Source organism: Neolamprologus multifasciatus, chromosome 18 (genome assembly GCF_963576455.1).
Source record: "Neolamprologus multifasciatus chromosome 18, fNeoMul1.2, whole genome shotgun sequence".
NCBI classification, from domain to species: Eukaryota; Metazoa; Chordata; class Actinopteri; order Cichliformes; family Cichlidae; genus Neolamprologus; species Neolamprologus multifasciatus.
The window spans coordinates 23,751,351-23,804,073 of NC_140456.1; the positions used below are offsets into that span (position 1 = coordinate 23,751,351).

The window sequence follows — 52,723 nt, forward strand, 5'->3', positions numbered from 1 at the left end:
CGGGATCCTGCACATGTGGCCTTCCTGTAATAAGTCACACACTGGCTCCTGTTGTTTTAGTTAGAGTCAGTCCACAGACTGTTTTAGCTGTAGACTATAGGTATCACCTGTGGTCAGTAAATTCAAATATGGGAAGCCCACTTGGCCTGCACGACACTGTAAAAACCTTTTTAAAAATAAGTTTAAAGACTTTTCATTCAGGATAAAGGAAAAGCAGGTAAACGTTGCCCTTTTTTTGAGTATTCCGTTTTTACGCTCTGCGTTGTGTCCGCCTCTCTAACCGGAAGCTGTGCGTCCTCCCTCCGTGTTACTTGACGCTGACCATTGAAGGAAAACGGAGCAGAAGAGCGAAACATGGCGACTTCGAACAATCCGCGGAAATTCAGCGAGAAAATCGCTTTACATAACCAGAAGCAGGCGGAGGAGACGGCGGCGTTTGAAGAAGTGATGAAAGACCTGAGCATAACCCGAGCAGCGAGGGTAACGACACCGGTTCTTGCCTTTTCCTTCCCTCCCTCCTGTCTGCGCTCCGTTTGTTTTCAGCGAGCTGTCAAATAGGCATTTGTAGCGCCGCGGCTGCACGCAGAACAGGTAAACAATAACAAACGACGCTTCCTGCCAGCTGTGGCCGATTTTCTCCTGTCTGTGGACGGCCAGCTGAGCCGACACGATGTGTCGGTCCTCAAATGTAGATGCGTACTGCGGGGACCATCTTTCCTAAAAGTTATTGGCTACAATTTTTGTCCCACGCAAGTGTAAAGCAAAGGGGCGTGCATCCGTGTTTGACAGCGCGCGTCCAGCACCGCGATTTTCCCTTCATCTCGTGGGCTTAGATACGAAGCGATTAACCTAAAGCATATGATATGATCCATGAATGTAGAGATTGACATAAACAATGAATCAGAAAATCGTGGTGCATATACGGATAAATGTTAAGGTGTGTGTGTGTGTGTTTGTGTGCCTATAAACCGCGGTGAACTTGTCTGACGGGTCCTCAGGCCTGTGTGCACTGCAACATGAGTGACATTTACGGCAAAGATGAAGGCCAGCAGATTATGTGGAATTTAAGCCACATACAGCACAGGCCTCCAGAATAAATCCTATGGAGGCAGGGCTTCAGTGGAAACCGCTACTGAGTGGAAATATGATGGACTTAACATCATTGCAAGCATCAACCACTATCCTATCTAAGCTCTGTTTCTCTGAATCTGTGTGTTTGTGTGTCTGCTAAGAAGACGATAAAGAGCAACTTAAAGGTCTTTCTAGAATCAGAAAAGCAGAAGTATCATGTAACAGTAGATATCGTGGATGCTGGTTCACAGTCACACAGCAATGGCAGACTGCAGTGCAAAACTTATAAACATGTGCATTGCTTTAAAAAACAAAATTATTAGAAATACGCGCTCACCCGACACTTTGTTAGGTACACCTTACTAGTGATGGGTTGGCCCATTAAGAAGTGCCTTAAATCCTCTGTGTGATTTTTTTAACTGCAGTTTCCTGTTCTTAGCTGACAGGACTGGCACCTAGTGTGGTCTTCTGCTGCTGTAGCCTATCTGCTTCAAGATTCAAAGATGTTGTGCATTCAGAGATGCTTCTTCTTCTTCTGCATGCTTTGGTTTTAATGAACGTTTTTTTCGGGGTTATTGTATCTTCCTATCAGCTAGAAGCAGTCTTGCCTTTCTCCACTGACCTTTGACATCAACAAAGCGTTTTCACCCAGAAAACTGCTGCTCACTGGATGTTTTCTCTTTTTCAGACCATTCTCTGTGAACCCTAGAGGTGTTTAGAAAATCCCAGTTTCTGAAATACTGAAATACCAGCTCACTTGGTCCTGACAACCATACTACGTTCAAAATCACTTAAATAACCTTTCTTCTCTATTTGGTTTGAACTTAAGCATCGTGACTTGACAGGTCTACATGCATAAATGCACTGAGTTGCTGCATTGTGACTGGCTGATTAGATATTTGCATGAACAAGACGTTGAGGAGGTGTATCTTAAAGAAGTGGCCAGTGAGAGCACACACAAAAATTGCTTGGTATAAACTGAATATATACCAATCAAGTACATTTCATTTGAACAGGTAACTTAAATGTAACATTTTACATTGCACTTATAATAATAATAATAATAATAATAATAATAATAATAATGGATTGCATTTATATAGTGCTTTTCAGGGCCCTCAAAGTGCTTTACGATTCCACTATTCATTCACTCTCACATTCACACACTGGTGGAGGCAGCTACAGTTGTAGCCACAGCTGCACTGGGGCAGACTGACAGAAGCGAGGCTGCCATATCGCGTCATCGGCCCCTCTGGCCATCACTAGTAGGCGGCAGGTGAAGTGTCTCGCCCAAGGACACAATGACCGAGACTGTCCGAGCCGGGGCTCGAACTGGCAACCTTCCGGTTACAAGACGAACTGCCTTATGCAACATAGTTACATGGAACATGTACATGTAACCAAATAACCAAAAAGTCATCAGTTTGGGAATACATGTTAAGAAAAATGGCCTCCCTATGCTTCACCTTTAAACACATCCTTATCTGGAAACTAATAGAACAAGTTGCATCAGAGTTATGACTTTATTATTATAGGTCCATATTTTTAGACGATATGTCTAGACAGGTTGGTCCCCTTTGAGTGGAGGTCTGTGGCCTTATGTTTTTTTTATCTAGATTTCATTAAGTATGCAATCAGTCGTTTGTATGTTTTTGGCTGTCAGTAAGATTATGCAAAAACCTCAAAGCTGACTATAATTAAAACCCAGTGGAGAGGTGGAGTATGAGCAAACCCATTAAACAGAGCGAAGCTGGATTGCTTTCTTCAAAACTGCGAGATGGGGCAGTGAAACTGGTGAAAGGATGCACTTTTCCCGTCATTAATGGAAAGACAAACATTAGGTAGCTCTTGTTTGAGCCAGAGTTAGACATGCTGGAAGGATGCCTCGGGTTTAGAGTTTCACCCTTTCACACTGTTGCCTCCCTTTATGCTCAACTCTCACTCTGATTTTCCTTTTGTGCTTTTCTCCGTACATGGCTTCTTGTGATTAAAGTGACCCAGACTTCCTATTCTGTTGTTACAGTATCTAATCCGTTGCATCAGAGACTGCGTTCGTGTAGCTAAAGAAGTATACTCTGAGGTTGGAGGCTTATCAAAACACACCACTGATGCAGGCATAGTAATTGTTATTATTAGATTTTCTGCCAACAGTAAGCGGTGGGCTTGCATGAGACAATTTAATTGACTGGTCACGGGTTCTCTGATTGGACGTGGAAAAGGAGGCTGTTTTGAAATAAACACTGGAGTGACAGTTTGGAGGGTTTTCTTTTGAAATGAAGACAGGCACATTCAGTGATACTGAATTATATCTATACTGCTTTGCTTGCACCTTGGCATTCATATAATCTATTCACATTAAATAAAAAAGAAACCGTTAAATTTGACACTAAATTAGCTGTAAACATTAGAGCTTGCAACAAAATTTGTCACAAAATTAAACAGCTTTTAGTTTCCATCACTTCGATCTTCCTTTCCTTTACTGCTAAAATCAGCAAATCTCACTTTTAGCACTTCAAAAAATTTAAGAAAAATCTGCAAACAGTCCTTTAATGTAAATTAAACAATCATGCAACTTAAAAAGAAAATGTTCTAGCAGGATATCGTATTCAGCTCTCGTTATTAACAATATTACGTCCTGGTCTTTGGTTTTTAGGCGTGTGGGGTGTTAATAGCTAATTTATTACATCGCTGTAACTGGAGCGTGGACTTAATGTGAGCGAGAAACCCTTTTACTTCTTTTCTAAATTTCCCATAAATGCCTGCTGATTTACCTGATGTTGTTCTGCTTGCAGTTGCAGTTGCAGAAGACCAAGTATTTGCAGCTGGGGCAGAACCGTGGGCAGTACTATGGAGGATCCTTGCCAAACGTCAATCAGATTGGAAACAGCACGATCGACGTGCCTTTTCAGGTACAGGATTGCTTATCTTTCCTTTGCCTTTCACATTTACAACTAAAATATACCTGGTGTAGGTCAATTAAATCTGTGGTCTTAACTGCAAAAATATATTGTGTGATATAAATAAATAAATACCCCCATTTTTTCCCAATCTCTATGGGTAAGTAATATCCTGCAGTATTGACTGGTCGCTTTTTTTAGACATCCTGAGGTTCTTTTTCCCTGGACTAAATACTCTTCTACAGGAAGTCACATACTTTGTGTGAGTCACTTATGTAAGCAGTATATGAACAAAAATAATGCTTTATTTAGAGTAAAGAGTAGAAGGCAGTGTAAGTATCCAAGGCCACAGCCTACATTAGGTTTGTATACGGTTGTAGCGTGGCTCGGCGCAGGCTCTGTCCAATAATCACTGTGTACACAGTCCTGCAATAACTTTGAAGTTTATGTGTTGCTGCCGCAGCGTAATAAGAACGTTCTTGAAGCCATGTCTGTCACACCAAATTTGAATTGTGTGTTTTATGTGCAGGGAGCCACAGCTTCATGATAGGGTTCAGTGCACTCGGCAACAACGTGAACAGAAGCAGAAGTTTTTTTATTGCTTTAAATTGTTTTCAGGAGCAGCTTCAAAGGTGGCAGGAAAGGATTTGCATTAATTGTCGAAAGAAACATAAAAGAAATGTCAGTCTTCAGTGAAAGCCTTAAAACTGATATTGCATAATAATGAATGTTAGAAATTGAAGGGAAAAAGGGTCAGGAGGTTGTGTGTAATTTGTTCTGAATAATAGGTTTCATTTTATTTTGGGGAAAAAAACCAGAAAAAAATCATTGTGTTCAGTGCTTTCTGCAACGCGACTGCTGCGTTGCTTAGTGTGTCAGTCTGTGTATATGAGAAAGAAGAGCTGCTCCATGTGTCATTCTCTTAGCCGGCGCTGGAAACAGTCTTTTGCTTGAAAGGCACTGAAGCTGCACAGCAAGACAGAAAACATCTGTCATGTGGGCTAAAAAGCCCTTGTCCTTGAAATTTCCACGGAATCGCTTTCCTATCAGACAAATGGAACAAGATACCAACCTTAAAAAAAAGGAAAATGTAATGCAGTTTCGTAGTTTTAATTGTCTTTGCCAATGAAATAACAACCCACAAAAACAACAACAAACAAACAAGATGAAGAACACGCGTAGAACATAATACACACATTTCAGATTTTTTTTTTCCAGTCTTCCGCCATCCTTTTCACTCCGGACCACTTTACCTTTCATTCCTGTGCTACATGCTCATAGGAATTGTTTATTCTCTGCTGGCCAAGAGCAGTGTAACCGAGGTAAAGTGCTGACTACCGTGGCTGCCGCAGTGCATTTTGTAGATTAATGACCTCAAAAACGCTCTTGTTATTGTTACACATTCAGCTCTAATACTGCAGGCTGGTGAGGAGCTGAAAGGTGATGTTTGCAATTTGCCCAGTTCATTACGCATTTTTTTCCTTGTCTTTATTTGTCAGAATTCAGGGCTCGACATGAACAGGTCGACGCGACACCACGGATTGGTGGAAAGAGTCTACCGCGATCGGAACCGCATCACATCGCCCCACCGGAAACCTCTGTCTGTTGACAAACACGGACGACAGATATCCTTTTATGCTGCCTGTTGGGTGAAGTGTTGTTTAATGTTGGTTTTTATCTGGTTTCTGAGCTTCAGTTTAAATCAGAGTGCTTGGTCAAAACTTCACTCGGTCAAATTTTTCTTTAGGAGCAGTAGAGTGGCATTTCTGCAGATTATTAGGAATTTACACAGATGTTATCCTACCAATGCATGCTCCATGCTACAGTATTTTTTTTGGCCTCTTCATGCTGTTGGAAGCCTGATATACTTAATCACACTGAGAAAAAACAAACAAACATGTTTATATCCTAAAAATGGGTCAGTTTAACCCATTCCTGGGTGCTTACTAGGCATGAATATTTCAGCTTTTTTGTGGATTCAAATGAGAAGTAGCTTTGAAATGAAAAACGATAGGAATCTCTCATAAACTGCTGTAAGTGCACGAAGCCTAAAAACAGGTCATTTTAGCCTGTCGCTAGGTGGTTGCGGGGCAACATGATGCCATCATAATGTGTCATGCATAATTTAGCTTTTGCGAATACAAATTAAAAGTTACTGTTGTGAAATACAAACAATACAGTGCTTTTATAAGGTGCATAAGTGCTAAAAAAATGGATCATTTTAAACTGTTGCTAGGTGGTTGCTAGGCAATGCGATGATGCCGCAGTATCTGATATAGATAAGAACCTTCCGGGGCCTAAGATGAACTTGTGTGCACAGGTTTGGTTGCTCATCTTCTAATGGTCTCGGAGGAGTTGGTGGACAAAGAAACCAACGCACAGACAGACAGAGATCTCATGCATTATGATAAATATTCAGTGGGAGGAGTTTGGCTGGGAATAACATGGTGTCAACAGCTGAGCATTAGCATTGTGGAGATGTTAATAAACCATAGTCTGCACACACCCACACAGTTCTGAGAACAGGACTAATCACACAGTATAAGTGAAACCACCTGCGGGCTCTCATCATTCTCCAGCAGAAGTCAATGCAAATCTTTAAACTGTATTATTGTTTTTTAAAGCTTAATATATGCATAAAATATACATTGGTGTTTAAATGCTCCTTCATGGTAGCATTACTGGAAAGTACACAGTGTAGAACAAGCAATTATTAACACCTTTTCATTAATAATGCTGTTGTATTCAGCCAGCTTTTGAAGTGGAAGTGCTTCTTGATTTCAGATTTTTAGATCTTAATCAAACTGTTTGTGGGCATTTTTGTAAAAGACTTCGGCCTGTAGGTAATGAAAGTGTACCCTGTATTGTAGAAGATCACCAAGCACAGTGCTTTTTTTTAAATTTATTTATTTTTTGAATTCACAGAAGAGAGTACACTGATTCTGCCAAGGCTTTCATTCTCCAGCTGTTATTTCTTAACCTGCGGTGTCACATTGACAGCTGTCCATATGGCTCAGTATATCTCTCGCCACCACCTGATACTAGTTGGAGGAGGTAAGACGGTCTCTGATAATGACACAATGTCTCGGCATGGCCTTCTTGCAACTAAATGCATTTTTATTTTCACCTGTCATCAAGAAACATGTTCAGATAATAACGCAAGACACATTCAGAGTGGAAAGACCCACAAGGCTAACACTCTGACTGTGAAATCCTTCTGCATTGACACATATTTAATGACTTTCACAGATTTCTGCCATTGAGAAAAATTATTGAAATGTTTATATTTACACTTCGAACTATTCCAGTGTCCTTATTCTAGTGTTAAACATTTAAAAATAACTGACTGCTGCACGTAATGTTGTTGTCGCACAGTGCTGTAGTTGCCCACTATGTACTTTTTTGTGCTATTCGGGTAGATTTTGTCTATAGATCGCCTGTGAGTTTAAATTTCTTGTGCTGCAGGACAAACTCTGACTCAGCACTGCATCAGAGCACACTAACTCCTGCCCAGCAGGCCTCCTTCACTGGAGGATCACAGGAGCTGCAGCCAAAACGAGGTACACAAGATTTCAAAGATGTTGTCGTCATGTAGTGTGAGAGACATGTTCATTAGTGTGGTGTGTGTCAGCTCACTTCATACAGACACCCTGCATGAAATGAGCTTTTAGCTCTGCCTTGAATTAGTCTATTTGTGCTTTTTAAATTAGTGGTTTTTTGCATTATCTGCAGTATTCAGTGTTATTTGTTTTTTTGTTTTTTTTGTGATCCTGTTTAGTTTTTGTGGTATTTTGTTGCTTTCTCCTGACGACTCAGTGGAAGCGCCCTCCAGTGTATGATGAAAGGGTTTGAATGCGGCTTTGAAGGCAAGAGGAGGAAAATTGATTGCTGTGCAGATGGTGCGCATTCAAGTACCATGTGAATTTCGCTCCTAATGGCCATGTGAGGGGAATTATGTCAATTTTAGAAGCACTTTGGTTGAATTTGTATGTATCATCTTGGAGAAGTGTTTGTGCTTTTACCCATTATTTGCATTCAGAATTCTTTTTTCTTTTACTAATGTCACACTTCTTGGCTACTTTCTTTTTTTTGTTTTTGTTTTTCCTCTTTTTAAAGGAACCTTTTTCTTCCCACTGTCACCAAGTGCTCACTCAAAGGGAATTGCTGGGTACCTTGTTATCATTTTGTACCTTACAATGCAATAGTGCTTGGATATATATAAATTTATGTATATATATGTTGCAACTTGACGCTACATACATTAACGACTGCACTTACTCACTTGATCTGATTAAATGAAGGCAGTTATTATGAGCTTCAACAGGCGGGACATCTGTAGATCTGAGAGATTGAAGAGATTTATTTTTTAATTTCTCCATCTCTCTCTCTCTCTCTCTCTCTCTCTCTCTCTCTCTCTCTCTCTCTCTCTCTCTCTCTCTCCAGTCCTCCTACTCACTGTACCGGGGTCTGAAGCAATTAAACAAGAGGTGGATGAAGATGGACAGAAACATAACTGGGACAGCAAAAAAGTAAATCTTCACACAAAATGTTTTTCACTTGAGTATCTCACTGGTCTTCCTGATACACTAGTTGTCTTTTTTTCTCCCACTTTAGAACATTTCAAGATCCGAGCCCTGCAAAGTTCCTGGAATCCAGTGAGTTTTACTGTCTTAGGTTGTCTAAGGATACCTTCCTCTATAGTCTGAGTAACACAATGAAATTATGTTTCAGTGTAAATATTTTTGGGGGGCACTTTGGTCTCACTGTTACGATATAGTGTTTAAATCCAGAAAGGAAGCTTCGGCTAGGTACGTGTGTACACAAATCTGATGAATGGGTGTGAATAAAGCGTAGTTTTGAACTGAAAGCATCTGACTGTAGTTCAACATTTTCATTTTGACTCGCTGAACTGCCAAAGGAATGAGAGTGTGGAGCCAAAAGATTTGCAAAAATACCCTGGGCCAAATGCATGAAGTCCAAATATCTCTGGACTTGTTTGCCTCGGGAGACATTTCCAAGTAATCTGAATAAGCTACTGGTGTTGGCGGTTCTGCTATTTCATCACCGAGTATATCGAGCATGTCATCACTGGAGAGTTTACGGCACCCATCTGTTTTTCTGCAGCATTTTCCCGTCTCCAGAACAGCAGCTGACCGCTTCGATGAAACCAGCAGCCCACAACACTGGCGGTTCTCTTCCCGATCTGACCAACATCCAGTTCCCTCCTCCGCTGCCCACCCCCCTCGACCACGACGACCCAGCTGCTGCCTCGTTCGGCTCCCAGAGCAGCACGCAGGCTCTGGGTAACACACAAGGTGGTAATAAGCACTCTCTGCTCTGTTCTCTCTGGACATATCTTAAAGTTATGTGCAGGATATGAAGGATCTTGGATTTCAGCATTTGCCACTTGTTTGGTGCCAAGTTGGGTCTTTAAGGAAACTGTTTTCTTGTGCTGGGTAGGAGTGAACACGTCTCAACCCACAGTAGCCATGGAAATCCAGGCCGGGCAGGATAATGTGATTCCTCTCATCCTGAACGCGGGGGACTCCCACCAGCACCAGAACCTGCAGCTCTCCCCAACAACTCCACCTCTCACTCTCTCCCAGGTACTCAAGAGGAAAGCGTTGTACATTAATAGACATAGAAACAGTGTCATGATTTGTAGGCAGGCTACAAATACTGAAATGAATGCTTTTTGAGGTTTCTGTCATATAAAGTGCTGTGCTCCCAACAGGCAGCCATTAATGCCATGAACCTGGAGCAGCAGCTGTCCCAGTATGCCTTCTTCAGCCAGCAGCCGTCGTCCCAGACACACCCAAACCAGCAAGTGAGTTTCTATCCAAAGCCACAGCTCAAAACATAATAAACTTCATCTCATTCATATGTACGAACATCCAGTTTTATATAGTATTATGACCACTTGCCAAAAAAAAAAATCAATGAATGAGTCAACAGCAGTTGTTTAACTCAGACGTGTGGCTCCTTTTGTTTTCATTTAGCCATTTTAAACATCCAGAGGATTGCTGAGCGTTAGTCCATCTGCATATGAAGCAATTCACTCACTGTCTGCCGCTTTACAGCTGACAGTTGGTCGCCCTGCCCTGTTGTTAGTTACTTCAAACAATCACCTCAGAGTTGAGAGTAGTTTAACTTGCTTTCTGCCCCCCAATAAAGCCAAATCACTGCTAGTCACTTCCTCTTAGAATGTCTATCACCTTAGGTCAGAGGGAAACTTTCAGCACAACACAAAGCAATGTGCTCTCCTACCCAACATGCTGCCAGTGCAGATGTTGCATATCGCTGCCCCCTCCCCCTGGCACTGACTCACTTTCTCTCTCTCACTCCCTCGCTTTTACCCGTGGTTTGTGGACATCTTTTCATTTTCTCCGCAGTTTTGGTTGCATTTCCTCTCCGGTTTTCTCTTTTCTGCCGCAGCCATTCCTTAAACTCTTCCTTATAAGGAATTATATTTCTTGGGTCCGCTATAGTAGCTGCAGTGGATTCACACTCGAATCACACTCTCGAACTTGTCATGTCATGTACAACATACAGAGAAGCGTCTGATCATGTTTGTTATTGGTAGTAGTAGAGAATGAGTCATTATCATCTGAAGTTGAGTCTAAATTTTGGAATTGATGAAATAATTTACTTAGTAAAAGTTATTCTGGGTCTTTCAGAGTCCTGAATTTTCAGTGGCCGTGGTATAGACCTCAGGAAGTTTCACTGGAAATTAGGATCGAGTCCATTCCTTTACAAACCTGTTGCTGTGTTTCAGTTTGTGACGCTGGCGTTGTGGTCTGCCTTCTATTTCATCAGTCTGTCAGCTCCCTAAGCCTCCAATCTCGGGATTATGTTTATTAATGCAAGTACAGCTAATCCCAATCTCCAAGTCTTTCCAACTTCATCCAATATTTTTGGATTTATGAATGTTTTCATTCTTTTCATTCTAAGAATGTTCATACATATTATCTCTGTTTATCACATGAACGCTAAATCATTTGAAACTATAGCTTTATGTTAAATGTTACTGAACACGCGTCCTAACAAACTGTAATCATGAAGCCGTTCATGTTTAACTGAAATGAAAATGCATTTTTGTGTTCCACAGCCCATTAAAAAAAAAAAGAATATTACAAAACTTTGACGTTAGCTAGACTTTAAGATCTCAGACTTAATGTTTATCTGCAGCTGCTGCTGCTTTTTAATTAGATTGATAGCATCCAGATTGTGAATGAGTGAGTAAGATGAAAAATGAGGGGAAAAATAGATAAACTGCATTTAATGACGATGATGCGCTTTGGCTCTCATGGGAACATTCGACTTACTTTGACTTACTTACGTTTACTCGTCTGTGATTCAGTCACCTCTCTATTGTTGAGATGTTTAATGAGATGGAATTAGAGACTAACCACACCAGAGTTATAGCAGCAGCAGTTCATAAATGAATTATTATAACCATATTTTTTTAATAAGGTTCCAAATAAATAATAAAACCTATGATGATTTCAGTTACCAGTTAGTTGGAAGAAAATTTCGCAAACCCTTTGATATTCCTGTCACGTCTGCTTTTATTTCATTTACTTTGATTACTTTTTGAGCAGATCTTCATTTTTGCCACAGTTGACTAAAAATAAAAACACCAACAACTGTGCTTTCCATGTCTTTATGCAACATACTGAGTTATTATCAGAGAGGCTGTTAAAAAAATAAATAAATAAGTGAATCCCTGCTAATTGCTTCTCCAAAAGCTGTTTGGATTCAGGTGTTCCAATTATGAAGATGAGACTAGAAGTGTGGGTTGTAGAGGTTGTGCTCAGTAAGAAAGCCATAGAGAGTTTTCTCTTGTGATAACTATGACTCAGTCACAAGAGCTTTCTCGGTAGGGCTTTTGCACAAACCTCTTAAAAGCTACAGACACATTTCTAAGAATCTAGGCGTTCATCGGTCCACAATGAAATAAACAGAGGAGATAATGACGTGAGGCTATTGGGATCACAGCAAGTGCGAATACACGCGGTCCTGAAGAAAGTACAAAGAACTCAAGGCCAACTGCAAAACACCTGCGGAGATCTCGCTAACTTGCTAAAATCTTTGTTCGTGTGTCTCAACTCCCAGAACAACAGATGAGATGCAAGTATAACATTTTGACAAAAAATACACAATGATTTACTTAGAGGGGTAAAAGGCACCGGATGCCAAAAGTAAAACCATATCCCTGCTGCCTCGGGGTCTGGGAAAAAAGACATTTTATAGGAGAATGTCAGTACAGCAGTCCTTGTGCATAGTCAGGTCAGACTTTTCACCTTTAACTAGAAAGTTTATATGTGTGTGTTTTTTTACATTTTGGCATGAATTTTGACAATAAAATTCAACAAAAACATATAAAACTCTAAAATCTAAACTCCTAAAAATATAATATAAAAGGCAACTTGTAGCCTTTTATGTGATTTTTTTTCTTTTGATGTGTTTTCATATCTGCCAAGATGCAATAAAATAAGATATGAATATAATGCGTGTGTGATAAGCAAGCATTAAAATTATACAGTGGTGCTTAGTTATCTATTTATGAGTCCACTGCTTATTTTCCAGCAGGCGGGTCTGGTCCAGCTGCCGTCCTCGGTGAACTCCTGCTCCCCGTCAGACAACCAGGCGTCCTCGCAAACCAACATGACCATCGACATGAACGCGGTGAGCAGTCTGTGTCTCGCTGATTTGTTGTAACAACAACCCAGCGATGACTGGTTCTCCTTGGCTGGTTCCCAGTTTTCCCGAAGAACTGTTTTCAGATGGCGTTAACGTGTTGGGCTCGGGGTTTCGCGAACACACTGCCACGTCGAAGTAATCAGAACTGATATCGTAGACGTTCAGCTGTGACGTGAAGTTGTCCAAGAGTGTGTTTTGTAACAGACGTTTTGCTTGGGGAAAAAAAAAAACGACATGAAAATAGGACTGTGTGTGACAGTGCAATTGTTCTTTCTTTGTTATTTTAACTATGATACGAAACCATAATTTTGCAGTCCCAGAATTTCTTTGTTTCTCTGCAGAGTTCAAGTCCCCCCCAAAAATCACTAAAGCAGAATGTAAAAAATGCACAAAGAGATTCGCAAAACATCCGTGAATCTGAAAGCTTCTGTAAGGCGCTGCTTTTCCTTCAGATCTTGGCTCTCGCTGCTTCGCTCCACTGTTGCGATGGGAATGTGTTTGGATTACTGCAGAAATGAAGTGGCCTACATTCTCTTCATCTCCGTAAAAGACTGTGCGGCGTGAGGTCACGGAAAACGCAGAGGAAGCTCGCTGGGATCTGGATCTTAGACTTGTATTCTTGTTATTAAACCGTTAATAAGGAAATGTTTTTATCATTTTACAGTCAAAGTAATGTCAAGGAAAACATCACCTTCTTTCATTTTCAGGCGAGTTCAAACAGGTTTACTCGACGCCACTGACCAGGTCACCGGTTTATAGCTCTGTCCACAGACCTTGAACTCCTTTTTATCGCGCTCATCTCATGCTACCATTATTTTGCTAACTTATCTTTTAATAGTTTAGGAGTTTAAAGGTTTGAACGCCTCGTTGACTTGTAAAAGATTAAACATTATCAGCCTCATTTGATAAATCTCAATTACTTGATGGCGTATCTGTTGCTTACTTGGAAGGTTTTATAGTACTTTTTAGATTTTTTATTTATTTTGTTAGACAGTATAAAAAACATCTGATGATAGGACAGAACAAGAGATAGTAGAGTGGGTTTTCCCTGGTCACTATTTTTAAACATATTCACTTGCTCAGGTTTAATTTCCAGCGATATTCTTACTAATTAATCCCCTATAGTACTCAGTCTTTCACTTTTCTTTGTTTTTTGCTACTACTCCACTGACGTGAGATCTACACATCACTCGTCACATATTGTGATCATACTTATTACATTTCAGCATTAGCTGCAAGTATGCACAGGTTCAATATTCCTCTGATGGCCAGTCTCCTGCAAGAAAAACACCACAGACATGGTTAACCAAAGCTCCTTGTTCAATAGGAGAAGAGTTACACACAACGAACGAGGGGGGGAAACAAAAAGACGGCCTCCAGTGTGAATAACTCAAATGTATCCTCTTGTATCAGGCCTCGTCCCTTCAACAGTACCGCAGTAGGGTTGGATCCTCTGCCAATCAATCTCCAACCTCTCCCGTCTCCAATCAAGGCTTCTCACCCGGAGGCTCGCCTCAAGTAAGGGCGTATGGACTGAACGAGCTGCTGGCTCGCTTTGTATAAACATCACCGTCCCTTGCATCGTAGTGGTGTGGTTATCTCTGCTGAGTAGGACTCCGTGCAGCTTTTTCTTGTTGATACAGATCTGGGCAAAAAAAATAAAATTAAAAGCAAGCCCTTCAGCATGACCCATAACATCAAAACAAGCATTTTCCCCCCTTAAGTTAATTGTATTGTCATTATTTATGTATTTACACATGATTACTTTCTGTGTTTTATAAGCCAAAAAAAGAATAATATCTATTAGTATCTAATAAGTAGATAAAACACAGTGCAACCTCTATTAGTTGACAATTTAACGAGCAATAGCAGGAAATCCTGGGGTCTACCGACAGGCATCATTAACCTTATGAATCACTGATGTGTTTTCCATGCTTGACATAAGAGGAAGTGAAACCGCGCAGTGAAGGAAATACTCTGGGAGAAAGCTGTCTGTGTGTACTTAAAGTTAATAATATATACATAGAAAATGTGCATTAAAAAGTTCTATTCCTGATCTGAATGATCACATTAAGCGCTGACAAACTGTGAACCCTGAGCAGCTCTTGTTTTGCCCAGATCTGACCACCAGTCTCTTTAAGCAGACTCTTAGTGTCATTGATGTGTTTTGTGATGTAGCCGTGTCCCTGACCGTCCTCCTCCTCTGCTGCTTTTTGTGGTATTTGCATCGCAACTCCACCGTTTCCCTCCCAGTCTTGCTTATTAGACTGTGAAGTGGAGTTTGTTTTGTTCTTTCCCATGTTTGTCAGATCTCTGTGTTTATTGTGGGTTTGCACCAGCATGGGGGGGAATGGGTGAGCATCAAGGGAGGTATTAATCCCCTTCGAAGGATTTTTCAGGAAAAGCTGTGCAAACTGAACCTTGCTTGCAACGTAGTGCATTAAGATAAACTGAACACACCCAAGGTAAACATGGATTAGGGATGTCAGTGATGTGCGTGAGACTTAGTAAAAGCATGTAAGATTTGCAAAAGGTAGTGCTGATAATCTTTTAATCGCCTATTGCTAAGTGTTCTTTCTTAAATATTGTCTTGAATTACACCTTTAAAAGTGCCATCTAGTAAGCCTTTACTGGTCCAAAGATTGAAGTTATAGTTTCTGAATTTTAAACGTGCCCTTGTGTGTTTGAGATGTGGAGAGAGAGGAACGTGGCGAGTGACAGAGTTGATTCATGCTGTGTGTGCATTTCTATATGTTTGCTTTCCCAACTTGGGTCTTTCCAGAGCTGAAGTGGCTCACTCGTAGTCCCGAGGTTATCCACGGGCCAAACCACAACCGACAGTCTGTGTTCTCTTGTTATCCTGCTGTGCCCCGTGGGGAGTTGTGCATCGCACACAGATAATGTGGTTTAGAACTAGGTGGAGCACAGACTGAGAATATGATCCAATTACTTATACATTAAGAGGCCACAATGAAACGGGAGAATTCCTGCTGCTGATTCGATGAGGACATTCAAATGAGGAATTTCAAGAGAATTAGCTTGCGCTGGATGAGTCGGTGGAGGGGAGAATAAAGCCACAGAGGGGATTACATTTTCAGTGATTCCCTTAATTTTAACGCACATTACATCCTGTTTGGTTTGTCTTAATTAAAACGTGGAAGCCAGAAGGCAGGAGAGGAAGCTCCTTTTTCATGTAAGGCTTTCCTTTTGTTGTCCTTACGTAGACGATTTGGAGCCTTTGGCAGGTTTGCATTTCAGTGTATTATGTATACAGAGAGCTGTAAGATATCGGCAGCTGATATTGAAAGATTTTGCCTCGTGTGATTAATTAAGCCATTTATTGATTTATTTTATCATATAATATATTTATTTACATATCTGCAGATTACTACAACTGTTTTTTTCTTTTCTTTTTTGCAGGTTTTAAATCATTTTTGTGCAATTAAAATTAATTCTGCAAATAAGAATACATGCAACCTGTGCTAAAAGAAGGTTTGTGCTGCAGTAATGTCACACAAATGTGCAAAACGTTATGGCAGATGCTCAAAGACTTGTGAGGGCCTCCTCAAGAAAGAAAATCAGCTATAAGCATTTTATAGAGGCATATAAAAAATGCTAATTATTCTAAGCCTTTGTATCTGGTTGTTTAGACCCGAGGTGTCAAACATGCAGCCCACTTTGATCGTTAGTGGGTCAGACCAGTGAAACTACATGATAAATGTGTAAAATTCCAGTAAAACATCTGGTAGTTTATTGCCTAGACAGTGCTGTAATTCCGAGATTTTTTCTTTTTCAAACACAAAAGATAAAATAAATACACTGATGGTGCATCATTCACATAAAAACACTAAATGTGTTGGCATACGCAAACTGGGTGGGCATTTGTACATTAAAAACCTCACACATTTCCAGACGTTGTGACATGTTGCAGTGTTCTAGCTGCTTTGACTGTCTCGTTTTGTATATCCCGTGTTTTATGTTTAATGTATTATGTCTGAAGCCTTGATGCAATATATATATATATATATATATATATATATATATATATATATATATATATATATATATATATATATATATATATATATATATATATATATGTGCTCATAATGATGGTGCGCACTTGTAATTTTGACCTGCATCTATAATAAACAGATCACTGCTTGTTTGTTGTTGCAGCATAACTCCATACTGGGCAGCGTGTTTGCAGACTTCTACGACCAGCAGCTGCCTTCCATTCAAGCCAGTGCGCTCTCACAGCAGGTACAGGCTCTGTCTGTGTCAGATAGAAACCAATCATCTTCGCATGTTTTTCCTGCATTTACCTTTCTCCTACTTCAAGGACTTGTTGCATTATTTCTTTCTTTTGGGATTGCCAGTTGGAGCAGTTCAACATGATGGAGACCCCCATCAGCTCTGACAGCCTGTACAACCAGAACTCCCTCAGTTACTCCCAGGCTCTTATGATGGGTTTGACTGGCCACTGCAACCCTCAGGACACGCAGCAGCTTGGATACAGTAGCCATGGCAACATCCCCAACATCATTCTCACAGGTGCTGTTTCGACACTTCACAAGGCTTCTCAAGACATGCAGCAAGTGGCCTGTTAAGGCAGAGACCCAGACTCTAAAGTGTAGAACTGGTAGATCCAAGTCTGGAGGAACTTGTGATTCACATTTTCTTGTGGGTCTTGTGACAGTAACTGAACAGAAGAAGCTTCAGAAGAAGCTTCACAATGATTTGGTTGATTACTGGATTGGTATAATGCATCACACTGGATGGAAGCAACAGCACTTTGTCATTCAGTCGTTGCATGCTGCCGCAACCCGACGTGTTGTTACATTTCTCATGAGTTGCACATCAAGGATAAAAAAGGTGGTTGCAGTTATGACGGAAGTTACGACGTAGATTTCCCACAGAAGTCTAAATCGGGCATAAATCACAGGATAAAAAAAATGAAAGTCCAACTTGATTATTTATGCTCTGAGCAGTATGAAAGTAGCGGGCTACCAAACTGTCATTCAATCACTAGAATGTTAGCTCTGACATTGTTAAACATGCTGCACAGAGGTATAACACTTATCTGCATGTAGATTCAAAGATAACCATCCTCTTAAGGTTTGCCTTTAATAGTTTTGAAAAAATTAGCCCTCCTAATAATCAGCTTCACTTGTATATGTAATTACACTTGATATGTAATTATGATGCCAAGCTGTCCCCTTAAGTTGTTATCAAATCATAACCCACACTCCTCTGCATTCTTTTGTTTTCATTGAAGTTGTCTCTAATTTTAGCCTTCCTTCTCTCCCTTAGAAACCTCAGTGAGATGAATAGTATTTGATTTTTTCAATATTTTTTTTTCTTGTTGTCTTTCCACAGTGAGTGGAGAGTCTCCACCCAGCCTGCCCAAGGACCTGTCTGGCTCGCTGCCCACAGATGTCAGCTTTGATGTGGACTCCCAGTTCCCGCTGGACGATCTGAAAATCGACCCGCTGACGCTGGATGGCCTGCACATGCTCAATGACCCGGACATGGTCCTCACCGATCCCGCCACCGAGGATGCATTTCGCCTTGACAGGCTGTAACAAAAGTAGCGGGTGTAACAGGTGTGTGAACTCTGCTACATAAAGCCGAGGGTCTCTGAGGAGAAGGTATCTAGAATCAGGCTGATCAAAGGCCTCATCTGGGCTGAGTATCAATTCCACACGAACCAACCCAATCGACTCCCACAAATGAGCTCTTAAAATGTTTCTATAGACTGCTGCCAGCTTCCCTTTAATGGTTCTCTCACTACCTTTTGTAATTGATGGATCCTGTTGCGATTTAGATGATATACCCGGTTTTTATTCGAGGAAGCTTAATGAAAATTTGGGGGCATAAACAGCCCGGTCTCTAATTCTCCATCAATGACTGGCTAAACTATGTCTGTAGAGCAAACCCGTAATAAATCACACTATAGCGATCGCACGGCTGTTAACATAGAGTAGCTTGATGACTCAGAGGAAACACCTGTTGAGCTTAACCTCCCTCTGTCCCAAGCTGTAATGGAAGCCCCGGTGAGGCGATGAGTCACCCTTTTGCAAGCTCATTTATTTTTAGGGAATGCTGAATTTTGATTTTTATCATAGTCAGTGGCGGTCATCAGTTTATGCATGAAATCACAAATCACTGTGCATACTTGTTTTGCCTTAATAGCGTCTACATTTTGGTTTTCATGCAAAGACGACTCTTATGTAGATGAGGAAGAAAGAGGGAAAAAAACAAAGAAGCATTTTAGGGATGGAGTAATTTTTTACAGGTGGTTTGGCCTACGTAATCCGCCGTTGTGTCGTCACTACCATATCATTTATCAACTTCATTTATCGCACCTAAACGGATAAATGAGGAATACGAGCTAGATGTTTACAGGCTTTGTTTTATATTTTACATGTACAGAATGTGATTAGAGTTTGCGTAACGGTATCTATGCAAAACTACAGCGATCGATTTGGGACTGTAAAATGAAACACACACATCGAACCCTTATACAAAGGAAGGCAGCGTGCAGGATTCTTAGAGGACGCACGGCGACCGTGCCATGTTACTTTTGAAACTGTTTCCGTTCTTTCAGACTAGTGAGGTGTAGAGATGGTGGGGGAAAAAAAGGCACACTGAGCGTGGCACACAGGATTACTCCCAAAGATGTGACCTCAGCGTAGTTGAAATATATATATGTATATTTTTCCAGACAATTGAACTGCCTCTATAATAGAACAGAATTGTTGATACAAAGAGAATGTATTTAGGTCACATCTGTACAACCATGTTGTTGCCATCCTGTCATCCTCATTGCCTCTCATAACTAGCCTTTATGTCCTTAAGGACACATATTGTTTCCCCAAAGCGGATATGACATCCTGCTTTAAGTTTTATGTGTTGCTTTGCTCGTTTCCCTGGCACTACAGCAACTCTATGTATCCGTTTTCTCGTAGCGCTCGTGTTGTCCGTGCCCTTTATCGGTTCGTTCCGTATCGCTCTGGTCGCTCTCGTAGTCGTATGCTTTCGTGTTTTAAAAATCCTCCGTGAAATCAGTGCGTGTTTCAGTAGATGGGTCCTTTGAGTTCATTCAGAAACGTGTCTCATTATTGCACTTTATGCATTTATTTAAAACACTGATTTCTCAGAGTGTATATACCAAACCCCTGTCCCCACCTACCCTCGTGACTGTTATGTGCACTGGACCTGTCTGTCCTGTCTTTGATAAAACTTGCCTTCTTGTAAAAAAGAAAAAGAAAAAAAAGAAGAAGATGAAGAAAAAAGAAAAGACAAATGAAAAAAGCAAATTGAATTATAGTTATTTTTTGAAAACTTCTATAAAAAATCTATTGAAGAGAGCTGAGTTTTTACTCAGTCGGTGAGTATTTTGTTACACTGTTACACATTTTTCTTTCCTAAATTTTTTGCACGCAGGTGTGTCTGTCGTGTCGCTGCAGCTCTGACTGCATCATGTCGGAATAAAGAAAACCAATCAATGCTCGAAGACGTTTGTAATAAATTATTAATCAGCAAAAAAAAAAAAAAGAAAAACAAACAAACCACGGTTCAAGTTACAAAAATAGTGCATTGGACATTTGCAGTAAGTGTTATTGTAATACTGTGCCAGATGGGATGAGTCAGTCCCTGAAAAGTATTTTGCAGAATTAATATTGCAGTTCAGTGCAGGTAGAATAAAATGTAAAATAGATATAGATTCATTCCCAGGACACTATTCGGCTGTTATGTTCCTGAAACATCGCGTCTGTCGATGTGTGTTGAGGAACCCTGTGCCGGCATATTTATTTTCACGCAACACAAAACTATGATTGAATCTTAAAATTTGATTTTTAAGCTTTTTCCTTAAAAAAACCCCCAACAACAAAACTCTAATATTTCAGATGCATCATATTTGTCAGTGATCCTGCGTTCTAGTTATCACTGTGGGAAAGCGGGGTGGTTGTTTTTCTATTTTAATAATTTTGTGACTGCACGAATCTCCTTAAGTGTTTTCTTTTTATGGCTTGTTTTTTTAAAAAATTATTTTATTTTATTTTTAAGGGTTAGGTCGGTTTTGTTTGTCTGAGCAAGCGTGTTGTTTTTTCCCCCTTGTTCGCTAAACTCGTCTTTTGTCTCTCTTTGATTCTGCATCATGTACAGGCTACGTAACTGCTAAGTGAAGCCTAAAAGCATCAGATATGTGGTAATCAGCCTTTCATGCACATGTAGAAGCCGCTGTTTGATACTGTGTTTTATACCGCAATATCCAGTATGCGCTTATTTCCCCGTGGAACACCCACACAGAGTTTTGATTATGTCATGGTAAATCTATAGACTAGCTTTGTATATTGCTGTATGGTAGGAACAATGTTTTTCGTGCTTTATGTGATATGATGTCAAAGTAAGAAAATGCACTGAGAAATACTGTGCTGCAATATGTCATTGTGGCTCTATATTCTCTGCTGGACCTCCAGACTTTACAGTGAGCCTGACATCTTTTGTGGTTTTTTTTTTATTTCCGTTTGTTTTGTGTTTTTTTTAACACTTTTTGTGCTCATGTAGATAAGCGCAGACTGATGCGTTGCCTGTTACTGCCACCTTTTTAAGCAGTGACGTTCAGGTATCGCACCAGTGTTTACAGAGACAAGAGTTTACAGCAGAGCAACGTTTGTTTTCCTCTACCTTAAAATGTTTCAGCTGAGTTAAATACTGTATCTGGAAAAACAGACTACATGCATGTAGAACCACTTGCAGTGTAGATTAGCTAAACAATTTTGTGGTTTAAACAGTGAATCAGTAATGTTGAACAGTTATTTCAATATTATTATTTATTAATTCAGAGTTATCTGATATTTCGTTTGGACCTCGTCCATATGCATTTCAAGGCCCTTGAAGCACTTTTCATTTACTTGAAAAACTTTTATTCTGCAGGAATTCCACTTCCTGTTACATATTAGACTATTTAGATTCTTTTGGTCTTTACTTCAGAGCAGATTTGTCTACAGCACTGTATCTTTTTGTCTCCTTCTTTTTAAAGTAAAATCAACAGTTGAACCAAAGGTAAAAAAAAAAAAAAAGAGCCATAAGTAATGGAAAAAATTTAAAACTTTTATAAAACATCCTCTTTTTTTCCTCAAATGATCCCATTATGGTTCAAATTATTTCATATTTACCTACAAAGTCATTGTTCAGGTTGGACACAATTACTGATTTCTACAACATGAATTAAAGGGGCACCTGTTATGCATCTCCTTCCAGTTATATTTGCTCGTAGAATGGGAAACACTAATAATAAACAAGACCACAGTAATTACTTTATTGTGTGTTGAAGTAATCTAAAGCCTGTCCTAAATGCTTAGTTTTTTTCTACTCTTGGCTCTGTATGATGTCACTGAGAGTGGATAGTCTTAATATGCTCATCAAAGGCCCCAGTGGGATAGGCCTAGAGATTGTTTGGCAAGTGAAGTCACTATGAAATTGATTTCTAAAACGTGTCTGTGGGTCTTATACTTTATGTCACTCGGGCCACTTGGGTCCCAGTGACGCTACTTTCGTGAAGGCCCGTGCAGACGCCTGCATGCCTGCTTGGTTTTTTTTGTGACTTGTCCAAAGTGAATTTACAATACAATGCACCAACTACTAGGCCTGAACTCCACCCACCTTTTGTTCAAACCTTCTGTATGTTTAAGGGGAAAAGAGCTAAAACAGCCTGTTGCATAAACAAAAGATGTCCTGAGAAGCTGCACCAGGGCCCTCTAGAAGAGTCAGCAGTTGTTTGTTTTTTTAAATTTGGTGCTGGAAATGAGCATAACAGGTCCCCTTTAATGAAATGACTGCTATATCCTGTCCACGAAATGAGAAATCTATTTTCTGCATGATGCCGAATTTCAAAGTATCTTGACATATTGTATTTTGCTTTAAACTAACCATTTAGTTTTGCCTTTGTTTTATAAATTTGTGGTGAAATCGTATTTTGTAGTGAAAAAAAACAAAACACTGAGACATAACATGGACACGATGAGAAATAACACGAGTAAAACCACATACAAATACTGTACAGTCAGACTAATAGTGGCTCTGTGACACAAGCTGTTAAAACACAAACTGAATCAGGAAGATGAAACAGAGTCACGGTCATGTAAGGTCACTCAGTGGGTTGCCCACAGCTATGAATCCTGTGAGTGCATTTTGAGGACGGCCCAGTGCTGGCTCACACAATGGCAGCTAAAACGTTCTACAATGTATTTTAAGTTGAGTAAAACTATTCCACACACTGCAAATGCATTTTACTGCCGTGAAGAGGTGCACTATGTTTCTGTAGTGCACTCGCCGCAACAGGAAACATTATGCTCGTATAATATGCAAATCTAGCATTCTGCAGCAGAGCTTGGCGGGTCTGTACTTTTTCTTTTTGAGCTAACCCTTTAAAAGCGACTGGTCCAAACCTTGTTCTTCAAATTGTGCGTTTTCTATTTTAACTGTTAAAATTGGACCAAAATAATCCAAGTTGGCTGTAAATGTGAGCGACGTTATAGATTTGGGGCAGGGCTTTCCATTTAAAATGTACCTGATGTATTTTTCTCGTGTGAAGGCTTCTGTCTTTGTATCTTTGCATTATTATTTGTAAATGAGATGAAAATAAATATATCTGAATAAGCCAAGACACTTGATTTCTCGTATTGTGTTTTTTTCTCATTAGCTTGACTCCAAAAAGTACTAGAAAACAAAGACGTGCAGCAGTAGTTTCATGGTGTTTGCAGCCCCCATAACTGGCATAACTTAGACTTTCTCACCCACTCCAGGACTTCAGTTGCCCTGCCTCTCCCACTCTTTCCGCACCAACAGTTTTAATGAGTTTCTACTTTTTTTTATGTGGGATGGATACTAAAGCTAAGACTGCTGGTGAGAGGACAGTCTTTTCTATGAGTTAAATGTGTTCTGGGCTTTGCGTGGATTGGATTATGTTGTGGTTGTCAAGAAATTAGTTTGATATTAAATGTTTTCATTCTATTTGGTTACAACAGTTAACCCTAAATGTGTCTCCTCTTATTGCTGATTATCCTTAACTAAAACTAAAACTAGATCTGAAATAAAATATTCATTAAAAATAAAAACTAAATACGGAGGAAATGCCCTTCCTATTTGTTTATTGGTTAAGCTTTGTTATCCTAACTTGCCAACAGTCTACAAGACTGAGTCAACTGCTGTCTAAAAGTACATTTTTTAAAAATGATAATACCTATACTGATTCTCGTAAATTTTGTCTCTGGGACACACCCTTCTTATAATATTACTTAAAAATATTAAGACTAACTAAAAACATTTTCAAAATGCCCAAATGCTAAAATGCCTTGTTGGCGTCAAAGGTTAGAGGAGAATGACCAGACCATCTTCAGGATGAAGACCACTCATTGAAGCCAAAGTATGCAGAAGAGCATATCTGAACACACAGCACATCAAACCTTGAAGCAGATGGGCTACAGCAGCAGAAGATCACACCGGGTGCCACCCCAGCTAAGAACAGGAAACTGAGGCTATGATTCACACAGAATCCCCCAAATTCTATAATAGCATACTGGAAAAATGCTGTCTGGTCTAATATGTCTTGAATTTCTGCTGCGGTCTGAATGTAAGAAGGGGTCACATTTAAAGCAAAGTCATTCTTGCTTCATATCTGATGGCCCCATCAATCTAGCACAGCCCGTCCCGGTTTGCTCCTGTGGACAGGGACAGGCTGTGCTCTTTGACGTATCCTTTGTTGTTTTAGAAACGGCAGGACTCCATCTACTGGTGAAATGCTGTAATATAGAAGGATCGATTTTAGACACAAGTAACTACTGTACTTCGTTGCGATAAACACACGCATATGTTTCTTTTATTCGAATGCCTGAAAGAATGTGTGCAGCTTTGGCAACAGAGTGCGTAACTAATGCTCAAAACAAAACAAAACAAAAAATTTAGACACTTTAAAAAAGGATACTAAGTGGTTGTGGTTAAATCTGTCTTGGAGAAGTTAACGTGGGGGAGCTTTGGTATTTTTGGGATGTGGCTAGCTGGCTTCTGACAGTGGCGAACAATTTTGAACAAAGCACGAAACTGTTGGAAAACCATTAGATTTTGCGCTACAAATCACTTTTATAAAAGTATCATTATTTGTTATTTAGGGGTCACTTAAAAGGCAGTGCGTAATTCGTTTACATACTACATGATCTGCTGTACAGTGTTTACCGTGTAACCACAAGTAGATGGAGTCCTGCGGTGGTGCACATCCCTGAGTGTATCAGGTATGTTTACTTGAGGACGTGCAGACGTCAAAGCGCACACAACGTATCCCGGCATGCAGCAGGAGGCCGTGGAGCGATCCTGCAGCTGGTAGTGAGTTGCGAGAGCGCCGAGGAGGCAGCAGCAAACGGGCAACATAGCTCACACGTTTCCCCACTCCATGTGAGATAAGCCGAGCCGTTACCTTACAGGCGACAGAAAATATGCTGTACGGACGCCTGACGTGTTCCCGAAGCGGCTTTTGAGTCATCATTGTCACCCGGTTTTCATTTTGGAGGATTCCTCCCTCCATCCTCCGGATCGCACCGAATAGGCAATGACAACGGTCTCAGCAACCCCGCAGCAGATGAGGGAACGGCTGCTGCAGGCCATCGACAGTCAGAGCAATGTGAGTGCGCTAAAGCGAGCAGGCTATCTAGCTGAAGTTAGCTTGTTTCCCTGCACTCAGGGGCAACTCGACTTGAGAATTCGCCCGACAACTCTTATTTAATTATATTCCTGTGCCCAAACTTCTTATTGTGTATTTTAGGTTGGAATTAAAGATGGGGGTACTTGAGTTGACAGCTTGAAAGCTAATTTAGCTACCAGCGTTACCCTGGACAGACCATAATCTGGCGTGTAGCATGCTAGCGGCTAACTTAGCCACAGCGGGTTTTGCGTATACGTTAAAAAGAAAACTATATGCTTAATTTCCTTCCAAATTCCTTTTCCATTCTGAATTTATTTTCACCCTAAACTGTTTCATCTTAATAAAAATCTCGTGTTACTAAGCCATGGACGGGAGCTAGCAAACTCTTAGCTCCAGTGGCTAAAGCTACGTTTTTTGAAACAGTCCACCCTTCCTTCTCAGCTGAAATGCTAGCCGCGGCTAAATCGGCTAGCACAGGCAAATTCACAGACACACAGACGCTCCGCTTGACTTTGTCAACAAGATAAGAAACTCGCGTAATGTTAATTAATTTGTGCTCTCCGTTTTGGTCTATATGCTACCCTATTGTTATAGTGATTACAAAGGAGAAGGTTTTGTGAGTTGACACTTCCATCTTTACTTTGCAACGTCGTTTTGTTGCTCTTGAAGCAGACAGACAAGCTAACGCCCCCCTCCCTCCCCTTGCTAACGCCCCCCTCCCTCCCCTTGCTAACTTCTAAGCTAACTTGCCCCTCAAACACGTTGCAGGCACGATTCAGTTCCCTTGAATTTGTCTAATTTCTGGGCAGTTTCCACAATCAGCATTAGTGCAGGGCTCTTGGCTAATCACTGAATTGTCACCAGCTTTGGCCTTTCTAGAATATTATAAATGTGATTGTAATTCTCATTAACAGCTTCTTTTGTTGTTACTTAAGTAAGCAGTAATTTTTGGGTAATATACACTTTGTGTGACCGTGATGTTTTAGAAGCTCTTTATATCGTTCTTGCAGATATGCAATATGGTGGTCGTACTGGAAGTAATTGCCTGCCTTGAAAAGTATCCTATCACCAAAGAAGCACTTGAGGTAAGACAGTCGACTGAACTTAGCTGATGCTTTATATCAAACTGTTTATCTGAATAGTGTTTCTAATCCTAGTGCTTGTTTTTTAACGTAGGAAACTCGACTAGGAAAGTTGATCAATGATGTGAGGAAGAAGACGAAGGATGAAGACCTGGCTAAACGAGCTAAGAAACTCTTGAGGAACTGGCAAAAGCTGATTGAACCTGGGCCAGCTGTGGCTGCAAGTGTTCCTGGCTCTACCAATGGCAGTTCTCATCCCTGCAGAACCGATGCCTCTCCTTCTGACATTTCTGTGCCAGGGAAAGGTGTCCCTGAGGTCAAAATCAGAAATGACGTTCACAACACGTACTCACCAAAAGCTGAGAAATCAAGCAGCCGCAAGCGGCGGGCAGAGCACAGAGACAGTGGAGTGTACTTGCAAGAAAAAATCTCCAAAATGTCCCCATATGATAACTCTGTTTCAACGCCACCCACCAATGGGATTGCAGGTAGTCCGGATGCCCTCCCTGACCAGGAGGTTGTCCCGTCTCCTGACAGATCTCGAGTTGAGCACCTTGATAATGATAAAATGAACAGAATTCCTGTTAATGCTGTCAAGCCTCGCCCCAGCTCTCCCGGGGTGGCCAAACTACCCAGCACTTCCTCTTTGATTAAAGTTGCTGTGATGCAGCAACAGGCCAGATTGGATGAAGGAGGCGGGGGCTATTATCAAGCCAGAAGTCCTCGTGGTCTCACTACCAGCCCAAGGAGTACGAAGCAAGATACAATGACCAAGCGCTCTTCAGCATATGCACCAAAAGGAACGCCGGTCCCAAGCCCTTCCTCCAGGGACTCTCCCTTATCTTTTTCCCATACTGTGTCGTCCCCGGCCTCATCTTATGCTGACAAGCTGCCACATTCTTCTAATAGATCTTCAATGCACTGGGCCAGCAGTTCAGAAGCCTCCTCTCTTTGCCCATCACAAGACATATCTGCAACACTGGAATCCCCATCAGTCTCCCCCTCACCTTCTCTCTCCCAGCAGAACTCAGAACCACAGAAACAGATTTCTGAGGGAGCTATGGTTGTTTCTGATGACGCAGATGGGACAACGGTACCAAATTCGGAACATAAAAGGAGGAAGTACAGGTCTAGAGATTACTCTGTCAACTTAGATGGCCAGAAAATGGAGGACACCACTAAACCCGTTCGTTTAAAAGAACGCAGATTAACATTTGACCCGGTCACAGGTCAGATTAAACCTCTGGTGCATAAAGAACCTTCTCAAACAGATGAAGCACCCACTCCTGACCCCGCTGAGTCTAGGCAGAGAACTGAAAGCACTGTACAACAGTGCGCTGCCACCGCCACAGTCCCAGGTCCTAGCCCTAACCCCTTCCACCACACAAACTGGAAGGAGCTGTCTAGAAATGAAATCATCCAGTCCTACTTGAACCTTCAGAGCAATGTCCTCAACTCCTCGGGGGTTCAGGCCCCTAGTGCACACTTTTTCATGTCGGAATATCTGAAAAGGGAAGAACAGGAAATTAAGGAGTCGCGGAAGATGCACGTTCTCCAAACGGACAATTTGACAGGGGATTTACCGGGGGTGAGCCGGGACGTGACAGATGAGGACTTGGACAGGATACACACACAGCACTGGCAGGGGGTGAATGGCGTTTGTGACACCAAGGGCACCTGGTACGATTGGACAGATTGCATATCACTGGACCCTCACGGGGATGAAAGCAAATTGAACATCCTGCCATACGTTTGCCTAGACTGAGGGGGTACGGGAAGGTTGCAGTACTTTTCCACTCCTTTCCTCATCTCGCCACAGAGACGAGATACTTTGTGATTTAATTTTTTTTTTTGTTCACTGTGAGTTTGGCAAAAATCAGGCCTGCCAAACTCCACTCCCCCACGCCTCTTCCTCTTTCTGTGATAATCTATTAAGATTTTGGTATAAAAGAAGTGTAAAGATTAAAAGACTAGTTGAGTTTGTAATATCAAGGGCTGTTTCTGTTTTATTTTTCAAACTGAAAGCCACAGGAATGAGGCCCGTATTGCAGAGTACTGCTGCTAACCATAAAGGCAAAAAAAGAAGACAGAATTATCCCAGATCACCCAAATAGGTGTAACAATGTGAGGTTTTTCTTTTTTTAAACATTATGAATTGTACTCCTCTTTGAGGCACACTGGGATGATGCTGTTTCTTTTTTTAACCTGTTTAGTTTCTAACAAGAAGTTTTGAACTAGGGTTAAACCTGAGGGAAGGCTGGGGTTTAGCTGTCCTGCACAGACCACCATGTTGGTGCTCAGAAAGATGTTGATAAGAGTTCATCTAGCACAGTTAGAGCCGAACATGTCCAGGGTTTGAAGTTACTGGAACATATTTGGCAGTTACAAGAAGCTTTATGTGAGATATAAAAGAGTAAATTATAAACTTCTTATCATATATACATCTATTTATTTTTGACCAGTTCAATTACGGGATGTTCATCAAAACAAATGTTAAAAAAAAGACGATAACAACAACTATAGATTCTTTTTGTTTTCTCTTCTGTTTGCATCACTATGCTCTCAGCTGAATCTTAAATGTTAAAGGAAGCCCACGTGCTGTCCTTTCTTTAAGATTGGCCAGTGCGGATGTGTTTTGGTTATTTACATTCCAGACTCCACCCTCCAACCAACTTCCGCTCTCTCTGTCTCATCAGCTCGGCTCCTAAAAGGTTCCAGGTCATGAAGATTCTTCTGGATGTGTAACCGTTTTAAAGTAGTGTGGTGCTAATGCAAAAAGGAAAAAAAAATAGTGCAGTCAAATGTTTCCATCCACTAATTCTCTCCGAAATATTAAAGAATGTCCCGGCTGCTGGTGTTGTTCAATGACAAAAGCAAGGACATGTTTGAATGCTGGAACTTTTTCTGTTTCTTTAGATATCGTTTGCCTTCTGAAATTCCTTGCTAATATATTTTTTTTCTGAGTTTATACCGCCTTAGTGAATGTACAGAATTGAGACCTCTTATGCACTTGTACATAAGTTGACGACTTGTTGGTCATTTTCTTTACTGATTCATTCATTCGAGTGTGACCTGACTGATTCTCCCACAATGTGCCCATGGATTAATACGAATTTCAGACACATTTACTGCTCTCGAAGCTGCTTTTTCCAGGCTTTAGAAATAATTTAAGTTGCAGAAAGAGGGTGGCACTTCTTTTGCTCCCATTCAAAACAGTGATTTAAACATTTAACCCTGGAGAACCCATGGGGTCAGAGCTGACCCCATTGGTTTTCTAGGGAAACCATGGGGTCAAATTTGACCCCATGGGTTCTCCAGGGTTAAGAGAGAAATACAGAGCGAGCTGTGCGCATCCGATGTTCTTGCCGTTTTCCATGTGACAGTACTTCAGTTCGACTCCCTTTTTGGTCGCTACCACCATTCTCACATGATTTAAATGAAGATTGGCTTCTGTGCAGCCTCTCTGTCCATTCATTCTTTTTGGTCATCCATTCCTACCTACCAATGTGCCTTGGTTTAAAAACAAAACGGTAAATCTGGATTTGCTTCCGCCTAAAACACGCCTGCCTGGAGCTGGATTTGTACGTAAGAATCCCAAATCCCCACGATCAATCTGACGCTGGTATATGCACCGTTTTCTGTTACTTTTTCTACGCGCTGATCTAGTGAGGGGGGTGAAGCTGCAGACAACGAGAAACTGCACGTCGTCATCAACAACACCACTGGCAATAATGGAAAAGTGCTACAACTGGTTGAAAAGAATCTGTTTTTTTTCTGGAGTTTTGACGGGGCATCTTTATTTGTTCAGTGTTTAACATCTCTCAGTTGTTTGAAAAATAAAAAGATCTAAATCTTGGCTGCCGTCAGGTCTTTTATGGTTTCGTGCATTGGGGAGAAAAAGAAGTAGTTAATCTAAACTGCCTTTTGTTTGAAGGTGGACTTTATGTGCATTTACACATGTTGGCCATGTGGGGGTGCACATTGTCCATGTGTGTTCTTTGTCTGCACCAGAGATGTAAAATGATGAGAGTAATATCGGTTCAAATTCATCAATAATTCTTATGATTTTACTGGGCCCACGCTACAAAAGGTCCTCTGTTATTAAACTGTAAATTTTACTAGTCTAAAAGTATAATCCCACCCTTTTAAACTAGCCATATATGTAGTAAAGCAACAGTTATTCTGCACCTACTGGTTGTAATTCTGATTGCCTTTGGGTTGCAACATGTTCAATAAGCTAAAGAATGTTTTGCCTACGTCACTCCTCCTATGACTCAGTCAGCTGATGTAATCGCATAAGACAGCAGGATGAGTAAGTGCCCTCTGGTGCGTTTACCCTCGCACTGAATCAGCCTGCCGCACACCTGTATGACGGTATCATCTGTTACATGTACAAAGAAATCCAGCTGTATTTATGACCAGGAGGATGCTCAGACACTGAAGAGATACACCTGGGCTTAGATCACTGATATTTTATGGGGCTTTCTTCTGCTCAGGTTAAAACAGGATAGTTTCAGCTTGGATTTGAGAACAATTTTGCATTAAATGTTGTAGAGTTATAGCCATTTTTATACCCTCTCCCCAAATTTCTCAGCTTCAAAATTAATTGGACAAATAAATAATTTTAAATATCAGGATAGTTTTTAATATGTGGGTGAAACTAGTTTGGAAGCCCTGGATATCACCAAATCTTATGTTTCCTCCCCAGAGATGTTCATTACTGCTTTTAATCCAACCGCCTTCAGTTGTAGCATGTTTGTGGGTCTCTGCATTCAGTTTTGTGCTACCTGAAAGCACGCACTGTTGAACATCGAAGACTATCCTATTTCCTCGGCTTATCCGTTCACACTGTAAAGTGGTGCCTAAACAGTTTTGCAACTGAGACTATAGCCCTGTACATTTCACCCTGCTACTGCTATCAACAGTCAAATCATCAGTACACACTAGCAAGCCACTTCCATTGGCAGACATATTTGCACCCTGTTTAACACATGGTGAACTTTGGATCATGGGCTGTTCTTTCTTTCTCCATACTTCATCCATCATAAAAGGTGAATCCAAACAACGGTGAAGGCTTTTTTGGGCAAAGTCCTCCCTGTTCTTGAGTGTAACCAGGCGTTTGCACCCTGTGCATTCACATGTAGTGGGGTTTTTTTTTAACCACGGAAATAATTATCTTATCATGCACTTTAGATGTCTCCTGTGGTCTTTCTGACAATGAATTCCTTCTTTTTAAGGACTCTGTTTATTTGGCCTCTCCTAAAGTCTCTGCTATCTCTGACTGGTTTGTTGAGTTTTTCAGGCATGCAAAATGAAAGATCAACACTTGAAATCAACTCCAGATCTTTTATCTGTTCAATTTGCTGTGAGAAAAAAAGGCCTGGCCTGAAGGTTTTCAGTCAAACGTCCAATTACGTTTGAGCCTCTGAAAATGGGAACTATATAAAATATAATGGACATCAAACATCTAAATAAATGGTCCAAGTGACCAACTGAGCATTTGGGGCAATCGTGGCTCAAGCGTTGGGAGTTCGCCTTGTAATCGGAAGGTTGCCGGTTCGAGCCCCGGCTTGGACAGTCTCGGTCGTTGTGTCCTTGGGCAAGACACTTCACCTGTTGCCTATTGGTGGTGGTCAGGTATTAATTATTTAACTGCAATTTTCACAAGAGTAAAGCTTTGGTGGATTAATTTGGGTCCCTGGGCCGAAAATTCACACTCATAAATCAATGCTCTCTTCCACAGTGTGTCATTTGTCCTGTCTCCCTGCCCTCACCGTTGCAGCAGTTGGCTGCCCCTCTCTGAGCCTTGTTCTGCTGGAGCTTTCTTGCTGTTAAAAGGGAGTTTTTCCTTCCCACTCGCTGAAAGGAAGTAGTTTGATACTGGATGGATAGTCGGGAAAGATGGAGAATAGCGTCAGTGGGATTGTCCCCAGTCAGTGGGACAGATTTCAAAACTTAAAAATACTTTTACAATATTTATTACAGTATATGTTGGAGAAACTTTTCAAGGGGCTGTCAAAGACATCAGCTGAAGAAGAAAGAAAGATGTATCCGATGAGTACAGGTAGTAACACTGATGGGCTCCAGCATGTGTTCATGTCGGGAGGAACCGTCGGTGTCACATGGAGTCATACTAATCTGATGTACCACTGTCATAAAGCAGCCTATTGTACAGTAAAATACTGTAGCTGCCTCCACCAGTGTGTGAATGTGAGAGTGAATGAATAGTGGAATTGTAAAGCGCTTTGAGGGCCCCGTAAAGCGTTATATAAATGCAATCCATTATTATTATTATTAAAATACGTTTTCTCTCTGCTTCTCTTAAAGCTCATCTATTTCCCAGAAAGACTCAGAGGAGTTTCTGTTCTGCTCTGTGGGTATTTTTTTTGTCGAAATAAGATAAAGAAAGAACCCCCCTGACCTGTCAGCTCACTGTCAGCTTAAATTATACTATGCGCCACTAATACATTGTCTTAGATACGTCTTACATAGCATCCTGGACTTTCACACATGCTGACATGCCAGGAGAAGTTTTGTTATCTGAAAACCTCACTCCACCGACATTACGTCAGCCCAGTAGCTCATTCCCAAATAACTTTTTCTCCCCCCTGACCGTGACTCAAAAAAGTGCGACAATTTGTCTCGTCCTCTCTCCACGTCTGGTATGCAGGGTGGGACCAGAGGTTCACTCCCACTATTCAGGAATTTGGGAAGTTTCCTTCCATATAAGGAGTTTTTGATATAAATCGCGACCTAAGGAAGAGCAGGGGAAAGGTGGAGCTTAGGATCGACTAACGAAGCGTGGAACGAAGAGTATACAGGACTATCAAGAGAAGTCACCGCTCTCGCTTTTTGCTTAAATATTTTTTTACTGAGTAGTGCAGTAGTGCGTTTTGAATGGAGGCCTAAAAATACATTTAGTATGTAATTTTCTAAACTCATGACAGGCATTGCTTAATTATTTATATATGTGCTCTTTATCTAATGGGTCGTTTTTACATATTAGTTGAAAACTTTCATGCAGTTGGCACTGTCACTTCATAGCAAGACGGTCCTGCGTTCAAATACAGTCTGGGGCCTTTTTGTGTGGAGCTTCCTTTTCTTTGTGGGTTTTCTTTGGGTACTCTAGCTTCAACCCATGCCACATATCACGGTCCTGTTCTGGTTGTACCCTGCCTCTCACCCCACGACAGTCATGACAGACTTCAGTCCCCACGAACCTCAACTGGATGAGTGTAACAAAATCGATAGATGTTTCTGTTATAAGGATTATCTATCTTAAGAGCATTACAAGAAACTTAGAAAAAAAATACAAATTTATAATAAATACAATAACTATAACAGCCACATAACACAGTTTCTAAGTGTAGGATACATGCTTATAAAATGTCTATTTACATAGAAAAAAAAAATCTGATATGCATACAAGGTGACCAAGATTTTAAAAAAGACTACACTGGTTTCAGGGGGGGAAAAAGGTATTTTTCGGGTATGAGATACAGTAAAATAAATAAAAAGTGAACTGAAACAATGCTGTAAACTCGCAAAACTAAAGTTAAAAAAAGTATACAGAAAATATCTTCAGTTTCAATCTTTGTCAGCCTGGCCAAATTTGTTGGCATAAACAGCTTGAAAAGTATTTGGTGCGTATGTTTACTGAGATTTGGACATATACCTGACTTTGAGTTAAATGTTTTATTATTATATTTATTCCAAATATCACATGTGAAAACAGCAGCCATGAAAGAAACTAAAACTAACAGCACAGCTAATGAAAAATGAAACTGAAACCCGTTCGTGTTTAGAGAATCTGAGCTAGACTAAAATATGTAAAGCCACTTTGCAAGATAAGAACAACGAAATGAAACTGGAAATCCAAAGTTAACCCCCCATATTTAATGTATTTAGTTACCTGGTTCATGCTTTCAGTGAATTATATTCTCCAGTGCACACACACAAAAAATGCTAAAATCCTAAAAGTCTTTCTGCAAGCTCAAGCAACTTAACGCCGGTGTTGTGCCAAAAAGTGATTGTCTGCCAAAAACTGATTTCCAGTGTTTCTGTGTATTTTTTATGTGTAATATCTTTACGTATGTTCGTAAATACACTTCGGTGAACAGGGGATACAAAGGGGTTACATAAAGAATTAAAAAATTATCTGTTTTTTAAGTATCTTTACAACTTGTAGCCTACTTACATTATAACCAATCCGGTCCTTTATCCCCACTTAAAATATTTTTACAGAACTATTGTAATATTTGCTGCCATTTCTGCTGTCCTGTTGGACAACTTACTCTTACAAAATACATTTTTAATGTTAATGAGATTTTTTTTACTGCATAAATAAAGGTTATATAAAAGTCACTGCCAAAAACTGATTGCGGCTTCTATCTTGTTACACGAATGTTGTTTGTGGCTCAAGATGACTTTATGTCATCCTGTTACGGATTCAAATATTGGGGATGGATACAAGAGGAAAACCAAAAATAACCACACTGGTCCGGCCGGGTCAAGTCAAACGATGATTTAATGAACACACGCGTGGGAGATGGACACCATACAGCAGACAGCATCAGATCTCAAAATGGTGGAGCCTTGATCAAACTCTTATAGCCTCTAGTGGCCCCCACCTAATCATAAAAGCCTAAACATTCACATTCTTTCTCTCACACAGCGCCTAAGCTACGACCTTGGCTCCCTGTTTATCTGCTCCTGGTGAGATGGGGCAGTATGCTCTGTTCTCTTCTAACCAGACAAATAAGGCGATGACTTTCTGTGAACAATATTTTCTTATAACTCAGCAGTATAATGCATCATAAACAATATCATTCATTCACAATAAATCAGCAGTCTAATGTAATGCAAATCAGTTTACCAAATGTAATAGTTATCACCTTCTTCTAATTCAGGAGCATAATGCAAACTAAAACTACGTAATAATTCACAATCTTTAATTAGGGGTCTAACATGGCATAAAATAATATCATAATCCGACAATCCCCCCTGATGAGCTCTTTAGACTTAAAGAGCTCACTTCCACCCTGCAATCCAGTGTTGCCGGGTTCATTTCTTCTTACTCCTGAGGCCCTTTGTCCCCCTGTTGGGTGAACCATATGTGAGATGACCTCTGTGTTTGCGCAGTTCAGATGCAAGAAAAACTTTTATTACAACAACAACAGTAGGTACAGATGATACTCCCATCACTCCCCAGTTCTCCCACAGCTTTATTTCGGTGCTACCTTATACCCTTCAAACATACTCAGACTAGAACCTCTGTCCGAGGAGCTTTTAACCTTTATTTTATGGCTGTAGGCACCAGTGTCTTCCAGTCGGGTGATCCTCTGCTCTTGTTTCCTTCAACCTCAGGGGTTAGACAACCCTTCAGTCGTTGCACAGATCAGGGGATTATTCTGCCCCGATTTCAAACAATGATCTGTGTATTCTGGGATCACAGCTGTGTTCCCCAGGAAAAGGAACAGGAACGTGTTCCCCTTTCGCCCAAGAGCCTCTCGAACCTTGTTGGTCTGGTGTTCCTGGATTTCTGCCAACCCCTTCATGGTTATTGCTGTGTTTATGGGATCCATCCTTTTGAGGTGACTAACTGGAGCCCAAAATGCCATGACACTTGAACCCAGTTGATGTTTCCGCAGTCACCGTGTCTGTCTCTACTGCGAAGGATCCTCGTATATCTGTGACCCCGTCTGGTGTCTGTTCCTTTCTCTGTAAGAGACAGAAAACCAAAACACCTCTCTTCCTAGCTCTAACAATCTAATGTTGCTGTCTACTGATCTTTTGGTGATTCAGAATTGGTTTAGAATATTCAGAATGTCCCAAGGACTTATCCTAATTTAGTGTATGTGTGTGTAAGCATGTTTGCATTTAGCCCGCTGCACTCAAGGCATTTCCCACACTTTATCAGTCCGGACTATCGCCGAACGAAGCTTATGACCTTCAAAAGACCGAGTGCCAACTCATTATAAGCACATTTGCAAGATATGTATAAAAATTATTAAAACCACTCATTCTAATAAAAGACATCAAAAACAAATCAGCCATTTCTAATTCTAACATGTGTCAATTCAACGGAGCTAGAAAATTAAAAGAAAAGGTTAGTGACCTCATATCTCAAAAAGTATCAGAGTTTCTCCTATCCAGTGTCGTTGCTCCAGTCTTGTTATCCAGTGTTAGGGAATGAAATCAATTTAATTGTCATGTTAGATCTGTTCAACTCCTGGCTCCGCCCAGAGCCTGCGTCTTCACAATCGTCTACAAACAAAACCTGTATTAACATGAACTTCACTTCAACATGAACTTGTTGACTACTTTTGACACCTGTAACTAGAAGATTAACATGAAGTTACAACAATCACTGTAATACAAATATTAATACAATGTCAATAGCTTCAATAAATGTTCAATGCAATGCTTGTTATATGATTCTGATGTAACAATAATGCTGATGCTAAAATAACAGTAAAACACACCCTTTTTATCCCTTACTGACCACAGCAGGGGCCTCTATGTTTTGATTCAGCCATGAAGCTCACCTGATTCATCACTGAGCCCCACTGGCACTGGCATTTGACAGGGTGGCGCTGCATATTCTTCCTTTAATGTCACTATTTTCAATCTGTTAATTAGAATGCTTAAACATGAAGTAGACTACGTCCACAACAAGTCAATGCAGCTATAAATGTGGCCAATTATCAATCTATTACCAATCAATAACACACGACAGCTTTTATTTTATGCATGCTTTTAGTCAACCACTCACCCAGAGGATCTTCAATCCCCGAAAATTCCTTCTCCTCATTTAATAAGTCTGTCCTCCTTCCATGCCCTGGTAACTGGTCCATCCAGAGCTGTATCATTATGAAATATACATACAACAAGCCAAACCACACCTTGGTCACACCAACCCTTTTCCGCCCTGAAGATGTCCAACGCCATCTTAGTCTGGACTGTCAAAGGTGACTTTACCGCTGACTGTTCTGACAATCCATTTTATAACATTTCCTGGTCAGATTAGCCAATCTCTGCACACTGGAATAAACATAATCAACATGATCAACATTTTTCCTGTGTGTTATTTCACCATCTTATTGATTCCAACGCTCCATCCTTATGTGGTTTGCTACATTATGTTTATCTAGAACTCCACTCTGTCTCTAAATGTTTGAAGAATTTTTCATGTTTGGGGTCAAGTTTTAAGAATTTGACCATACGTGAAATTAATGATGTTATCACCCCCATCGGGGCTTACCTTTCCCACTTCTGATGATATTCCTCCCTATTCTTTGCAAGTACCCAATTTTGGTGGCGAGAAACTGTTGGTGTGGTCAAGTGGGTGCTGTAAAAACAAAAGCTCAGGACAGAACAGTTATCAGTCATGTACTTCATACAAAATTAGCATATATTGAATTTCATATTGATCCTCTGAGTGTAATGATACATTTTAATTTTAATTTATCAAAACTAAACAATAATTTTTCTTTATTTTGCTCTTGTTCTTGTGCAGCACCACATCTCAGCACATGCCCCTGTCGGTTCTATCTTACTTTTCTAAATTATTGACTATTTCAATGGAGAACCTAAATGACGTGGACCAAGGTTTGTCATTACATATCTCTATTTTGAATGTGACAAGTCTATCATTCCCCTGTTATTCATAGACATCAATAGAGGGTTTTTTGCTTTTTTTTTTCTATCAAAATTAATTGGCTTTTTACAGTGGCCTGCTATGGTTAATAATAACATGTTCAGTCATGAATTAAATCAAAGCTTCTCTCCATTTTAGCATTTAACATTCCCAACAATATAATGTGATGCATTAATCAAAACACAGCTAATAAAACACAATTTTCTTGATGGAAACATCAGTAACTCAAAATTAGCAACCAAAGGGTTAAGTCTGCAGTTCACACTCATGTGAAGCTACAGCCTCCCCCTTTAGTCTCTGTCATCCTTCTACTCCTGCAAAAACAAAACAAAGCGAGACAAAACATCCACCCTTCTTTTACAGGCGGGGTGAATTGTTTGTGGACATTTACTAATCCTAAAGTCGGTACCGTTTTTGTCTCAGTATCAAGTCAGTTAAAACTTTTAGTCGTCAGTCCATCACAGTCCAGTCACATGCATACATTCACACACATTCATACCAGATATTGCTGATAATGGAGTCTCACACGCAACCTATTCGAGGCTCCATCACCAGCAAGATGACGTCATCATTTTAAAGGAAAACAGTTCCTTGTTTTGTTTTTTTTTTTGGACTGGATTGACTCGCTGCAATCCTTTTAGGCTCAGGACTTCTCATGTGATCAATGTCCCATATAAGTGAATTTCTCCAGAGCCCATTATAATCATGGAGAAAAATACTTTGCAACTGTTTTCAGTAAGAATATTTTATAGCGCTTTAAAGTTCAATCTCTCAGGCCTGGATTAAAGAGCTGATTTGTTAAATCAGGAACTCACAAAATACCAAAATATCACCACCGGTGGATCACTCCTCTCAGATGTTCTTATTTCAGTGCACTGTAACAAAAGCAAAAACAAACGTAACCAATAAAATACTCATATAATAACAAATACTGGGGCCCGTTGGAAACATGTCCAAGCATAAAACCATCTTTCTCTCTCTTAGAGAAAGAAAACAATCCAAACCTCACTGATAAAATCAACCTAGTGTTAAGCAAAACCCAAAATCAACCAAAACTTCACCAGAAAGTTTTTCTCTGTCCCGGGACAATATTGTGTAGGAATACAGGTACCGTAACTTCTTTTTGCACTGACAAAAACGTGTTGGACTTATTTGATTCAATAGTGGACACTAGTTGCACACAAATGTTTTGCTTTGGTAGAAACTTAAACAACTGAGTTAAATCAACACAACCTTTTCATATTCAATAAACCTGTGCATTTTGTGTTCATATAACACGATTAAAACATGTTCAGATGGAGTAAGTTGAGCTCCTGGAATATTTTAATCCTTCACAATTCTGTCATTTTATTTCAACACTATTCAATAACTTTTATCCAAATTCTACTTGGTCCCTTAAATACTACATGTTGTCTTCATATTGCCTACGGTTCAACAAAGTCTAAATTCTGGTTACCATAAAAATTGAATGGGTCTACACCAACTACCATCCTCCTATCTTTATCCTGATTGCAGGAGGGCTGGGAAATAACCCTGAAGTGATAGGTTACGAGGCAGGGTGCACCCCGGACAGGCCACCAGTCTATCACCTAGAAACAAACAACCATTTACACTTACATTCACGGATAATTTAGAATCATCAATTAACCTAGCTCTAACAGCTGCATGACTTTTCACTGTGGCAGGAAACCAGAATACCCAGAGAGAAACCACTGCAAACTAGCCAGACTGTGGACTTGCACCCAGGACCCTCTTACTGTGGAGCAACAGCACTCACCAGCATGCCAACAATGTAGGAAATACAGGGAAGCTATGATTTCCTGTTGAATTTTGTACAGATCTTTAAAGCCTGAGGCAATTGTATTAAATACATGTGGGATGCTTACGTAAATCCAAGGGCTGGCCCCCTTTTCTTTTTTTTTATTTTATATTTTATTATTTATTTATTTATTTATTTATTTATTTATTTTTTCAGTGTGTTCCTCCTTCAATTAAATCTCAATCACAAAAATGTGGTGCTCCGAAATAAGACTCACACCATTAATTCATCATTTTCACTCTGTACCACTGCTCCTTATCAGGCTGTGTGAAGCACAGTAAACAATTCAGTCGAGGCCTTGAGCCATAAACAGACATCGCTCACAGACATTGTTTTCATAACCAAACTGCTTTAGACCCTGTCCCCTAAATCTACACAAATGCCCTCTGGGTGACATGAAATGCATTTAACCAATTAACAATCAATTATTTCTTGTTGTTGTAACAAATTCTGTATTTGGAGGTTTGTGTGCAGCATTTTGCGTATCAGCATAGCATTTGTTAGTAAAGCATTCTTCATTGCATCAGCGTGTGTGTATCACTCTTCATTGCACAAACATGTGTATGTGTGTGTGTGGATCACTTCTCAGTGAATTGAATCAACATTTCGATTTGTGTGCGTGTGTGTGTGTCATTTCTCAGTCAATCAACGAGTGCATATGTGTTCATATGTGTGTTTCTCTTGATTCTGAGTCAGTGTATGTAGATGTGTGTGTTTGTGTGTGTGTTTCTGTTCATCACTTTCCTGTTCTGGTGTTCTGGGTAAACCAGGGCCTGAAGCGCGCTCTGGGGTCCTGCCCTCCCCCTTTTCAGTCCGTTTGGGTCCATTGGTGCTGCTGCCCAAAGTTCTCTCCATACTGGTTCTGGCCCCAATTGAGGCAGTCCTTTTCTCCAGTGTCCTGCATCTTCTCCTTGTCCAGCTCCTCCTTAACTTGACCCTTTTTGCTTCTGTAGCTCCTTCAGGGTTTGCTCCTACTGTTGGAGCTTCTCGTCAGGTTTGGCAACCTCCTGCTCCAGCAAGCTTCGGCCTGATTTAAAGTCCTGTATCTGGGACTCTAAGCCTGACTGATGGGTTCGATTAGCAGCCAGCTCCTCCTGAGGCATGCTCAGTTTCTGCTCTGATGTCTTGAGCTCTCACTGAGGGCAGAAACCTCAGAGTCTTTTCCGTACACGTCAGATTAAAGTTTATTGATGTTTTCCTTGCTTTGTTCCACGGCCTTCTGCAGCTCTGCTGTTCGGCTCTTCTCAGAGGTCAGCTCCTGGCTGAGCCCCGACACCTGTGCCTCCAGCTTATGTTCTTCTGCTGCTTTTGTCCAATCTGAGGTGCCTTCTGACCTCAGTTACTCCTCGTGTCTCTGGCACGCCCTTTTTGCTGCCCGATCATCCGTGTTGGTCCGTCACTGTCCTGCACAGTTTTAATGCAGAGTTGTTAAGGTCAGCATTTTTTGCTCGGCCTCACTTTTCATCCGGGCTTAATAGGCGTCTCGTCACAGCTCTGTCAGCTGAAGCTGTCTGGAAATCTCCCCCGTGTAGTGAAACGGGCCTTGGATTTAACGTTCTCCGTCTCCGCTGCATGAGATCTTTTTCCTGCAGCACTGTTCTCAGGCTGTTGTTGTGGGTCCAGCTGCTGTAGCATTTGGTCAGGGTCACATCAAAGATGGTAGAAGGGAGAGCAAAGATGGTAGAGGGGAGAGCAGGAGTCCAGGTCAGCCTCAGCTTTCCGGGCCGACAAAGCAGCCTGTAATTAAGCATAAAGAGAAAAAACAAAAACAAAACAAAAACAGACGAACAGGAAAATGATGTTGTTTTGGCTGTGTTATTCAGAGAGGGGCCAGGCCCTGTGTCAGCCTTCTCCCCCCCCCCCCCCTTTTTTTTGTTTTTTCTCACTATATAATCAACTCCTAACCCACCAAATTGACAGGACAACACAGGTACACGTTAAAATTCTTAAGATCATGTTTAATAATTCAAAAAAGGAATTTTCTTTCATTCAGTAATCTGTTGTATTAATCAATCAGAGGAAAACATGTCACAATTTGACTCTTTTAACCACTAAATTTATTATTTCATCACTGGTTGTTCATACCAGTGTCTGTCTTTTTGAAGTCAAGTTGTTGTCCTGCAACCCAGAGAGTTTATTTGTTAGTAGTGGACAAACTTTATCATTTAACATCAGGTGTATGTTAAGTTTAGCTGCTTTAACCTTGCTGGAAACTCTTCACGTGTTCATGAATGTAAGCTGTTTCTTCATTGCGTGTGTGAGCGTTTGTGGGTGGGTTATTTCAACTTTTTTTCTCCAACAAGGCATTTCTCTAATTGTGTGTGTTTTTAATTTTGTTTCCCAAATTTTGATTTCCCACCTTAAATAACTGCATTCCATGTCTTCAGCCAGGAATTAGAGCTTGCTTGTGAGATTCAGGGACACATGGTGCCAAAAACAATTCAGTGAAAAACTTGCCTGAAAATTTCCAGTGATGGTAACCGATAACTGGAGGAGAAGATGTCCTTTAAGCTTCTTTTTCGGGTCGGGACAAAGCGAGAGGTCAAGCTGTAAAATTTTGAGCCAGAGCTTGGCCTGTGTGTCGTCCCAATTTTGTTAATCTATCCTTTTGCTGCTGTACTCAGGTCTCCAGGTTGAGAGAAATCCACCTGTATTAAGAGACTAAAACATTCATTTACTATTTTTCTTACAACATCCATTTGGTTCATCTGCCTAGATTTTACTCTCTCTCTTGGTCCATAGTTCACACAGTCAGGCAGTTGCCTTTTATGGGCATGCATATTTCCGGTCACTTACCCCCAGCAGCTGCAAAGCCGTCTCTCCCGGGAGAGACGGCAAAACTCAGCCAAACATCAAACATTCACCGTAGTCATTCAAAACTTTATTTGTAATATTATAATCAGCAAAATCAGCGTTTTAATTACAGGCATGTATCATTGTTTGCAAATCATACTTATAAAACTCAATAACACGCTAAACAGGAAGTCCTCTGTGGGGTTCACAGCAGCCACCTCATTTGCATGTTCACACACTATCTAAAAATAGCTCGCAGCGCTGCAGCGCGCTGTCGTCACACACACAGCCTCGTTTCACACTCAACTCTCTATGTTATTTTACAAAGACGTCTTATATTTACAATCACTCTCAGGCCTGAAAGTTTTAGCGCCTACACAATTTTGACAAATTTAAGATAACGGGTCCAACCGAAGAAAGTCCAACTTTTTTGTAATCAATTAACCAGTATCAGCCTCTAACTGTATCTGGCCTCATCTCTAAAGTCCCTAACTCAATTTAAAGTGTCCAAAAAAGCGCAGATAAGGAGCCTCTAACTCCTAGCTTGTTCCAGGATGCCCTGTACCCCACAGTCAAGCCAACTGAACTAACCCTGTTCGCCGACAGGTCAAGGTCGCGCGTCCGCGGCCAGGAGGGAGCGTAACCTCCGGGCTATGCGCCTCTTAGTGGCCTCTAACCACCGTTCTCACAAAATTTATAATACTTTTAAACCGCCGTCAACCCTCTAAAACAAGAGTATGACTGACGCAGATGCAACGTTATGGACAATGGAGCCTCTAACTCTCAACATGGCCAACACAGATGCAATCCTTTAGACCAATGGAGCCTCTAACTCACAAACTGACCAATTCCCTATCAAACTACCTGAGCCTCTAACTCAGTATTATTTTCCTTTACCTTGAGCCTCTAACTCAGTATTATTTTCCTTTACCTTGAGCCTCTAACTCAGTATTGTAACTTATAAGCTTATTTCAAGTTTCAAAACTCATGAAATTTTTCATCAAAATCAAAACAGGCCTTCACCAGTAATTTCAGTGAGTAGACTTTTAATTTATACAGTCCAATTTGGCACAGTTTGGATTTACATTCAACAGGTTGTGCCTCACCTTTAAATGTGCCGGCTTGCCCACTCACGTCAGACCACTGGCTCGTGCCTGCCCGTTCAACCACCTCGGACCGTCCAAACCTCCAAAACTTCCATCCCAATACCACAGGACGAGCCCCCAAAACTGTTACGGATTCAAATATTGGGGATGGATACAAGAGGAAAACCAAAAATAACCACACTGGTCCGGCCGGGTCAAGTCAAACGATGATTTAATGAACACACGCGTGGGAGATGGACACCATACAGCAGACAGCATCAGATCTCAAAATGGTGGAGCCTTGATCAAACTCTTATAGCCTCTAGTGGCCCCCACCTAATCATAAAAGCCTAAACATTCACATTCTTTCTCACACACAGCGCCTAAGCTACGACCTTGGCTCCCTGTTTATCTGCTCCTGCTGATGGGGCAGAATGCTCTGTTCTCTTCTAATCAGACAAGTAAGGCGATGACTTTCTGTGAACAATATTTTCTTATAACTCAGCAGTATAATGCATCATAAACAATATCATTCATTCACAATAAATCAGCAGTCTAATGTAATGCAAATCAGTTTACCAAATGTAATAGTTATCACCTTCTTCTAATTCAGGAGCATAATGCAAACTAAAACTACGTAATAATTCACAATCTTTAATTAGGGGTCTAACATGGCATAAAATAATATCATAATCCGACAATCCATAAGGGATGCATTTGACATATGTTTAACATATTATAGCCCAACAAGTTACTTATAGCACTTTAAATATGAGCAATCGCTTTTTGGCAAATACCGGAAATCCGTTTTTGGCAGACAATCACTTTTTGGCACAACACCCGGCTAACCCAGACAGATGCAGATACAAACAACAAAACACATAAAATAAAAACAAGATAAACAAAAAATACGATTGTGTTACGTAACCAAGAGCACATGAAACTGAACTCCTTCTTCCCCTGTATGAAATTGTGCTAAATATTCAATAATCACTCTTTTCAGCTAGTTTGCAATTAAAAAAACAAAACAAAACAAAAAAACACCTAGAAACTTCGGAGGGTCATTTCCGGTACGGACCGTTCAGGGGTGAACTATCTTGATTTGTGAATCAAGACTCTTTGACAGAAACCGTGGGAGCGCTCTAATTGGCGGCCGTAAAAGAGAAAGGAAGTATTTAGTTCACTTCGAGGTTTCATTGGAAGACAAACTCGAAGATATTTTAGCGCAGTTTTTATCCTCAAGTCGGAGTCTCTTTCTTTTATTATTGTTTGCCACTCTCAAAGGAAAAATCTCAACACTTTGAAAATGTCTTCCTTTAACAAAGGTCCGGCTTATGGGTTATCCGCAGAAGTGAAAAACAAGGTAGGTGGCCATACTTTTCTCTCCGATATAAAGTTAAGTCGCATTGAACTTTTCTCGCCTTCTTCATTGCGCTTCTCTCTTAACGCGAGAATCACCTGGCCTCCATTTTAATATGGCGCTCAGGTTAAAAGGTAATCAGCGGGGGTAAAAAGGGAGTTTCAATAAAAATATTTAAAACAATATTTTATACATATAAGTCGGAAAATGAATAAATAAACGAATAATTAAACTGGTCGAGTGTGAATAGTTTGCAAAGAAATAAGTTGTGGTCTAGTTAGACACCTTGGACCTCCTTAGTCCCTCTCCTCGTGCAGGAGACTTAACTTAAAATCGCACTATGGGCGTTGTCCCGCTTGGCAAACAAGCATGTCGTTGTGGCAAAAAAAAAAAAAAAGTTACCCCAGTTTCCAGCATTTTCCGCCGCCCGTGCAGCTCTCTGCCCTGCGTTGTGACCTGCATTAGTAGATAATGTAATTGACCTGTTAGCCCTCGGATTGGATGCCACTGTTCTCATTGCTTCTGTTTTCTCGTGGTTTCTGCAAGAATAGTTTCCCCACTTCCCTTCCTGCGGTAAGGTGTAGCGTCGCTCTTCGTGCTTTAACTTTGCTCTCCACACCGTGCCAGATCAGTGCAGGGACAAAGCCTCTCTCCTCCTCAGCCACTCACTCTGTGAAAAATCAAGGTGTTGACTGACACCCCCTCCGCAAGTTCTGGGTAATGTGTAACTTTATTGATTGGGACCTTCGTGGGGAAAACAGCTCGTTTATTTGGACACAGCCGGATCGAGTTAAAACCTCAGAGGTGACAAGCCCGATCACGTTGGCACATCACTTTTCGCCAACTTTCCTCCCCCCCCCCCTTTTTTTTTTTAAAAAGTACTTTAAATGTGACTTACTGTCCATTTCGTTGTTATTGGGAAGCAGACTGCTTCTAACTTCGTCACTCTATATATTATTTTTCTCACACAAGTGTTACAGCTGATCTGTCCTTAGCCTTCTGTTCATTCTCTTGACACCCGCATATAAGGGCACTTTAACTTACCTCCACCTCATCCCCCTCCCCTTCTGCATTCTTTGGATGTACCCTTGTGTGGGGGAGAGGGAGAAAGAGAGGGTCGTATCCCCTCCCCAGATCTCCACAGAACAACATGTGGCTGACGTAAAGAAAGCATGCAGATTTCCTCTGTCCATTACCACAGGCGTCCTTGAAGAAGGAGAGAGGGGGGGGGGTGTACTAAAGAGTGGTATTTCCTGCTCAGTGACGTAGCTCACCCTTAAAATGTGAGGCATTTAAGGCTTTTAAATTCCACCTACCCCCCCCCCCCCCTTTACAAACTGATAAACACAGTCTTTGCTTGTAAGAGTAATCCCCAAACTCACACTGATACACTGCAATAACTGTTTGATTTATTTATTTGTCTCAGTGCACATTCATTCATCGGCTCGGCACACAGACACAATCCGGCGCCCTTCTCGCTTCATTCAGCTCCCTTTATCCCAGCACTGCGGGCTGAATTCCTCGCGTTCAGCTTGTCGCTGGAAATTACATCTGTGTCGGATTCCTTGCGGGCAATTAAAACGGCCAGTGTTGTCTTTTAATATGCGGATAACTGGATGAAGGGAATTTAATTAGAAGACAGGCATTCCTGAAGAGCGCAGCCAGCTGTGAGCTGTGTGCGGCCTGCTTCTATGTAAATAGTAGGTTACTTTTGCGGTTTAGTTTCCCATTGCCTTCAGGGACAAGGAAAAATTGTTGGCTGGTTGTGAGTTTGCACGCAGAACTTTTTTTTTTTTTTCTTCGTCTTCTTCTTCTCTTTCACTGGAGGAGGAGAAAAGCTGACCTGTTTAACTCTTAGGTCACTTTTCTCCATTTGTCCGCCTTTCAGATTCAGCTCATAAAACTGCTGTTTGTTTACGTGACCCCGATTCTCCTCCTGAATGGCCTCTTTCTCATGCTCTGCATCCGTCGCTAAAGCTTTTAAATCAGAGTAACGCCTCGACCGTGACGCCCTCAGCAGACCACGTTAAGCCCCTTAAAAACTGACGCTCCCTGTTCTTTCTACAGCAGCTCCCTTCCTGTGCCTCCGGTGACTTTGTTACAGTTTACCAAACAGGATATCTGTGTGTGTTTCTGTGGGGGGGGGGGGGGGGGGGGGGGGGTGTCGGGCCATGGTGGAGTCACCATTTATGAGAGTGAAATCTGACCAACTCTGTCTGTAGGAGTCGGTCAAAGTGAAAATGTGGGGATGACCATGAAGCCTGGCCTCATGCAGTCACAATAAACCTTTTAAAACGAACAACAACTAAAACTGAAATCTTCGTGGTGTGTGTTTTGGTTATCATCTCCTCGGTGTTTGCGCGGCTCCGTTATCAGCAGCTGGAGAAAAATAGAATTCTTATATCTTAAGAGTGTTGAAGTGGGAGGTCATTGAGGGCAGGGCGAGCTATTCCACTGCTGACAAAATAAGCTGGTGTGACTGCATCTACTGTTCTTCAAAAGAGCCACCCACTTGGTTGCAGAACACACATGTGACCTCTGACCTTTGTTACCAACTAGATTGCACAGAAGTACGACCCTCAGAAGGAAGAGGAGCTCAGGATCTGGATCGAAGACATCACCGGCAGTTCCATTGGCCCCGACTTCCAGAAAGGCCTGAAAAACGGAGTCCTCCTGTGCGAGTAAGCAGAGCCTACATCAAAGTTGTGTCACGCTAAACCACCAGGGCCTCGATCATCTGTTTTTAATATGCACACAGATCTGGAAAGCTCACTTTCTTTCTTTCTTCCCCGTTCTTTCTCTACTTTGCAGACTTATTAACAGACTGCAGCCAGGCTCTGTGAGAAAGATCAACCAGTCGGCACTGAACTGGCACCAGGTGAGTTTGTCTGACATTTATTTTAGCTAATTGAGGGCGCGGCAGACTTGTGAGCAGGAGCACTTCATTGACGACTTGCCTCTTCCCTGCATTGTGCTGAGGATGTCAGTGCACTGAATCACACTCATGGCTATACTTGGACATTAGCAGTGTTGCTTCTGCTTTTATCTGAAACTGGTTTCTTAATAGTTAGTGCTTATAAAAATATTTGACTGCAACTTGTTAATGAGAGGATACAGGCAGAGAAATAATCGCCCGGCTTCAGCTTAAAACCTGTCGCTCTTGTTTACATTGGTGCGGCTTTAGCTGGAGAACCTGACAAACTTCATCAAAGCTCTCACAGTGTACGGCTTGAAGCCCCATGATATCTTCGAGGCCAATGATCTGTTTGAGAATGGTAACATGACGCAGGTCCAGACGACTCTGCTCGCCCTCGCCAGCATGGTGAGTCTCTAAAAACGTCACATCACAAACGGTAGTGGTAGTTTTTTGTGGGGAATGATCGCAGTTTAATGAGAAGTCTTCTACACCGTCTTTTCTCTCAGGCCAAGACCAAGGGCTGCCAGTCGCGGGTTGACATTGGCGTGAAGTATGCGGACAAGCAGCAGAGGATGTTTGACGATGAGAAGATGAAGGCTGGACAGTGTGTCATTGGCCTACAGGTACCGTTTTCAGTGTCAGTAATATCACAGGACTGATGCTTGCAGAGTGAAACTAGGGGCCAGGGCTTTAAAGGAAATGCAGACAAGGGACTCAACTTGATTCTTTTTTTCTGAACTATAAAGATCAAATTAGAAATAAGAATTTTTTTTTTTAATATTTTCGTTTTTTTTTATTTTTATTAAATGATCTGATCATTCTGGCTGCGTTTTGACAGGCGGGCTACGTGCTCGCAAAGCTGAACTCACTGCTGCAAGTGGCGAAACTGTTGTGAAAGAAGGCTTTGTCATGATGATCTCATGTTGAGTAGCGTTCTTCTGTGAGAGAGCTGCACATTGTCACTGATGCTTCAAACCTACCTGCTTTCTTTTCTTTCCTTCCCCCTCCATTACCTGGAAGGGTATCAAGTAAACACAAGCACTTCTCAAGCAGTGAAGAAATACCTTGACTGCAATTTGAGAGCGGTGCAAATATGAGGAACAGCTTAGTCAAAACTTTAAAAAACACGTTTGGTTAGTGTTGCGCCAGTATCAACAGTCCCACACTTGCTCAAAACAATAAAATGTGAGAAATGCAGTGATGTTGTGCAACAGTTTACACAAACTCTTTATTGATCTTGTATGACTGTGATTGTTCTATTTTTCAGATGGGGACCAATAAGTGTGCCAGTCAGGCAGGTATGAGTGCATATGGCACCAGGAGACATTTATATGATCCCAAGGCTCCAGTCCAGGCTCCCATGGACAACACCACCATCAGTCTGCAGATGGGAACAAACAAAGGGGCGAGTCAGGTATGCATTCTTAAAGGACTGCAGCAGAAATAAGCTTCAGGACACTGGTTATGGCTTGTCCTTGGCGTGCTTTGCCTCCTGTAAACTACAGTCATGTTTGGTCTTGTAGAAAGCTGTAAACTCCTGTATTATCTAAAAGGCAAAGCTCAGTCTCTGTCTGAGCAAAGTCTTTTGTTATATTTTTGCCATAACAAATTATGACACAGACTAAGGAAACAATTTGAACACATCAGCAGAATATTAGATTAAGGATAGCTTGACATCAACGTATATTCTCAGTTTATAAAAATGGTCATTTTGTTGCAGTGAGTACATTGATGACATTATGGCTCCGTGTTTGTTGAAACCATGGCAGCTGCTGTTAGTGGAAATAAATGGTTGCCGGGTAGCATTTGATTTCCCCAACAGATCCTCTAATGTGTTGCTGATCTTTTCTAAATGAATGACATGTATTCTTTAACCTAGTGGCCAAATTTCTGGGGCCAGTCTCGTGTTTGCCAAGCAGGAGGAGAGGAGGGGGGAGGGAATGCTGGGGAGAATTCCACAAAATCTGACAGTTTTCCTTTTCCTGTTTCCACTTCAGGCTGGGATGACGGCACCAGGAACGAGGCGTGCCATTTACGACCAGAAGCTGGGCACAGAGAAGTGTGACAACAGCACCATGTCTCTACAGATGGGATACAGAGAAGGGGCTAACCAGAGCGGGCAGAACTTTGGCTTGGGACGGCAGATCTACGATGCCAAGTACTGTCCCAAAGCCACTGAGATTCCAGGTGATGAAAATGGAGCTGGTGTCGCCCGTGACTACATCCCAGATTACCAAGACGAGGGCTACCAAGGCTACCAGGAAGAGGAGCAGGTGTACCAAGATGATGGAACAGATTATTAAAAGATTGGAGGGAGCGGAGGAAGGGAAAGCGTGATTGTGTAAGGCTGGCAAGTTCTGCGAGACAGAAAGGTGGTTTATCTTTTATATCATTAGGATGTTGCACTTTTTTTTTTTTCTTTTTGTAGGCCGTATCCTTAGTATTGTACGAAAATGTCTTCTTACCCCTGTTTGTACAAAACCATCTACACATATCATCATGAGCTGTATTTCTGTAATTTCTTTATATATTTGAAGTGACCACAAAAGCCAATCGCTTGGCTTGGCTAGATATCCCAGGGATTTCTGTCCATGTGCCAAAGTTTTGTTTTTTGTCCTCCCGTGGCTTTGCTAACTCATTAGTTTCATTGAGGGATCCCAAGATTTTCTTTAAGGGCAACATAAACTAAAAGTGAAACCTTAGGGATTTTTTTTTTCTTTTTTTTTTTTTTTGTGTTAACAATAAATGGTTATGAGAAAATGCATCTTTCCATGAAATCACCAGTGCTTATGTTCCTGTAATAGCTGTATCATCTGTGTTTTAAAAGGGAAAAAAAAAATCCTGTGAATGAGAATGTAAACTTTTTTTGTGTTAGTTGTTACTTCAGTATCTTCATCCTTTCAGTATTGACACGCGGTAATCATCCGTTTTGGTTATTCTGACAGATGAGGGAACAAAATGGATTTGTTAGAACAAACCAGTCTTCTTTAAATTCTGCTATTTCTCTCACTTCTTCATTTCACTCTTTAACAGAGGAAATATTTCCTTTGTTTGCATAACCAGTCTGACTGGAGAGAGGCTTGTTTTCTTTGGACAGTGGAGGAGTGGATAAAATGATACTCAAGTGAAGTTTTGAACATTCCAATCAAGAATACTGGATTCTTCTTTGTTTTTCAGTGAACAATGTTTCAGTGACTCATTAGATATTGGTTGATATGCAAACCAATCATATATTTGATCATGTAAGATTATTATTTATACATGTTTGTGGTTTTTTTTTTTTTTTTTTTTTTTTTTTGAATGGAGGCTGTTTTGTACCTTGACATTGAATAAAATTTGGTATTGGACTATGCTGCTTTTTTGTGTGTGTTTGAATTAAGACAGACTCGATGGTCGCTCTATGTATAATGGCTCATTAATCCAAATATCTAATCAGCCAATCGCATGGCAGCAACTCTTTCAATGTGGTATGGTTGGTGGTGCCAGACAGGCTGATCTGAGTGTTTTAGAAACTGCTGATCTGCAGGGATTTTCCCACACAACCATCTCTGGGTCTGAAAGAGAAAACCAGTGTGCAGCACTTTTTCTTTGCAAGGTTATTGTTAAATAAAACTTGATGTGAAAATGAAATTTAAATGGATATGTTATTTTGTGAACGTGGAAAACAAAAAATACAGAAGAAACATCCTTAGTATTTGTTAATTTAATTAATTTTATTACAACTTACCTGATCTTTATTTAGACTTTGGATATTTACACGACTGAGTCTTTATAACACCTACACTGATTCTTCGAAATCTTGCCTCTGGCATATGCCCTTCATACAATAATAATTCAAAAGATTAAAACACTGAAACTGATAAAAAATGTAAAACAATATACTCTGGAAAATAAACCTGAAATTTAAAAAATAAAATAAAAAATCCAACACCTCAAACTGGTCCTCTGGGCTTTGGTGATGTCAGAGTTCAAAGAATGCTTTGAATAAGAAGGAAACAGTGACTCAAATTAACCAAAGTATGCAGAAGAGCATCTCTTAATGCTAAACCTGTCAAAGCTTGAAGCAGATTGGCTACAGGAGCAAAAGACAGCACAGGGCGACACCACAATGTACATGAATATTGTAGCTGACCATGCCCAGCTGCTTTCAGCAGGATAATGGACCATGTCATAAAGCATAAATCACCTCAAACTGGTTTTGTGAACATGACAATGAGTTTTCTGTACTCCACAGTAACCAGATCTCAATCTGGCATCATGTCAATAAGGGCTAAAATGTCCATATTGGTGTAGCATATGAATTGTCCAGTGAGTGTGTGCTGGTGTCAGTTCAGTCAAATGAAACGTGTATTTAAATGCTGTTTGAATTTGGCTTTACAAATTTACTATCTGCAAAAGCATAACTGATTTTATATTTACCTTGTAGGTGTGTGTGTCTGTGTGCATGTGTCATGGAAAACTGTGAGACACCTACTGTCATATTAACAGCTGTAAGTTTGGGTTTCAAATGCTCTGGCAAGTGTTTGTTTTGTCAGCAGTGCAGCAGAGCTCCAAATGAAGGCTGAGTTCAACAATCAGTGTGGTTTGCCCTTTCAGTAGTTGTCTAACTAGAAAGACATTCAGAGGTCGTAGAT

General features: G+C 40.9%; 3 protein-coding genes and 2 long non-coding RNA genes across 8 annotated transcripts; 3 read left to right on the top strand and 2 right to left on the bottom strand.

The window, feature by feature from the left end:
- The first annotated feature begins 283 nt into the window (after window positions 1–283).
- Window positions 284–20,248, top strand: crtc1a (CREB regulated transcription coactivator 1a). Of its 4 annotated transcripts, none has more exons than XM_085141316.1 (15): window positions 284–480; window positions 3,864–3,980; window positions 5,468–5,593; window positions 6,961–7,022; window positions 7,434–7,528; window positions 8,412–8,497; window positions 8,583–8,623; window positions 9,093–9,283; window positions 9,429–9,574; window positions 9,703–9,795; window positions 12,561–12,656; window positions 14,085–14,189; window positions 16,851–16,934; window positions 17,051–17,225; window positions 18,051–20,248. In XM_085141316.1, exons 1-15 carry the CDS (start codon window positions 355–357, stop codon window positions 18,254–18,256), a joined length of 1,749 nt encoding a protein of 582 aa, XP_084997442.1. In that variant the 5' UTR covers window positions 284–354; the 3' UTR covers window positions 18,257–20,248. The 4 variants fall into 4 exon arrangements, with proteins under 4 accessions (XP_084997442.1, XP_084997441.1, XP_084997444.1 ...); XM_085141315.1 differs by having other exon boundaries at window positions 285–480; window positions 12,558–12,656; XM_085141318.1 differs by lacking the exon at window positions 14,085–14,189 and having other exon boundaries at window positions 285–480; window positions 12,558–12,656.
- A 475-nt stretch (window positions 20,249–20,723) lies between these two features.
- LOC146497971 (uncharacterized) lies at window positions 20,724–25,010 on the bottom strand. The gene is made up of 2 exons (XR_014870859.1): window positions 24,912–25,010; window positions 20,724–24,481 (listed from the first exon to the last, which is right to left on the bottom strand). It is a non-coding gene; the product is annotated as an uncharacterized LOC146497971 (long non-coding RNA).
- Window positions 25,008–30,312, top strand: crsp7 (cofactor required for Sp1 transcriptional activation, subunit 7). The gene is made up of 3 exons (XM_085141314.1): window positions 25,008–25,353; window positions 26,385–26,459; window positions 26,551–30,312. Exons 1-3 carry the CDS (start codon window positions 25,282–25,284, stop codon window positions 28,219–28,221), a joined length of 1,818 nt encoding a protein of 605 aa, XP_084997440.1. The 5' UTR covers window positions 25,008–25,281; the 3' UTR covers window positions 28,222–30,312.
- Window positions 30,313–35,544: 5,232 nt separating this feature from the next.
- On the bottom strand, window positions 35,545–44,992 carry LOC146497973 (uncharacterized). Its single transcript, XR_014870960.1, has 2 exons — window positions 43,659–44,992; window positions 35,545–43,624 (listed from the first exon to the last, which is right to left on the bottom strand). It is a non-coding gene; the product is annotated as an uncharacterized LOC146497973 (long non-coding RNA).
- Window positions 44,990–50,821, top strand: cnn2 (calponin 2). The gene is made up of 7 exons (XM_085142009.1): window positions 44,990–45,175; window positions 47,732–47,853; window positions 47,984–48,050; window positions 48,357–48,494; window positions 48,596–48,712; window positions 49,357–49,503; window positions 50,087–50,821. Exons 1-7 carry the CDS (start codon window positions 45,119–45,121, stop codon window positions 50,390–50,392), a joined length of 954 nt encoding a protein of 317 aa, XP_084998135.1. The 5' UTR covers window positions 44,990–45,118; the 3' UTR covers window positions 50,393–50,821.
- Window positions 50,822–52,723: the final 1,902 nt, after the last annotated feature.

Excerpts from the sequence above, each read along its gene's own strand:
- crtc1a (XM_085141315.1), top strand. The coding sequence starts at position 355 with ATGGCGACTTCGAACAATCCGCGGAAATTCAGCGAGAAAATCGCTTTA. Across the intron at positions 8,498-8,582 it reads ATAACTGGGACAGCAAAAAA|AACATTTCAAGATCCGAGCC; the intron begins GTAAATCTTCAC and ends CTCCCACTTTAG. Across the intron at positions 9,575-9,702 it reads CACCTCTCACTCTCTCCCAG|GCAGCCATTAATGCCATGAA; the intron begins GTACTCAAGAGG and ends TGCTCCCAACAG.
- cnn2 (XM_085142009.1), top strand. The coding sequence starts at position 45,119 with ATGTCTTCCTTTAACAAAGGTCCGGCTTATGGGTTATCCGCAGAAGTG. Across the intron at positions 48,495-48,595 it reads TGCTCGCCCTCGCCAGCATG|GCCAAGACCAAGGGCTGCCA; the intron begins GTGAGTCTCTAA and ends CTTTTCTCTCAG. Across the intron at positions 49,504-50,086 it reads CAAACAAAGGGGCGAGTCAG|GCTGGGATGACGGCACCAGG; the intron begins GTATGCATTCTT and ends TTTCCACTTCAG.
- crsp7 (XM_085141314.1), top strand. The coding sequence starts at position 25,282 with ATGACAACGGTCTCAGCAACCCCGCAGCAGATGAGGGAACGGCTGCTG. Across the intron at positions 25,354-26,384 it reads CCATCGACAGTCAGAGCAAT|ATATGCAATATGGTGGTCGT; the intron begins GTGAGTGCGCTA and ends TCGTTCTTGCAG. Across the intron at positions 26,460-26,550 it reads TCACCAAAGAAGCACTTGAG|GAAACTCGACTAGGAAAGTT; the intron begins GTAAGACAGTCG and ends TTTTTAACGTAG.